We start from the raw sequence: 72,089 nt of genomic DNA, 5'->3' as shown, positions 1-72,089 counted from the left end.
GACACAAAAAGAATTCAGGCGGTTAGTCCTTTGTCCTTTTGGAAAAGGGAGAAGAGAGACACAAAAAGAAATCAGGCGGTTAGTCCTTGGCGAATTCCTTTTGGCAAAGGGAGAAGGGAATGAAAAGGATGAATAGCACAAGTTTTCAAGGTTTAGAAAACCAGAAAACTTCAGAAAGCTTTTGGTACAAAGAAGAAGAAGAAGTTCAAAGAGATTCAGGGCTTGTAAAGGATTGATTGAATAAGTGTAAAAGTGTGAAATAATTAATTGAATTAAAATGCAAAACAAAGCCTTGCTTTTATAGACTCTTCATGTCTGGTCAAGAAGACCATTTAGAAGAGTTATAACTTTTAGAAAAACATAAAACCAATTTGAAAAAGTCAAAAACCTTTTGAAGAGTTACATCTTTTGATATACTCAGAAACAGTCACTGGTAATCGATTACCAAATTAGTGTAATAGATTACACAAAGCTTTTGTGTGAAAAGATGTGACTCTTCACATTTGAATTTGAATTTCAACGTTCAAAGGCACTAGTAATCGATTACCAAAACATTGTAATCGATTACAGCTTTTTGAAAATAATTGGAACATTGTAAATTCAATTTGAAAACTTTTTCAAAACAATTTTGCTACTGGTAATCGATTACAACAATCTGGTAATCGATTACCAGAGAGTAAAAACTCTTTGGTAAAAGGTTTTGTCAAAAACTCATGTGCTATTCAAAGTTTTGAAAAACTTTTTAATACTTATCTTGATTGAGTCTTCTCTTCATTCTTGAATTTGAAGTCTTGAATCTTGATCTTGATTCTTGAGACCTTGAACCTTGAATCTTGATTCTTGTCTCTAGACTTTCTTCTTGAGTCTTGAATTCTTCTTGATTCTTATCTTGAACTCTTGAATTGTTCTTAATTGATCTTTGATTTACTTGAGTTGTTCTTTGATTGATCTTTGAGCTTTTTTTTGTCATCACCTTTGTCATCATCTTTTGTTATCATCATTGTTATCATCAAAACACCTTTGAATCACCTTTGATTCACCATGAAGCTTTGCTTCTACAGAGGCCGCAACTATACTATGCCCGTTGGAGATGTATTTTCCCCCTGCTTTCTTTGACATCATGATTCACTTGATTGTGCATCTAGTCAGAGAAATAAAATGTTGTGGTCTTGTTTATCTACGGTGGATGTACCCGGTTGAGCGATACATGAAGATCTTAAAAGGGTATACAAAGAATCTTTATCGTCCAGAAGCATCTATTGTTGAGAGGTACATTGCAGAAGAAGCCATTGAATTTTGTTCAGAATACATTGAGAAGGCTAAACCTGTTGGCCTTCTTGAGTCTCAGCATGATGACAGAGTGGGTGGTAAGGGTTCAAGAGGACTGCATGTGATCACTCCAAGTGTAGAACATTTGTTACAAGCTCACTTGTATGTCTTGAACAACAGTAATGAAGTTTTGCCATACATACTTAAGCATGAAGCTTTAGTCAAACAGAATAATCCAAAAATGTCAAAGAATTGGGTGTTGAAAAAGCACAACAAGACTTTCTGTGATTGGTTTAAAGATACAATCTTTGCAGATGAGAATGCTTCAAAAACATTAAGAAAGCTAGCAGATGGGCCTAAAAGAAATGTTATAACCTGCCAAGGATACGACATAAACAAGTACTCATTTTACACAAAAGCACAAGATGACAAAAGTACAATGCAGAACAGCGGGGTCACCCTAAGGGCTGAATCTCAGCACTTCGCAAGTGTTAATGCCAATCCCTGTGTAGCTTCCATCCCTTACTTTGGGTTCATTGATGAAATTTGGGAGCTTAACTATGTGAAATTTACTGTTTGTGTTTTCAAATGTAAATGGGTTGACAGCAACACCGGTGTGCGCACCGATGATATAGGATTTACGCTGGTAGACCTAAAGAAACTTGGTTACCACAATGACCCTTTCATCATGGCAGAACAAGCTAGACAAGTATTTTACGTGCAAGACCCTTCTGATGAAAGGTGGTGCATGGTTCTCCAGGGCAAAACAATTGGTGTTAATGTAGAAGATGATGATTCATACATGGACACCTATGTTAGTCCTTTGACCGCACAAATCACTCGTAACGTTGTCGGAGAAGAAGAAGCTGACGACGTTCATGCTAATCGTAATGATCATGATGAAGGAGAATTGATTAACATCGTCTAATGTAATTTTCTAGAGAGAGAGAGCTCACGAAAGCAAGTAAGTGGCAACTACACTTTTTTCTTATTGTTTAAAATTATATCTTAAGTTGTTGCAAAATTTATTTATAACTTTGTCTTGTTATTTATGGATGGTTTACTGAAGAGGGAGTGAAATCAGGCATAATTCATTAGTCTTATAATAAAATATGAAAAATTTAGTCATTGGTTTTTTGTACTAGATGGCATCCTTAGGACTTCATACAACTCATGTTTGTCGCCAGTTTCATCATCCACCACCCTTACCTTCTCTGGCTTCTCACGTTTATTGTTGTTAAACCCATATTTATGGTCTCCTCCCTTCATGTCTTGTTTTATCACAACTTTAGCCGAATCTCCTATCTTCAGCACAGTTGAATCTCCTATCTTATCCTCCAATGACACACTTTGATGGCCTGTATGTCTTTTCTTCATATGTTCTAGTGCTTCAGCTTTAGAATGCATAGACCAATCTGAACTTTTTAGTGATCACCAAAGGCTTCTGCATCAGCATTGACACTCTCCACCCTCTTTAGTTTATGCTTCTGTGATGCAATCCTCCCTAGGAAAGGACCAGTTACCAGAGCCATGAGCAAGAGGCTCCAAGAGGATTGGGCTAGAGTTGATAAAGAAGGCCTTAGGGTTCTCATGAACCTTAGGGTAGATTTTTGAGCCCATGGGCCAAGGTTGGATCCACTCTTCTTTGTAAATAGTAGAATAGGTTGTTTTCTTATTTTGGGCCTTGTATTTTGACCATTCTAGTAGTATAGGGTTTTAGCCTTGTATTTCAGGGCATTTTGAGTAGTCTTTGTAGTAGGATTTTTTTTGTATTTTCATGTTTTTTTTGTCATGGGGGTGAGCTTAGCTATTATAGGGGTGTGTAGCTAAGCTCTAGCTTCTCAAGAAAGCTTCTCAAGGAGGTGAGCTTAGTTTTTAGATGGGTGTGTGTAGCTAAACTCTAGCTTCTCAAGGAAGTTTTCTCAAAGAAACTTCTCAAGGAAGTTTTCTTAAGAAAGCTTCTCAAGGAAGTTTTCTTAAGAAAGCTTCTCAAGGAAGCTACCTAGTCTATAAATAGAAGCATGTGTAACACTTGTTGTAACTTTGATGAATGAAAGTCTTATGAGATACACTTCAAAGTTCCACTTCTTTCCCTCTTTTATTCCTTCAATTTCGTGCTCCCCCCTTCTCTCTTTCTTTTCCTCCATTAAAGCATCCTCTTCAAGCTTCTTATCCAAGGCAATTCTTGGTGGTGAAGCTCCTTCTTCCTTGGCTTATTCCCTAGTGGATGGTGCCTCCCCTCTCCTCTTCTCCTTTTTTTTTTGGATACTGATTTTCCTGCCAACTTGTGAGATTTTTAGTATTTTTTCCTTTTATCCAAATCACTTGTTTCTTTTTTTATAACTTTTTTCCAGATGTCTAGAAAATTCAGTAAAAATTTCAGCTCAAAATTCGAAGTAACCAATTCTCAGTAATTTTTACAAGTTTGTATGCCCAAGCTGCCAGCACCAGCGATTTGTTTCTTTAAGCATGGTATATTGATTGCCTTGGGCTTACTTTCAACCTTCCTATGTATGTTGAACTCACTAGGATTGTTTACCACAGTTTTCGGAGTTCAATATTCACTTAGGATCAACATTTCAGCCAGCAATTCAATCACCAAAACTCAAATTCACAATAGACACAATCATAAAGAAACCTAAAAGTTCAAGAAAAGGTTCACAATCAAAGACTCTCTAAGAATTTTGCATGAACATGTTAAGGACTAATTAACATGAAAGATTTGACTCAAATCAAATAATAGGCTAAAAGAATTTCATACACTCATGAACAAATGAGTTAGACAAAGAAACAAGAAAATAAAATTCAGCACAACATAAGAAATCTTATGTGACAAGTTTCATGACTAGAGATGACTTCTATGACAAAACTACAATAGGTGAACAAGTCACTCTAGATTTTTGAGGTTTTCTTCTACTTTAATATTTTTGTAAGAATTTTATGGTTTAGGTTTCAGCCACAAAAAATAACAAGACAAAACTCAAAGGAACCTAAACTCAACACAATTCATGGTTCAAGAACAAGAACAAGAAATTTGAACCATAGAAAATCAAATCTAACTTCTATAGCAAGTTTAATCGGTGGAAACTCTAAAGAATCATGTTAACAACATTTAGAACAAGACATGTGAGGAGATACATGGAGAAAAATGAAGAAACAACAATGGAAGAGAAGGTAAAGCAAAAAAATTAATGGAGGTTTAAGGAGCACCTACTTGAAGCTCTTGTGCTCTGATTACCACATGATGCAAGCTTCATTGGAGCTTGTAGGCCTAGGATCTTCTTCATCAATGGATTCCTTTGCTTCTTGAAAGATGAATGGCTTTGTGCTCTTCTCTCCCTCTCCCTTCATTCATCTCCTTCTTCCTCCAAGCTCTTATCCATGGCCTCCTATGGTGGTGAGCTTCTTCTAGACTCATCTTCTCCTTGAAGTGGCGTCTCCTCTCTCTCTTCCTTTCTCCATTCCGCTGCCATTCATCTTTCAAGAAGCAAAGGAATCCATTGATGAAGAAGATCCTAGGCCTACAAGCTCCAATGGAGCTTGCATCATTTTGTGCTGCATTTCCTGCTTCCTCCTTATAAATCTCAAATTTATTAGAGGTTACACTCGAACAATCAGCACCAATCCGTGGTTCTTCTTCATCTACCAGCTCAATATCTTTCCTTTCAACTTTTGTATTGTAAATTATAGTGTAGTTTACAAAACCCTATTTGATGTTGTCAGGCGGAATTTGATATCCCGAAGGCTTCTGACAGTAGGGCGAAAAGGAAGTTACTTCAGACCGTGGGGGAGAGCTGGAGGCAGTTTAAATCAGACCTCACGAGGAAATGGGCCCTTGCAGCTGATCAAGATGGTGTGGAGGACACTGTCTGTGAGAAATACGACATCAGCAAGGAAAAATGGGCCCAGTATTGCCAGACTCGCAGAGACCCTTCTTGGGAGGTATGTTCCTTGCCATTTAAGTTGTTTTTCAAAAAACATGATGTTGTTATACTTCATTCTACCAATTTGAATGATTATTGCTTAATTTTTGCAGGATGGGCACAAGAAGGCACAGGCCATCTAGAAGCAGAATACTGCCCCCCATGTTTTGTCTCGTGGGGGTTATGACTATTTGGAGCAGAAGCTCCTGGCTGAGAAGACGAAAAAGAAGCTGGAGGAAGCTGCACAGTCAAGAAGCGTTGATGGCATCATCAACCCTCCATCCCCGGTCATACACCACGTGAAGTGGAAGATGGCCCGCACGAAGAAAATAAGGGAGATGACGACTGAGGCCGCAAAGGAAATCGCTGAGAATATCGTAAGTCATTTTCAACTAACCATTACAATTATATTTCAATATTTTGTGAATGCCATGTACCACTGTGTGTTTTCTGTGTAGGATTCCTTTGAGGAGCAGGTGACACAGGGATCCTTCGTCCCCCATGGACGTCAGGATGTTCTCACCGCTGCTATTGGACGTCCAGGGAACCTTGGACGTGTCCGTGCTGTTGGAGCCGGTGTCAACATCAAGCAATACTTTGGATCAGCTCCACGGACATCCTGCAGCTCTTCCTCCCTGCCTCCCGAAGAATTGCAGCAGCTGACCCAGCAAATCAGGGACCAGCTAGAGGAGTCCATCACAGAAAAAGTGACGCGGCAGCTCATGGCATCCTTCAGCCAGATGCAGTCCCAGATGCAATCTCAGGGACTTACACTGCCTCCCGAGCCTCTGGTTGGTCCCTCCGGTCCTCGAGTAACCACAAAGGGGAGTTGTGTTGATCCCTCAGGAAACGATCATGTGACGGGTGACTCTAATAGGTGCGGTTTGTACATAGAAGCAGATCCTGCCCGCCTGGTTGCCCTGGGGAGAGTTTATGAGGGATCCATTGTTGTTCATAACACTTCTTTGTTGTCTGGCCAAATAAAGGTGAGTGTGGAGGAGGTTACAGATGCAGATGCTCCAATTCCTGTACCCACTGCTGAGGTTTCCTTTGTGGGGCAGGCACTTCACACCTTCCTTCCTTGGCCGACACATCTGGTTAAGTCTTTATCACAGTAGTTACTTTACTTTTACTATATGTTTCTTCTTTTTAAATTAATTCATTCAGCGTGCCTCAAATTAGGCCATTTAACTTTGTTTCATGAATAGGTAGCTGTGTCTCCGACAAAACCACCTCCAAATCCCGATCCGAAGGTCGATGATCCGCTTTATCTGATGACATTGACCATCCCAGAGCTTTTCTTGAGGCCTTACCAGGTTACATGGGATGCCACTGTGTTTGGGTTCTTTATTCCAGATTTCCTGCTCTACATAAAGCACGAAGACCTCTCCGAAATTGCACACGGTGGTCAATGTCTCAGCATATCAGTGTTACAGTTGTGGATTCTGTAAGTCATTTTATATTACTTTTAATTACCCAAGTTATTGCTTTCAATTCATAAATATTTAACTTTGACTTAACATAAACATGCATCTCACTGATACAAGTATGCGAGCGGGGAATTCTGATATCTATGGATTTCTCAAGCCACAGTCCATTCAGAGGTCTAGCCAATCGCAATTTGAGTCTGAAAGTTACATAAAGACTTGGATGCATAGTTCAAAACGCGATGTCTATCTTGGAGCCTACCTAAATGGGTAAGTCACACAAAATAACTAAACTTAATTAATGTTTACTAATATATTAACCCATATTCGTCTCCACTGTAGAGGACACTGACAGATGGTGGTCATCCTGCCCAAGGAACACCTAGTTGTCTGGTTTTGTTCATTGCATAACAGGTCAGACTACTACCTTAAGGGCATTATTAACAGGTTAATGTTCTTTTCAATATATTTACATTGAAATACCTCAACAACACCAGTTTTTAATTGTAACTCATCTGGAACGGTGCTTTAAAAGGTCTTGATGATGCTCCACGGCCTAAATCAAAGGCTCCTGCTTGGTGGATTGTCGTCAAGGTACGTCATTTACATAAAACTTCCACTTATATATATTTCTTATGTGTCTGTACACTAATTGTTTAATTAATATCCAAATTTCATTATGTGTTTAGTGTAATAGACAAAAAGGAAGTACTGCGTGCGGCTACTATGTCATGCACTAAATGTCCACCATCATTTTAGAAACTTTTGGAAATAACTGGGAAACGGTACGTTTATTTCAAACAAATCCGATTTTTTAATAATTTGTATTACATTATTAACTTATTATCATTTATTTCATCATGCAGTATTTTAACGATCCTAAACCATTGGAGCCAGAGAGATTAAAAGCGTTGCGGATCCAGTGGGCATAGTATTATCTCCGAGTTAGAGATCAGACTTAGGGTATAGGGACATTAAGTTTAGCTTAGTTAACTTTGGTTTAACATTTTTGACATTTCCTATGTAATTTGAACATTGAATTCATTTGTTGATGGTTGTTTATGATAAATCAATTATTAAATGTTTATTGTGTGATTAAAACTGCTTGAAAGCAAAATAAAATGTTTATTTGCTGTGAATTGAGTCTGAAATTGCATTTTACAAGTACAATTTTGGGTTTATTGTAAAAACAAAAAGTTTATATAAAAAAAACTTGAAAACAACATCAGTTATTAGCAAAAACAGATGTTACTAAAGAAAACAACATCGGCTATTAACAAAAACCGATGTCAACATTCACCTTAACATTGGTTATTTATAAATAACCGATGTTAAACTGTATGTAGTAACATCGGTTATTTATAAATAACCGATGTTATACATAAATTACTACAGCCAAATAGTGCATGAATGATGAACGTTAACATCGGTTTCCTCTAAAAACCGATGTTAATGTCACATATTAACATCGGTTTTCTAGAAAACCGATGTTAATATGTTTCATTAACATCAGTTTTCTATTAAAACCGATGTTAATGTAACAAATTAACATTGGTTTTTACAGAAAACCGATGTCAACCTCCCTCACGCATACACTTATTTTGTTTACTTCTTTTTTTATAACATCGGTTATTTATAAAACCGATGTTATCATTTTTATGTTAACATCAGTTTTTGAAAACCGATGTTAACAACAATACATTCAACATCGGTGCTTTCAGCATCGGTTTTACAACCGATCTAGAATTCCCTAAATAACCGAAGTTGAAAGTGTATTTTCTAATAATTAATAAATTTTCCTTCCTCATCGAGCTCTTCAAAATCAAAGCCACATGAACTCCTCTAAATTGCCTTGTCTCACTACCAATGCTATATACTTCTGTCTAATAATGTTTATATATACTTCTACCATAATGCCTATATACAATTCCTTCTTAATCCTCGAACTTATCATAATATGATCGACTTTTGCATTAAGACAGAACGTAGGGTCATTGAACCAGCTTGTAAGTGCATACTCAAAACCTACATTTGTTAGTTAGCCATTGCAATGATTGCAATTTCACTAATTCCACCATCTCAGCCACTTGCTTCTTTTGCTTGTTCTGAATACCATTACATTCCTATTTTTCAAAATAATCTAAGTTGCTACAAAAATTTGCTGTTTCTTTTATTTTAATTTATTTTTTTAAGGATATTATAATAGTTTATATTTAATTATGAAAATAGCAAACTTATTTCACTCTCTTATCCCACCTCAGGTGCATTCTCACGTACTACATTGATAAAATATAAATGTCCTTCCTTCTTAGGCGACAACACACATCTACTGCACACAAAAGTGAGTATGTCACATTTCTACATAGCGCACTTAAATAGACCAACTCCCTAAAAACCTTTGGCTCTAACAAGCAGTTCCCGTAAGTGTATGTAACAAATACATACAGGTAGTAACTAGTAAGTAGAGTAGAATGATAGAAAATAAATCTAAACAGGGCAATATTAGACACTTTTAAAATCTCTTCTCAACCTAGCTACTAGCAAGTTCATCTTTAGGGCAGGATCATATTTTGCTTTTGACATTGATCATCTTTAGGAATGAGAGTGGACCACATTTTCATACTGACACTTTGTTCATAGTTCAAAACTATATCCATGAAATTTTTCATGGCATTCTGTAGTAGCTCTGGCTCAATTAGGATGAGATATATTATGAAGTATCATATTCAGTGTGTTACGATTTTGGGATCGGTGCTGCGTTTCTGCTCGGAATGCTCACTTGGCGCGCTTTTGGGCCTTCTGGGTTCTTCCTTGTTGCCACATACTTTGTTATTGTGAGTTCAGTTTTTGTTTGTTTTTGAACTTGTTTAGAAACAGTTTTTTTTAGTGTCAAGTTGGGTTTTTTGGGGAGTGGTGAGGAGTTTGGGAAATTGGTGTGCGGGTTTGATCGAATTTTTATTATGGGGGTGGGGAATTTGTGGTCTTTGGAAGTGACAATTGAGCAGATCAAATTTAGTTATTCGTTGAAAGTGGTGGTTTTTTTTTAGTGGAAAGTTGGGTTTTTTGGGGAAGAGTGTGGGTTTTTGATTCCAGGGTTAGGAATTTGTGGTCATTGAAATTGACGGATGTTGAGATCAAATTTGGTTATTCATTGAGTTGTGAAAATAGGTGTGGGGGATTTTCCTTGTTTTTTGTGCCTGGGGTTGACAATTTGTGTTGTTTGAAATTGACAACTATGGATTGGAGATCAAATTTGGTTGTATGTTGAATTCTGAAAATGGGTGTGGGAGATCAAATTTTTCTGTTTGACTTTATTTGGGGGAGATTAATTGAGGGGAAAATGGGTTTGCTTGGAGTTATGTGCAATTCTGAAAATGGGTGTGGAGATTTTTCTAGATTTTGATTATGGGGAAAGTGATAAATTTTTAGAGCAGGATTGGTTATTCATGGAGTTCTATGCAATTCTGAAAATGGGTGTGAGAATTTTCCTTGTTTTTGCTTTTGGGTTCAAGGCTGTGTTCTTTGGATTTGATTTGTTTGGGGTTTGTTAGGGTACTGCTGCTACAAAGGTCAAAATGACATAGAAAGTGGCTCAGGGGGTTGCTGAGAAAAAAAAAGGAAGAAGGGGTCCGGGCAGTGTTATTGGATCCAAGTCAAAGTGTCATTAACTTCACCACCATCCCCATCATTCATATCAATTCCTAGCATCTTCAGCAAATCTTCAGTATCAACTTCTGGCTCAACTTCTTAGTATTCCTCTTCATCTTGAATATTCTCCATAACCACATCATTCATGGTTTCATGTTCAACATTGGCAATACCCTCATTATCTTTAGACCATGGTTCTGACCAACCAGTCCAGCCACCACCTTCATTTTCACGTGAGAGTTCCTCATTCATAAGTTGTTGCCTAGTTTCCTCCTGTTTGTCCAACCATGTGGACCAACTGAGAGCCCCTTCTTCCCCAACTCTAGCACCATCACTGTTCTAAAAATGCTCAAATAGTCTGTGTTTACTCTGCTCAATGAGCAGCAAAGGAGGACAAAATAAACTAAACTCTATTTCAGCCTAAAATAAAGCAGTGGCCAATTCTATATAACCAGTCTGCCACCCAAATCTGCAAAGACTAAGAAATATATCCACAAGACCAAGTTCTAACTGAACAAATATAGGATCTGGTGAAGAAGGATTGGCAGCTTGAAGAACCTGCTAAAAACAATTTTTTCTTCCTTTTTTGAACTACTTCGGGAACTTCCAAAGTATTCACATGACATGAAATTCATAAGTGAAAAAAGTCATGCAAATGATTTGAAGTTGTTAATTTCTAACACATATCAACTAATTTATACACCTCCAAAATACAAACAAAAATGGAAATTTAACTTTTTTGTTCATACAGTGCATAGATAAAAATGAAATACATAACATTCAACAATCAGCCAATTAATTCCCTTGCCTTCCAACCACCTTAAGATTGTGTTTGATAAAGGGGGGAAAGAGAGAAATAGAGAATAAATAAGATGGGTCCCACACCTTCAACACTCTACTTTAGTTCAAATATGTCTCTTCTGTTTATCAGCTCAACCAAACACACTCTAAGAGGGAAGAACAAAATTAAAGAAAAGTGGTTACTCAGCAAATGTGGTCCCTCCCTCAGTTTTCTCTCTCCCTATTTATATTATCATGCAACTAAAAAGAAGATCAGATTATTCCCTTTATAGAAAATAACATCGCATGTGCAAACAAGAAAATACATTAAAAATAGATGAACAATATTGACTTTTGCAGACAACATAAAAAACTGGATAAAGCATAAAAATTGAAAACCTGCCTAGAGTGTTTGCTGCATGAAGCAGATAGATCTTCAATTGCATGTGCATACATCTTCCTAACCTCTGAAACCTTAAATCTGGAGAAATTTCTCTGAACAATGTGCAAGAATTCTCTCCATAACTTATAACTTCCAGAGTGTTACAAAAGTATTTCACTTTCTAAACAATGTGCAAGAAGTCAAAGCTGAAAAGGAACTAAATTACGTTTTTGGCCCAAGTCACTTTAATCTTTAAATTTCTGAAATCTAAGAGAACAACAATGAAATTGACTGCCTACCTCATTTCTTTCTGTAGTCTAACAATTTATTTCACTTTCTAGCTACATTACTAACTCAGAACCTATATTCAAACTCCCTCGTTAGTCCCCATTGAGATACAAATTAACCTCATAAATACAAAACAGTTTTTTACAATAGAAATCAATCACATCCATATATTGAGAAAACTACAAATTTACAATAAATTTCACAAACTGATGTGAGGAATCCACCTAAAAACACCAAATGCAATTTGAAAAATTCCGGTGACCAAACTCACAGTAAAGACAACATTTCTGTATGCATTAGGATTGGTAACAAGATCTTCCACTTTTGGGACCAGAGAGGCTAACAGCATTAACACTAGAACTACAACTCCAATTGCAATTTCTGTTGAGCTTCCCATCATAGCATAAATAAGAGGAGGAACAACACTGGTATTTGAATGAAACAAAAAACCAAACCAATAGTGAAATTTAACCAAACCATACCAAACCAATCAGGTAGCTGTAGTTTTCTCCTGCACCTTTTAATCCTTCTCAAATTGCAGTGAATTGGTTAACATGATTATTCACAAATATAATAATATTCCTACATCAAATTTGTATATATACCCAATTATAGGCTATAGCAAAATGCAATAAATTGTAGAATCCTTTCATTTGCAGAGCTTCCATACGCAAATCTACTCTCATCTGACTCCATGACTCAATCTCATAATAGAGTGCATATATCACTAATCCTTTCATTTGTGTCAACTTAAGCAACCCTTTCCCTTGAAGAAACACTTCCATTAGAATCCTAATGTTTCCTTATATTATCATGGATGGACACAAGACCATTGTTCACACACGTCTTTTTTTCCTTTCTATTTTGGTTCTAACAGGCTTCATCTATTTATTTTGCAAAGGAAAAAATTAATAGGTTTTTGTTCTAACTCAAAAATCCACTTCGCCTAGTTATGTCATAGCCTTTAACACCAATTATTTAATATTAGAGTAATATAAAAGAGAGGTGCAGTCTTCAACTGCACACTCACTTAACCATGTTAGTCACTGAGTTAGTTACTTAGTTAGTTAAGAGTTGGTTAGAAGGTTAGCTAGTCATAACTAACTATTCTAGAGCTCTATATATACTTCTCTTTGTAACAGCAGGCATTCGAGAAGCCACATATGCATTTGTCTCATTCTACATTTTGAAGTACAATGTGAGGAGTCTCATGAACTTCATCTTTTCCTTATAGATGTTGGCTTGCTTTGAAGAATATTTTTCCCCTTATTATTTCTACCGAATGTATATTTTGCCCCTTACTATTTTTGTCGAATGTATATTTTGTAGCACATTTAGATAGTGGAAGACCTATAGATGATGAAGGTGTTGAAGATGCTTTTGAGCTCTTACATGAAATGAATGAATGTGTCAGGACAAGCATCTGGGTTGGGGATTGCTTTATCTACAACAATCACGTTTGGAGACTTAATTACTGTGTTGGTGGTAAGGTATTAACTATTTTCCCTTCTACATTTCTACTCTCTAGGAGACTTAATTCCACTTCTTTTTGTTTTGTTCATAACAAATGTGGTAATCTTTTGATGCTTTATTTGTATGATTATATTTTACATTTAATTGTTACATCTATCTTTGCTTGTCATATGCTTTTATGGTATTAAACTATTAATGCATAATGTTGCACAAATAACTACTGCTACATGTTCATTTGCCTGATACTTGATTTCAAATTTTGTTCTATAAGTCATATTTGTTTATTCAAATTTAAGAGTTCAGTCTTCGGATTTGAAGTTTTCTAATTATTACTATTATATTACCTGCATCCTAATGAAAATACTTGATTTTATGGTAGTGTGGCTCATTTTTTGGAATCACGAGGTATGATAGAAGATGCTCTTGAAGTAGCTACTGACCCTGACTACAGATTTGATCTAGCAATACAACTTGGAAAACTAGATGTTGCAAAGGTATGTGATCGAGGTCGTACCGAAATCAAATAAACATTAAAATGTAGTAACTAGGAAGTGATCCTAGGTCGTTTCCCAATGAGCAATGATACACCAAATGTTCATGACAGATAGTAGGAAAATAGTAACGAATGGGGGGGTGTTTGCTTTTGTAAATTAAACAGCGAATAAATGTGAATTAGAAAATATCAGAATTAAAACACGTTGTTTCCCCTTGATTCACAAGCAAGTCTCTTATCCTAGGTTACAAGAGTCTATCCTTATTCAGTTCAACCACTTAATCCAACCCTAAATTAAATTACTAAGTGAAATTTAACATAAGGCATTCATTATGTGATTAAGCAACACATACACCAATTACTCATAAACGATCATTAAGCATGAACGTAAATTAAGCGCAGAGACAATTAATCAAGCACTAAGCATGCATGAATTAATAGCAACAAATTCAGAGTAATTAGTGAAGAGGAAAAACTGAACATAATTTAATAGTAATAATAGAACCTCAAAGAGAACTGTGCTTGATTCTCAAGAGAAAACAACGCTGGGGACTTAGCCTTCCATTAATCAATAGAGAAAGAAATTATAGATTGAAGAACAAAATTTTATTGCTAAAACTAAAAGTCAGAACTGGAATTGCCAAAAACGAAAAAATAAGAAGAAAGAGAAGAGAGAGAGAAGAGAAGAGGAGAGGAGAGAAAACCTAAACTAGAACCTTGGTGCTGTTATATAATTTTCCAGCCCCAAAGCTTACAAATCTGTTTTAATTCCAAACCCATAAATAAAATCAAATCAAATCAAATCTAGATAAGATAAGATAAGATCTAGATGAAATAATATCTAGATGAGATCAAATCTAAATAATATCTAGATAAGATAAAGTCTAGATAAGATAAAATTTGTAGAATAAAATAGTCTACCCTCTTCAAGTCCAAGCCCAATTCTGGATTCAAGCCCAATGCATCATTAATTCCGGAAATTAGATTAAAAACATCAAATTAGCTTAATGGGCCCAAATAATAAAACTTCCTATTTAATTTGACAATTAAGATTAATCGGTACTTAAAATGGTGCAAAAAGGGTTAAGAAATAGGAGAAAATAATGGCACATCAAAACCCCCCATACTTATCCCTTTGCACTCCTGGGAAAAATGAAATAAAGAACAAAATCCAAGGATATCAAAGAGAGACAAACAAAAACATTTACATATTTCTCAATGAACATCAAGGAATGAAAGGAATGGGTAACATCTAACATGAAGAGATCCAAAGAGTCAATACATTCGTGAAAATCATCCAAGCAACCCAATCATGGCAAAATAGTTAATCAGCTCAAGAATGAAAAGTGATAAAGCCTCACAAGATATACACTCTATCTCTGAAGTGTCTAGGCTACTGTTTACTCTCAAAGCATCCATGAAAACAAACACCACATAGACTTGGCAAAATTCTAAAATTGACAAACAACTTGACAAACACATGCACATGAGGATCAAAAGGTCTTTAAAGGTTGCAATGGGGCCAAGGACAAGGTAGGGAAAAAATATGGAATAAGTAGCTGAATCCCAAAGGAATAGAGGAGCAATGGCGAATAAGTGGAAATTAAGCACAAGTAGTAAACCCAAACCCTCTAATATCAACAAAATCAACCAAGGCTCCCAAATCAAGTCCTTATAACAAGACCTCATTTATTCATCTTCACTTCTTTTCTTCTTCTCTTTTTTTATTTTTATTTTTAGATTGAACAGTACGAATTTGCAGAATTTGCAGCAATTGATTTTTTTTTCAATTTTTTTTAACAGTACAAATTTGAAGATTAAAGCAAGAACTAGGCAATATATATATACATCAAGCATGGCCAAAATAAAACATTAGGCATGGCCAAAAATCATATCTTCCAATGAAACATACCCCCCCACACTTATTCCCAAAACAATTCCGAAGCTCCAAAATTCCTTAAGTGTAAGGTGATATCATGGTTTTTCACTTAAGGCTTGTAATGAGCTTCAAAACAAAGAAAGGGGAACATAGGCTCAAAGGGGCTATCAAAGGAATTAATTCAAGGTAAGTCCATTTGGCTAGAAGCTTATAAGAACAAAATTGCCTAAATCATTTCCAAATATGCATGTGAATTAGGAAGCATCAACAAGAATCAAGCCAAGGCTATTGTGCAAGCAATCAATGGGGCAAAACACACCAAAAGATTATGATGATGGATGGCTCAAATTCTCACAAAGGTAAACTTATCACTTTCAAATTGAGCTTTCAAAACTATCATGACATGTAGAGGAAAAACAAGGATTTCAAATCACAAAATGTCAAGAGACTTTTATTTTCAGAACAATTACCCATTTCTTGAACATATCCTATAATTCAAAGAAAAATATGCAAAGTTGTACATGCAAACAGAATTGACCTAAAATATTAAACTAGAAACCCAACAAAACTAACAAATTTAACACAGACAAAACTAACAAAACTAGCAAAACCAAAACCAAAGAACACTCCCCCCTATACTTAAACAACACATTATCCTCAATGTAGCACAATTAAAAGATTAAAAGCAATTAAACCATCAAATAGAATCGGACAAATGTAATAAAAGTAAAGAAGGAGATAGGAAAAGAAAAACTCCCTAAGTCATGGTGGAAAAGAAGTAAGCTGAAGTAAGGAGATCTTTTGAGCAAGGACAGATGCATCACACATTAGCTCAAATGGGGCTGTCCAATCAGGTGCCTGAATGATAGGGGTGGTAGTCAGCGCTTTTTTGAGGCAATGAAAGGCCTCTTTGCATTTATCATTAAAGTCAAACTCCACCTCCTTTTGCAACAAGTTGGATAGTGGAAGGGCTATTTTGCTAAAATCTCTTATAAAGCGCCTGTAGAATCTTGTATGACCAAGAAAAGATCGCACCTCTTGCACGCAAGAGGGGTAAGGCAATTGTGAAATAACAAAAATTTTTGTAGGATCTACTTAAATGCCCTTATTGGAAATAATGTGGCCTAAAACTATACCTTGCTCAACCATAAAATGACATTTTTCAAAATTTAGAACAGGGTTAGTTTCAGTGCATCTATTCAAAACCTTTTCTAGACTATCCAAACAAACATCAAAAGAGGATCCATATACAATGAAATCATCCATAAACACCTCTATGCATTTTTTTTAAAAATCACTAAAAATACTAATCATGCACCGCTGGAAGGTACCAGGGGCATTGCACAGGCCGAAAGGCATCCTCCTATAGGCAAAAGTGTCGAAGGGGCAGGTGAATGTGGTCTTTTCTTGATCCTCAAGAGCAATAGTGATTTGCATATAACCAGAAAAACCATCAAGGAAACATTTACCTGCCAGGCGTTCAAGCATCTGGTCAATGAATGGCAGTGGAAAATGGTCCTTTTTGGTAACCTTGTTCAGCCTCCTAAAGTCGATGCAGACTCTCCAACGGTTCTACACCCGAGTAGGAATCAGCTCCTCCTTCTCATTTTTTATCACGGTGAGGCCGGTTTTCTTCGGGACTACCTGGACAGGACTCACCCACTGGCTGCCGGAGATGGGATAAATGATGCCAGCTTGCAAAAGCTTGGTTACCTCCTTCTTCACTACATCAAGAATTATCGGGTTAAGTCTTCTATGTGGTTGTCTTACTGGTTTAGCCCTATCCTCTAAATTTATCCGATGCATACATGTGGATGGGCTAATACCAGGAATGTCCGCCAGGGTCCAGCCTATAGCCTTCTTATGCTTCTTGAGAACTTATAACAACTTCTCCTCTTGCTCATCAGCAAGGGAGGCAGATATAATTACTGGAAAACTTTTGCTATCATCCAAGTAAGCATATTTTAAATTTGATGGCAGAGGCTTCAATTCTGGTGTGGCCGGCTGAATAGTGGTAGAAAGAGATGGTTTCTCAGCCTGTACCTCATAAAGAAAGTCTCAGAAGTATGTGTACTTCTTGAAACATGGTTAGTTTTATTTGACTTTATAAAATCAATCTCAAGAGGTAAAACATGAGACATGTAATCAATATCAAATTCAGATTCACTCTCAGAATCAAATTCAGACATATGATCAAGTACAAATTGAGATTCAATGCATGAAGAGTGACAAGCATACAGATTAGAATGAAGATCAGCCATGTATTCATCAACAATATGGTCAATTATTTCAACATGAAATACAGAAAGATCCTCAGATGGGTGTTTCATAGCATCAAGAATATTAAAATGAACAGTTATATCACCAAACTCCATAGATAGTGTGCCTGCATATACATCTATCTTAGTGTTAGCAGTTTTCATAAAAGGTCTACCTAGAATGATGGGAAGTGATCCTTTAGAAAATCCCTCCTCCATATTCAAAATATAAAAATCAACAGGGAAAATCAATTCACCAACTCTAACTAAGACATCCTCTATGAAACCAGCAGGATAGGAAACACTTCTATTAGCTAAATGAATTACCACATCAGTTGACTGCAAAGGACCAAGAGATAGAGAATTAAAAATAGACAAAGGCATAACACTAACAGAAGCTCCTAAATCTAGCATGGCATTGTCAAACTTATTGTTCCCTATAATACAAGGTATGCTGAATGTACCTAGATCTTTACATTTTTCAGGGATTTGGGGAACAAATTTACCAATCAATGCGGAGACATTTCTGCCCATACTAATTCTTTCACTTCCTTTAAGCTTCTGCTTATTAGTGCACAACTCCTTCAAGAATTTAGTATATCTTGGAATTTGCTTTATTGCATCCAGCAGAGGTATGTTTACCTCTACTTTTCTAAATGTTTCCAAGATCTCCTTCTCTGCTTCTTCCATTTTTTGTTGGAAATTTCTCTTGGAGGGAATGGAAGAGGGATATGCTGCTTCTGTAAATCAAAATTACCAGTGAAAGATTCACCTGCATAGAATTTGGTAGGTAACTTACTCTTTAAATTTTTGTCATCATCTTTTTCTGGAGTAGAGTGAGGTTGGGCAGGTTCATTTGCGGACGAGGAAGGTGCTACTAGTTGAGGTCCTTGACACTGCTTTCCCAACCTTAATGAAATGACACTCACATTTTTGGGATTCTGGACAGATTGAGAAGGCAATCGGTCTGAATTCTGGGACTGTTGTTGATTTAACTGTGTAGCCAACTATCCCATCTGATTAGTTAAGCTCTGAATGGAGGCTCTGGTCTCTTGTTGAAACTGCATGTTTTGTATAGTCATTTGCCTCACAAGTTCTTCAAGGGAAGGTTGCGGAGGGGCCTCAACTGTTTGTTGTTTCTAGGGCTGTTGCTATTGGATTGGTGGAGGAACGTATGGTCTGCTTGGGCCAACAGCATTTTGAAAATAAGGTTGTTGTTGTTGTTGCTGTTGTTGTGAAGGATTCGACCATCTAAGGTTGGGATGATTCCTCCACCCGGGATTGTACCTGTTGCTGGAGAGGTCATAATTGTTCTGTTGTGGCTGATTTTGCTGTTGAGGTTGAGGAGGTCTATTGTAGATGTTTGCAGCATAAGCTTCAGGCTGTTCAATTGCTTCAGATTGTTGCACAGAAGGGCAAAGGTCTGTGTGGTGGTCGGCAGAGGAGCATAAATCACAGAGTCTGGCAACAGGTGCACATTTTTCATTCATGGCTAGTTAGGTTACAAGGTTAACCAAGGAATCTAGTTTACCTTCAAGCTTCTTAGTCTCGACTAATGACAATAAATTCGTGGCTACTTCATGCACTCCTCTAATGACAATAGCATCACTTCTGGCACTAAATTGCTGGGAGTTTGAAGCCATCTTCTCAATTAAATTTCTGGCTTCAGCAGGAGTCATGTCTCCAAGGGCTCCACCACTGGCAGCATTTATCATACTTCTCTCCATGTTACTGAGTCCTTCATAAAAATATTGGAGAAGAAGCTGCTCAGAAATCTGGTGGTGAGGATAGCTGGCACATAGTTTCTTGAATCCCTCCCAGTATTCATATAAGCTCTCTCCACTGAGTTGTCTAATGCTTGAAATATCCTTTCTGATGGTCATGGTCCTGGAAGCAGGGAAATTTTTTTCTAAGAATACTCTCTTAAGGTCATCCCAGCTCGTGATGGACCATAGAGCAAGGTAATAAAGCCAGTCCTTTGTCACTCCCTCTAAAGAATGAGGAAAGGCCTTCAAAAATATGTGGTCCTCTTGGACATCTGGGGGTTTCATGGTGGAGCAGACAATATGGAATTCTTTCAGATGTTTATGCGGGTCTTCACCTGCAAGGCCATGAAACTTTGAAAGCAAATGGATCAGTCCAGTTTTAAGAACATATGGGACATCCTCATCAGGGTATTGGATGCACAAGCTTTCCTAGGTGAAATCAGGTGCAGTCATTTCCCTTAGAGTCCTCTCACGGGGTGGAGGTTGTGCCATGTTCTAAGAATGTTAAAAATCAGAATGTTCAAAACAATAATGCTCAAAATCACGAATAACAGAATGCTCAGGATGCTCAAAAGGTACTAAATGATGTCTAACTAATCTATGAAATGTCCTATCTATCTCAAGATCAAAGGGTTGTATATCAGATGGATTGCCTCCAGTCATATACTATATTCAGCATGCACAACTAGTTGCCTTCTTATGCAAGTAACAGTGTAGGTTTGAACTACAGCTACCATTAAATGATATCCAAATGACTTTAAATTTTGTGAGCAACCTTATAAAATGATGAGAAGATAGCACAAAAAATTTCAAACAAAAATTTAAAGTCTAACTATGGAAGCTAAAAATGATAAGTTAAGAAAAATAAGAGAATAATACTTGGAAAATAAAAACTTTTGACAGAATCTCAATTTTTGGATGAAGGAGACCTCAACATGCCTATGGCAGGCTTTTGCGGCATGGGAAATTTGTTTCTACCCCAAATACATATATAATAATAGCGATTTTGATAACCGGAGCAAAAGTTATGGTTGTTTGAAGTTTTGACAAAAATCAAATTTGCTACTTTTTTGGAACTTTTAAATCTGACCAAACTAAGGGCTCCAGCTATTTTTCCCACAAAATATGGATCAAAAGAAGTGACCACAAAAAAATTCAGCCAAAAATAACAACTATAGCTACCAAAACAAAAAATCCCAATTAATTCAGCAAGTGTGGTCTCTAAAATCCGTCGCTAAGGGATTTCCACTACTACCCTGTTTTCTAATTTAACAAAAGTGGTCGCCAAATCCGTCGCAAAGTACTATTCACAGAAAAACACAAAAACTGAAGCAGGGGAAGCGCTGAACAGAAAAACTAAAACAAAACACCACACTAAACAAAATAGCAAGACACTAAACAACGCTTAACGCAACACGAACACCACACTAACACAACACACGAAAGCATAAAACAACTAAACATAAAACATGAATTACTAGCTATTATGAACCTTTGGACACTGCTCCCCTGTAATGGCGTCAAATTTGATCGGGACCGTACCGGAATCAAATAAACATTAAAATGTAGTAACTAGGAAGTGATCCTAGGTCGTTTCCCAACGAGCAATGATACACCAAATGTTCATGACATATAGTAGGAAAATAGTAACGAATGGGGGGGGTGTTTGCTTTTGTAAATTAAACAACGAATAGATGTGAATTAGAAAATATCAGAATTAAAACACGTTGCTTCCCCTTGATTCACAAGCAAGTTTCTTATCCTAGGTTACGAGAGTCTATCCTTATTCAGTTCAACCACTTAATCCAACCCTAAATTAAATTACTAAGCAAAATTTAACATAAGGCATTCATTATGTGATTAAGCAACACATACATCAATTACTCATAAACGATCATTAAGCATGAACATAAATTAAGCGCAGAGACAATTAATCAAGCACTAAGCATGTATGAAATAATAACAACAAATTCAGAGTAATTAGTGAAGAGGAAAAACTGAACAGAATTTAACAGTAATAATAGAACCTCAAAGAGAACTGTGCTTGATCCTAAAGAGAAAACAATGCTGGGGACTTAGCCTTCCATTAATCAATAGAGAATGAAATTATAGATTGAAGAACGAAATTTTATTGTTAAAACTAAAAGTCAGAACTGGAATTGCCAAAAACGAAAAAAAAAAAGGAGAAAGAGAAGAGAGAGAAGAGAAGAGGAGAGGAGAGCGAACCTAAACTAAAACCTTGGTGCTGTTATATAGTTTTCCAGCCCCAAAGCTTACAAATCTGTTTTAAATCCAAGCCCATAAATAAAATAAAATCAAATCTATATAAGATAAGATAAGATCTAGATGAAATAATATCTAGATGAGATCAAATCTAAATAATATCTAGATAAGATAAAGTCTAGATAAGATAAAATTTGTAGAATAAAATAGTCTGCCCTCTTCAAGTCCAAACCCAATTCTAGATTTAAGCCCAATGCTTCATTAATTCCTAAAATTAGATTAAAAACATCAAATTAGTTGAATGGGCCCAAATAATAAAACTGCCTATTTAATTTGACAATTAAGATTAATCAATACTTAAAATGGTGCAAAAAGGATTAAGAAATAGGAGAAAATAATGGCACATCAGTATGCTTATGTAATATGTCTACAAGGAGATATTGTTTAATTTGTGAAAGTTGTTAAGTTGGGTATATAATTTTCTTCATTTCTCTTCATCAGTTTGATTTGTCATTTTATATCACAAATAATATACCTGCTTTTTCCATGCAGAGTACTGCAATAGAATTGCAGAGCGAGTAGCTGTTGGGATAATTAGCTATGTTTAATGGAAATTAAAGGTGTTTTCTATGTCATTTGAATCTTCAGCTGTATTTATTTAACCTATACTATGTTCTTTGTGTAAAGCTTTATTGCACTCTTAAATATCCATAGCCAAGTGTATTCTCCATTTCCGTGATGGTGTACTATTGAATTTGACCATGTGCACATGATGTATAGACCTTATTGAAGCTTTTGATATGCAAGAGATTATACAGGTTTTACTTATGGCCAGATTAAGATTTGCTTCGTTGCATGTTACAAGTTATAGTCAAAAAGCAAGTTAATGCCTCATTGCTTCAATTTTGAAATTATAGAGGTTTTTTTTTGTGAACATTGACTTTGGGTTCTTGCATTTGAAACTGGATATTTTAATTGGACAAATATTTGTGGACAAAATGCTAGTTAATGCCTAGAAAGAGAGAAAAAAAGATATAAAACATTTGGTGTGAAAAAGCATCAATTTTGAAATTGCTTTCAAATAACCGTCTTTGAATGTCGAAGCAGACGCAACATTCAAAGATGGTTATTAGCTAATAACTGTCTTTAAACATCAAAGCAAACATAGCATTCAAAGACAATTATTAGCAAATAACTGTCTTTGAATTGTTCTAACTTTCAAAGATGGTTATTAAAATAACCGTCGTAAAAAGTAATTTGGTTTTAACGACATTATATATAATGACAATTTACAACCATGGTTAAAAGCACTTATTAACCGTCGTAAAAAGCCCTTTTCTAGTAGTGATGGCACCATACATTCAGATTATGATGAGTCAATGGCAACTACAAATCTAAAGAGGCTATGCTCAAGTTGCTGACTTCTCACTAAGTAAACTAGAAAACTTCAAACTCTGATTTATGTTAATTAGTAGTGGCATGATTCATTGCTTTGTCTGCTCACACTACCAATTCTTTTTAGATCTCTTATTTATCAAAGCACTTGATATAAGTAAATTGATCACACCATAGGAATTAACCCCTTCAAATTACATTGCTGGAAAACACATGAACAACAAACTCTATTAAATCAATAAAAAATCTTAATTAGAAATGCCCCGTCAAGGTCACTTCCTTTGAAAATGACATACTGACATCTCATCATGAAGTGGTCCTAGTCTGGAGCCTGAACCATACAGATATGAACTCTTCCACAACCCAACATACATATTTTTTGTTATTTTAACCACCAAGATATATCAACTATTTAAGAGCCAATACTGGCAACGAGTTTTAGGATCCAAAAACAGCTGAAAATGGAAGTTTTTTTCTAAAAATTCAAATCCGAAAACACTAAACACAGGGTACAATCCCTTTCTAAACTTAGAATCCCCAAAAACAAGCTCCTTGGTCCTTTCCTCCAAGCAAACCAAAGTCAGCATACACAATAACAAAACACGCCAATTAAAAAAAGTTTAATTTTTATACACATCTAGCATAACTTATGAAAATAGGTTACGACTTATAAAAATAGTTTAACCTTATTTCATAGGGGCCACGACACCTATGAAACACACACCTTGTGCAAGCTCTCCCACCACGGCACTGGCACCCGGTACCCGTGGGGCGGCGGAATCAAGCATAGGGGCGAGTCCTCTGGCCTGGGGCAGTGCCTCTCCCTATAGTGGTTCGCATTTGCAGCGGGGCACGCCTCCACGCTGTGTCCACCCGCCTCGATCGCCGCCACAAGGCGGTGACGCTGCTGCGGGTCGGCGCCGGAGCGGAGTAGCGTCTGGCGGTCGGAGGTGGCAAGCGAGTCACCGAGTGGGGTAAAGACCTTCCCCTTTCTTCGCTCTCTAAAAAGCCCCATTTCCCACAAAAACCCTAGCACTGATTGCGCCGACGGGTGCCCGCTCTCGGTCATGTTGTGTGTATCGCAGATTGTAGAGTTTAGCTACAGTGACGTGAAGAAAATTAATAAAAGAAAAATTAGCAAGGATCTTTGCTAGAGAGAGAGAGAGAGAGAGAGAGAGAGAGTGACGTGAAGAAGTTGAGGCGCCAACTCCCTCATCTCCCGCAATGTCGCGATGAAGAATTTGAAGCGACGAGAAACAATGTGAGAATGAGAGAGAAAGGGGCTTATGTATGCTGCCTGATAAAAGAAAAAGCCATAAATTAAATAAAAATAATAACCATTTAAGACGGTGTTCCCAAGACCGTCTTTATTTTCAAGCATTCCAAGGCAGTTTTCTTGAAACTATTTTTAAAATGTTAACAATATTTACAGTATTGCCATTGTTAAACAAATAAAGACTGTTTTTTATGACCGATGTGAATACCGTGTCGTAAAAAATAATATTTTTAGTAGTGTTTATTTATGTGACTTTTCCTTAAAATATTTTTACACGAATAATTAAATTTTGTTTTCTTAAAAGTGATTGTTTACAAAAAGTAAGGTTTTATTTAGAGTTAATTATATTTTTGGTTCGTGAACTTTTTTGAGTTTTCACTTTTAGTCCCTAAACTTAAAATTGGATAATGTTGGTCCGTAATCTTTTTCTCTGTTAATGTTTTTAGTCTTTTTCTTTGTTGTCCCATTAAACGATGATGCAATGACCAATGAGAATGACATGTGTCATACTTTGTAAATAATTTAATGGATTTATTTTCTGGCAGCTAAAACTCCCAAAAAATGTTTGGCTAGATTTTTGAAAGGCATGAATTGTTTCTTTCCCCTCACCTTCTCCCACTTCTTGTATCACACAAAACTTTCCAGAATCAAGGATAGAGAAAAACATGCTCAAAACATCAGTGGCATAGAAAAACAAAACAGCTTCAAACAATTTACACTTCAACATTCATGAGAACACTATGAAACTACGCGAGTTGGATTTTTGAGAGTTGAGGAGGACTTATCGAGAAAGCACATTGAAAGAGAGTAGAGAGCCTCGTCAAGCTTGTCGCCGGTGAGGACAACGTATCCCATGGTGTAGGCTTCATTGATCATGTGCTTGTTGATCTACGGAGATTGTAGATTTGATGTGCGCCTCCACCAAAACGATACCATCTCCCTTGTTTTTATCTCGAAAAACCCTATATCTGCAATGCTTAACTGGAAATGGTGAGATGCCATGGTGAAGAAGAACGTTAGGATGTTCACATTAGAAATTTCAGAGCAAAAGACAAATTATGCTTATTATTATGTTTGTTCTAATTTATGCTTGTTTTTTATTTTTATTTTTTAAGTACTTATTGTAATGTTATATTTGCAATAATTAAAAGGGGGGGGGGAGATGTAGATTAAAACATATTTTGAGTAAATAGTCATTTTCGCCCCTGGATGTGAAGAACATTAACAAATTTGTCTTTGAATGTGACAGGTAGGCTCTTTCATTAACGGTAACGGAAATTTATCACCCCTAGGAATGATACTCTCTCTCTCAAAGAACCATTGTTTCAATTTGTGCCTAGATCTTCATTCACGCATTGGGTTTTTATAAACTGCTATGGATTGGGGCCTAAAATGACTTACTCGCTTAAGCGCGGGTAATGCCTCACTTAAGCGAGGTCTTCTAATTCCTTTCAAGGTATTTTCTGATTCTCTCCTCTTAAGCGTGAATAGTACATCGCTTAAGTGTGAATAGTGTCTCACTTAAGCTAGGCTGATCTTCAAAAATTTCAGCTTTTGTCTCTTCTCGCTTAAGCACACAACAAGCCGCACTTAAGCAAGGGATCCTCAACTTCATTTCCTGCAAAAACTCCACAAAAACATCAAGAAATCCTAAAAACTAACCAAACAAAAATCCTAAATGATAATTCCTAATCTATCCTAATTTTGAGTTAAAACAAGGCTCAATGTATAAAAATGTTAGATAATCGCCTAAAATTATGTGTGAAATTAAAGCATATTTGACAATTATCCCTTGGACTTGGTTAAAGAAAAAGATTAAATCATTTTATTATTCCTTCTTAATGTGTTTGGAAATGGCAGGGGCGAGAGATATTCAAGATTCATTTGTGCCCGATTTGCAATATGTATGCGGTGTCCATCTTGCTATTACACTGTGGAAGCAATGTTTTTGCAAAGCTAATCAAGTTGACGATGCACTTGCTAAGTATGGTCTGTCTATAGACAATAGTTGTATCTTTGATGTAGCTTCGACGGCCTTTTTTAGAGGCTTTTAATATATCTCGCGCGGGTTCCCCCGGCTCCACCAAAAAAGAAAATGTGGTCTTTGAATCCGGGAGCTAGTTTGATAGACAGGGAAGTCCTATAAGCTTATTGGGTCATCTTTATTTTGGCACTATCGTGTGAGGATTTGTTAGGTACGGGGGAGGGGAAGATTTGAGAGAGAGAAGATGATGTTTGCCTTGATTCGAGGTCAAGGTTCCTCCTGAGGGAACTAGCTTTTATTGAAAGGATATATCTGCCTTCCTCATACCACTTTCTGGCTTTTATACAAGCTACAATGGCTACGACGAACATCTAACGGCCCTAACTACCAAGCTGGAGTAGTTACAACTAACTAACAGAAAGCTAACGTATACATGCAAGGGTTTCTATACATATTCTTCTAAGTATCGAGGTCTCGTGGTAGCTCTTCGTGGACGTGCTTCGTTGCTACTGGTGTCATTGCTTCTAACGATCCTAACAGTATCCTCCCCTGGGAAAGTCACCTTGTCCTCAAGGTGAAGGGAGTCGCGGATATCAGCCCAATTTTCCCATGTTGAGTCTTCTGGTGCCATCCCCTTCCATTGTACCATTACAAGCTTCCTGGGTGGTTGACTTGAAGTATCCATGCGCGAATCTAGAACATCTAAGGGTTCTAAGATAGAATTGTTGTGAGTTGCAGCTGGAGGAAGTGGGGTTGCTTGTAAGTCGTGTGGACCATGGTGAGGCAGGAGTAATGAACAGTGGAAGACAGGATGGATTTAACATCCTTTAGGTAATTGCAGGCGATATGCAATGTTGCCAACGCATTCTAACACTTGGAAAGGTCCAAAGTATCGTTTAGCAAGCTTGTTGGAGGTCTGAGTTCATAGTGAACGTTGCCGATAAGGTCGAAGCTTCACATATACTAGCTGATCAACCTCGTATTGAGCCTCGCGACGTGATTTATCGGCGTAGTACTTCATGGTATCTTGTGCCTTGAGTAGCTTGCGTCTGAGGGTGGCGTATATTTCTTCCCTCGTGGAGAGCACCACATCAACTGCTTCGTTGCGGGAAGAACCTCGAAGGTAGCTGTGAATCGAAGGAGGAGGTTTGCCATAGACTACCTCATAAGGGGTAAGCCCAGTGCCCGAGTGTTGCAAGGTGTTATACGACCATTCCATTAAGGGTAAGTGATGCAATCCTACCCCGCAAGGGCATTGGATAGAAAACTCCAAGTAGATTGGGCCAGAGATGCAAGAGAAGGCCCTAGGGTTCTTATGAGCCTTAGGGTAGATTTCAGGCCCATGGGCTAAGTACGAGCCCACTTATCTTTGTAAATATTAGATTAAGGTTTCATTATTTTTGGGCCTTGTATTTAGGGCTCCATAATGTAGGTAGGGTACCCTAGAAATATAGGATTTTTCAGCCCTTGTATTTTAGGGCACCTAGACTAGTTTTTGTATTAGGGGTAGTTTTGTAATTTCACTTGCACTAAGTGGATATGTGTGTGGTTGGAAATAAATTTAATTGAATTGGTAGAAGCCCAATTCAATTAAATTTTAGAGGGGGAGGTGAGCATTTGCTTACTACACCCCATTGCCACATCATATAGTCACACTTTGTGCATGTCCTTCATGCTTTTCATGCCTCATGACACCTAAGCACACTTAGTGGAGAATCTTGGAATTGATCTTGGATTAGTGGGCTGAACCATAACTAAAATTCACTAATCATAATTAGTGAAATTTTGGCTCCAAAGTTTGGCTCCACAAATTCAATTTCAAATTCAAGTGAAATTTGAATTTCCCTCCAATTTTGTGTGACACTTAGGCTATAAATAGAGGTCATGTGTGTGCATTTTTTTCAACTTTGGTCATTTGAATATTAAACTTCAAAGTTCATGATGGAAGCTTGCTTGTGGGGCTTCTATGGAGGCTGGATCTTTGAGCTTCAATGGGGTCCTTTAATGGTGATTTTCCACCATGGAGATGCAGCGGAAGACAAAGGAAAGGAGGTGAGAGGAGGCGCCATCCATTAAGGAATAAGCCATGGAAGAAGGAGCTTCACCACCAAGATGAGCCTTGGATAAGAAGCTTGGAGAGGATGCTTCAATGGAGGAAAAGAAAGAGGGAGAGAAAGAGGGAGGGGGAGCACGAAATTGAAGGAAGAAAAAGGGAGAGAAGTTGAACTTTGAGTTGTGTCTCACAAGACTCTCATTCATCAAAGTTACAACAAGTATTACACATGCTTCTATTTATAGACTAGGTAGCTTCCTTGAGAAGCTTTCTTGAGAAAACTTCCTTGAGAAGCTTCTTTGAGAAAACTTCCTTGAGAAGCTAGAGCTTAGCTACACACACCCCTCTCATATCTAAGCTCACCTCCTTGAGAAGCTTCCTTAAGAAGATTCCTAAAGAAGCTAGAGCTTAGCTACACATACCTCTCTAATAGCTAAGCTCACCTCCTTGAGATGAGAAGCTAGAACTTAGCTACACACCCCCTATAATAACTAAGCTCACCCCCATGACAAAAAAACATGAAAATACAAAAAAAAAAGTCCTTACTACAAAGACTACTCAAAATGCCCTGAAATACAAGGCTAAAACCCTATACTACTAGAATGGCCAAAATACAAGGCCCAAACGAAGGAAAAACCTATTCTAATATTTACAAAGATAAGCGGGCTTATACTTAGCCCATGGGCTCGAAATCTACCCTAAGGCTCAAGAGAACCCTAGGGCCATCCCTTGGATCTCTAGCCCAATCTACTTGGAGTCTTCTACCCAATGCCCTTGCGAGATAGGATTGCATCATTCCCTCCACCTTGGAAAGAATTTGACCTCAAATCCCGAGGTTCTTCATACTCTGGGCTCCTTCCCTCAACACCTGTAAAAAGAACAAAAGCATATGTATTAGTGGTGTTTGGAATGTTGAAGTAAGGTAAGGTCTGAAAACCCATTTCTTGGGCATCTTCCCATGAAGGAACATGGTTTCTCACCAACTCAATGAGTGGTGCTACAAGTATAGAAAAATATGGGACAAACCTTTTGTAAAAGTTTGTTAAGTCATGGAAGCCCCAAATTTTTCTTATACTTGGTGGAGTGGGCCACTCAGGAATGACCTTTATTCTCTTAGGATTCATGGGAACCCCTTGATCACTATTTGAAAAATTAAGAAAAGTAACGCAATAAAACATACCTTTTTCTATATTTTCATATTGATTATTCCTACCAAAAAGTATGACAAACCTAAGGTGTCCCATATGAGTACCTAAGTTTGCATTGAAACTAAAAATAAGAATAAACCTACCTAATGGGTCCCTATGTACATACACCATGAAGATGTTAGGTGTACGAGTGATTTTACAAAAGAGGGTTGCACCACTCAAAACATTCATCATACCACCTATTTTAGGGACTTGGTGCCTAATAATACCTATTTTGGGCACCAAAAAAGTACAAGGATTTAAGCTCTTGCGAACCAAACCCTCATCCAACAACTTCTTTACTTGAGGAATAAACTCAAGCCCAAGAGGTGTGGCAATGCTAGCAAGTGTCTTTTTACAAAAGAGAAAATGTGGAGGTTGTCTAAGAGGGAAAGTTTCTTTAATGTTTGTCTTTATTGTAAAATGAGTTTCCTTCTTAGCTAACCTCTTGGAGGAGACACTTACCTCCTTACACTTCTCTTTAACCACTAATGGTTGTCCATCTTCTTGGGGGTAGATTTCTTCACTAGATTCTTCCCCTTTTGCTTCTTCACTTTCACTAGAGGAAGGTGAAGTAGTAGCCTCATCTTGGCTACTATAAATGTCTTGGCCCCTCATAATCATGGTTTTTGTGGTGGGGCATTGAGAAGTAATGTGTCCTCTTCCAAGACATTTAAAGCACTTTATAGAGCTAGTTTTCTCTTGCATACTAGCCTTAGGGGCTTGCTTTTCTATTGCCTTCCCCTTATCATCTTTGGGCTTAGAAGGTGTCACCCCTAAGATGCCTTGACCTTGGTCTTTCTTTGGATAAGAGTGAGAGCCATAAGATTTTGAAGTAGACTTCTTTTTAAGTTGTTGCTCTACCCTTATTTCCCAATCTAAGTTAGCCTCTACATTGTCCTTCCCATGGAAGTATGAGAGGTTAATGTTAGCCTCTTGAGGCTTTCTTTCCTTTTCTCTTCTATGGGAGTGAGGTCTAAGATGTGACCTATGCCTTCTTTCGTAATAGTCACGAAGTTCTTCACTTAGGCTCTTGCAAGAGTTATGACTACTATTGGAGGCATGTTTTTCTCTTTTCATTTCTTTCATTATTTTTCTTCTTTCTTCCTCTCTTATTTTCTTTCTTTCATCTTGACTTATTTCTTCCACTCTTTTTTTTCCTTTTTCTTTTCTCTCTTGTTTTTCTTTCCATAACTTGAGGGAACTCAACTCATCTAAGATTCTAGATAAAGGGTCTTTATGACTAGTACCCTCGCCATTAACACTAGATGAATGATGACTCATGTTGGTTCCTAAGTTGTGGTTCTTTCTTGTTGGAGGTTTAAAAACAAAAGGTAAAAGAAACTATGGTTGAAACTAGCCAAATAAACACTAAAAGAGGTGTGAAAGATAAGGTAAAAAAAAAACTAATTGGTAAAATGCAAGCTATCTAGGCGGTTTGACAATGGAAGGTAAAAGAAATAAGCTATGAAAGTAAGCAAGAAATGTAAACTAGGTGAATCCTAAGAGTGTTTGGATGACCACATTCAAGGTTTCCAACAAAACACTCACTATCCTAAGTAAAAATTGCCTAAAATTATTACACACAAATGGAAGTTTGGTAACCTATTGGAGGCTCCCAACACACTTCCAATGAAAGGCCTTTTTGTTACAAAAACTTGAAAGCAATGAAGGTAATTAAATTGCAAATTACAAAATTACAAAACGGTCCTCAATTTTGGTGGTTGTTCTCTCTTTGGTGATTCACTCAATTTGGAGTGCTTCTTAGTCCAATAGCTCTTAAGGTGGTTGGCCCCTTGCTTCTGGACTCAAATTCTTCAAGGGATGGCACCAATCCTCCTTCCAATTCCCTATATGGCAACCCACAAACAAGGAAACAAAGAGACAAGCAATAACCAAAGACCAAAAAAAATGAAATGAAAGCTAAACCAATGGAGTTTTAACAAGACAATTTTTCAAGGATTATTCAACAATTAAAGCAATGAAAAGGACATAGAAGCAAGCTAGGACTCAAAGAGAAACTTAGAATGGCTCTAGAGTAGAGTAAAAAAACTGAAAAAAAGACTCAACAAAACTCTAGCTTTGGCACTTGTCTTCACACTAATTTTGAATTGAAATTTCCAATTATAGAATAAATTTTGAGCCAAAACAACAAGCACCCTTCCCTTTCACCTTTTTTTTCTGGATACTGATTTTCCTGCCAACTTGTGCGATTTTTCGTATTTTTTCCTTTTATCCAAATCACTTGTTTCTTTTTTTATAACTTTTTTCCAGATGTCTAGAAAATTCAGTAAAACTTTCAACTCAAAATTCGAAGTAACCAATTCTCAGTAATTTTTACAAGTTTGTACGTCCAAGCTGCCAGCACCAGCGATTTGTTTCTTTAAGCATGGTATATTGATTGCCTTGGGCTTACTTTCAACCTTCCTATGTATGTTGAACTCACTAGGATTGTTTACCACAGTTTTCAGAGTTCAATATTCACTTAGGATCAACATTTCAGCCAGCAATTCAATCACCAAAACTCAAATTCACAATAGACACAATCATAAAGAAACCTAAAAGTTCAAGAAAAGGTTCACAATCAAAGAGTCTCTAAGAATTTTGCATGAACATGTTAAGGACTAATTAACATGAAAGATTTGACTCAAATCAAATAATAGGCTAAAAGAATTTCATACACTCATGAACAAATGAGTTAGACAAAGAAACAAGAAAATAAAATTCAGCACAACATAAGAAATCTTATGTGACAAGTTTCATGACTAGACATGACTTCTATGACAAAACTACAATAGGTGAACAAGTCACTCTAGATTTTTGAGGTTTTCTTCTACTTTAATATTTTTGTAAGAATTTTATGGTTTAGGTTTCAGCCACAAAAAATAACAAGACAAAACTCAAAGGAACCTAAACTCAACACAATTCATGATTCAAGAACAAGAAAAAGAAATTTGAACCATAAAAAATAAAATCTAACTTCTATAGCAAGTTTAATCGGTGGAAACTCTAAAGAATCATGTTAATAACATTTAGAACAAGACATGTGAGGAGATACATGGAGAAAAATGAAGAAACAACAATGGAAGAGAAGGTAAAGAAAAAAAATTAATGGAGGTTTAAGGTGCACCTACTTGAAGCTCTTGTGCTCTGATTACCACTTGATGGAAGCTTGCTTGTGGGGCTTCTATGGAGGCTGGATCTTTGAGCTTCAATGGGGTCCTTTAATGGTGATTTTCCACCATGGAGATGCAGCGGAAGACAAAGGAAAGGAGGTGAGAGGAGGCGCCATCCATTAAGGAATAAGCCATGGAAGAAGGAGCTTCACCACCAAGATGAGCCTTGGATAAGAAGCTTGGAGAGGATGCTTCAATGGAGGAAAAGAAAGAGGGAGAGAAAGAGGGAGGGGGAGCACGAAATTGAAGGAAGAAAAAGGGAGAGAAGTTGAACTTTGAGTTGTGTCTCACAAGACTCTCATTCATCAAAGTTACAACAAGTGTTACACATGCTTCTATTTATAGACTAGGTAGCTTCCTTGAGAAGCTTTCTTGAGAAAACTTCCTTGAGAAGCTTCTTTGAGAAAACTTCCTTGAGAAGCTAGAGCTTAGCTACACACACCCCTCTCATAACTAAGCTCACCTCCTTGAGAAGCTTCCTTAAGAAGATTCCTAAAGAAGCTAGAGCTTAGCTACACATACCTCTCTAATAGCTAAGCTCACCTCCTTGAGATGAGAAGCTAGAACTTAGCTACACACCCCCTATAATAACTAAGCTCACCCCCATGACAAAAAAACATGAAAATACAAAAAAAAAAGTCCTTACTACAAAGACTACTCAAAATGCCCTGAAATACAAGGCTAAAACCCTATACTACTAGAATGGCCAAAATACAAGGCCCAAACGAAGGAAAAACCTATTCTAATATTTACAAAGATAAGCGGGCTTATACTTAGCCCATGGGCTCGAAATCTACCCTAAGGCTCAAGAGAACCCTAGGGCCATCCCTTGGATCTCTAGCCCAATCTACTTGGAGTCTTCTACCCAATGCCCTTGCGAGATAGGATTGCATCAGTTCAGACCTCTTTTGAGGCCCTAAATTTCGTGCTCTTCTCTCCCTCACCCTTCATTCATCTCCTTCTTCCTCCAAGCTCTTATCCATGGCCTCCTATAGTGGTGAGCTTCTTCTAGACTCATCTTCTCCTTGAAGTGGCGTCTCCTCTCTTTCTTCCTTCTCCATTCCGCTGCCATTCATCTTCCAAGAAGCAAAGGAATCCATTGATGAAGAAGATCCTAGGCCTACAAGCTCCAATGGAGCTTGCATCAGTAAGAACTGATACCAAGCTGTAGGTTGCTAATGAACGAAGGCGCGTAGATACGTTTCGAGTGTGCGATTGAGGACTTCTGTTTGACCATCCGTTTGTGGATGGTAGGCAATACTCATTCGCAGAGTGGTGCCACTCATTCTAAACAATTCCTTCCAAAATAAGCTGAGGAAGACTAGATCTCAGTCCAAAATGATACTTCGAGGGAAACCATGCAGTTTACACACCATTCCCATGAACAGATTGGCCACTTTAAACGCGGTGAATTGAGTGGGTAGGGCACCGAGGTGTATCCCCTTAGAGAATCTATAAACCACGACAAGAACCACCATGAATCCATGAGAGCTGGGAAGATGAGTAACAAAATCCATTGAAAGATCTTCCCAGATTCCTGTGGGTATCGGAATGGGCTGAAGTAAGCCTCCATTTTTACGTGTTTCATGCTTTACCTACTGGCATATGCTGCACTTGCGAACAAAAGCCTTGATGTCTTTGAGCATGCCCACCCACTGGAAATTAGGTTGAAGACGATGCAAGGTCTTTTTTACTCCGAAATGGCCACCCAATGGTGTTGCGTGATATTCATGCAACAAAGCTGGAATAAAGGGGTTTTGTGAGTCAAGCCAGAGGGCGCCTTTGAAGATGATGAGGTCGTCGGAAATGGAGAATTCTGGGTAGTCCGTTGGGCAAGAAGAATAGCCTCGCGTTGCTTCTGAAACTCAGGACTTGCTAACAATGTTCCCCACAGCTGAGTCATGAACTCGGGATGAGGGACTGATAGCACCATATACTGGCTTGAGGACGACGTATCCCTCCGGGAAAGGGAATCAGCTACTGTGTTTGAAGCTCCTGATTTATATTGGATATCATAATTGTATCCTAACAACTTTGCCAAGTAAAATTTCTGTTCTGGGGTTTGTATTATTTGAGACATGAGCTCACAAAGGCTATGGTGATCTGTGAAGATCGTGAATCTATGCCCGAGGAGGTACGGTCTCCATTTGCAGACTGCGGCTACGATCGCATGTAATTCTCTAACATATGTAGAGGCTTGTTGAAGACGAGGGCAAAACGGCTTACTGAAGTATGCTATTGGATGCCCTTGCTGATGAAGGACAGCACCCATAGCTGTGTTAGACGCGACTGTCTCCAAGTTAAAGGGGATCGTGAAATCAGGAAGAGCTAATACTAGTGTGGTGGTCATGGCCGTTTTCAGGTTCTCGAAGGCGATTTGGGACTCCGGTACCCAGTGGAACGCGTCCTTGCAAAGCAGCTTAGTTAGGGGTGCTGCGATAGCTGCATACCCCTTGACAAACTTTCTGTTGAAGCCTGTTAGTCCCAAGAAGGCTCGAAGCTCCTTTGGATTCTGTGGTGTGACCCAATCAACGAAGGCATGTATTTTGGAAGGGTCAGGTCGTACACCATCACCGGAGACGATGTGTCCCAAGTAATCTAGCTGTCGTTCTCCGATGAGGCACTTCGAACGCTTGAGGTAGTGCTTGGCCTTCGAAAGTGAACTAAAGATGGAGTCAAGGTGGTGAACATGGTCTTGGAGTGTGACGCTGTAGATCAAGATGTCGACAAAAAATACCGCTGCGAATTTACGAAGAAAAGGCCGAAGTAAGTCGTTCATGGCCGCTTGGAATGTGGACGGTGCATTGCACAGTCCAAACGGCATGACCATGTACTCGAAATGGCCGTGATGAGTGCGGAACGCTATTTTTGGTATGTCCTCGTTCGCCATCAAAATTTGATGGAAACCTTGTCGCAAGTCCAGCTTCGAGAACCATGAAGCATTCCCCAGTTCGTCGAGAATCTCTTCAATGGTCAGAATCGGAAAATGATCCTTCACCGTAACTGCATTGATAGCTCGGTAGTCAACACACATGCGCCACGATCCATCTTTCTTCTTCACCAGTAATACCGGAGATGAAAAGGGGCTTCAACTTGGCCGTATGAGGCCGGAAGTCAACAACTCCGATACTTGCTTCTCGATTTTCGTCTTCTAAAAGTGCGGATACTTGTAGGGCCTGACATTCACGAGATTGGTTGCAGGGAGGAGGTTGATATAGTGGTCGTGGTGTCTAGGGGGAAGTAACTCTGAAGGGGTGTGGAAGATGGAGTGGTATCGGAGTAGAAGCTTTGTTAATGGCGGGTATGGGTTGAGGGGGGTTTGTGGTTGATTCGGGTTGGTTCACAAGTAAGAGTGAAATGTGGAATAAGCTAGAAGTGGAGTTGGTGGAGATCATTCGTCTAACCTGGGTAGTAGATGCTGGAGAGTTATCGACATGAACGTCGGCGTGTAGGTTGACTGGCTTATCGTTATAGACGAACTGCATGGTAAACGATGAATAGTCAGTGGTTATGGGCCCTAAGGTGTGAAGCCATTCCACTTCGAGCACAATATCCGCCCCACTCAATGGTAGCACCCACAACGTGACCGTAATGGTATGCCCTTGCATGAGGACTTGTGTATCGGAGCACGATTGGTGGCACTGTAACACGGAACCGTTGCCCACCATAACTCTGAGGGTTGTTGTCTCCTTCACAGGTAAGCTCAGGAATTTCGCAACACAAGGTTGAACGAAATTGTGAGTGCTACCGCTGTCAACCAAGATGGTGACGCGAGCACTGTTGATCAACCCGTATAAGCGAAAAGTGTCGGAGGCAGGGACACCAGCCAACGCATGAAGGCTAATGTGGGGATGGGGTGCGTTTGGGTCGAGAACTGGGTTAGTTTCGTCCGGGGTGGGGTTAGGTTCAGTTGCTGGGAAGTGTGGGTAGTCCGTTGATGGAGGTTCAGACGTGGCGGGATCATCAGGGTCCGCTATGAGGAGCAAGACTCGACCCTTGCATCTATGTGATGAACTCCACTTTTCATCACAATTGTAACATAGACCTTTTTCTCTTCTAAATGCCATTTCTTCCTGGGTTCTTTGGATAAAGGGGGCCCTGGGTCGTGGTGCGATTTGGGTGGGTGTGTGAGGTACAGTTGGGTTTGGTGGCGGGGAAGGCCCAAACGAGGCCCTGGTAGTGTGCTTCTTTTGATCCAATAGCTTGTTTTCCTGCAGACGAGCGAGGGCTGTAGCTTGTGGTAATGAAATGGGCTGGAAGGCCTGCACTTCACGGCGGATTTCCGGGTTGAGACCGGAGATGAAACAGCTAAGCAAGATGGAGGGAGAGAGACCTATGATACGGTTGGCAAGTCTCTCAAACTCAGTGAGGTAGTTTGTCACAGACCCACGTTGAACAAGCTTGAATAAGGTTCCGCGTGGATCGTCGTAGAACGAAGGTGCAAACCTTGCTTCGATTGCTTGGAGAAGGGCTGACCAGGACGTGATGAAACTGTTCCTGAACATCCATTGAAACCAGCTGAGAGCTGGTCCATCGAGGTAAAAAGAGGCCACTGGTAGTCGAAGAATTGCGATACTTTGAAGATCCATCCTAGAGGATCGTGGCCGTCAAAGCGGGGCACGTCAAGCTTGACGGGTGGCCGTGGGTGTGGAGAAGGTTGGGAAGACGCTGGTGAGGCGGAGATAAGGTGGGAGAGACGCTCGCACCATGCTTTGAACTTATTGGCCAAGTCGGAGTGTCTCTCGGAGAGGGCTGCTATGGCTTCTTCAAGGCGGTCCGTGGTTGTGCGCCGAGTGCCGTGCTCCGCCATAGTAGCAAGTCGGACCAGTGTTAGGTACGGGGGAGGGGAAGATTCGTGAGAGAGAAGATGATGTTTGCCTTGATTCGAGGTCAAGGTTCCTCTTGAGGGAACTAGCTTTTATTGAAAGGATATATCTGCCTTCCTCATACCACTTTCAGGCTTTTATATACAAGCTACAATGGCTACGACGAACATCTAACGGCTCTAACTACCAAGATGGAGTAGTTACAACTAACTAACAGAAAGCTAACGTATACATGCAAGGGTTTCTATATGTATTCTTCTAAGTATCGAGGTCTTGTGGTAGCTCTTCGTGGACATGCTTCGTTGCTACTGGTGTCATTGCTGCTAACGATCCTAACAGGATTTGTAGATGCTTGGTTTTCTGGCCTTTTTGTTATCATGCAGCGGTGCTTTCAGTGGTTGGGATATGTTGATTGTGGTGGTCTCCGATTGTACTATGCACGAGCTACCTTTTTTTGGGTGAGAATAGTTAATTTTATACGTAGCAGGTGGTTATACTCAGTTGGGATAAATATGCTAAGTTTGGGACTTCGGGTTAATTGGTATTTATTGCTTCATACATGCGATAAAATTTCATTTAACCCGGGGATGAGATATACTTTATTATGTATCTGTTTTAATTAGGTACTACTGGTACCATTACATTAATGAAATTTTATTTGCCGGTTTAAAAAAAATTACTGAAAATCATTTTGTGTTAGCTAGTTATAGTCTACTAGCTAGCTTTTGGTATATTATGCTATAAGACCTGCTGCCTAAATATACAACACAACAATATTTACAAAATTGTAGGTCTCAACAAAAAATGTCAGACAATTGAAATAAAGCCCAGCTTGCAGCGTCAATGAGAAATTTAGTCCATGTCCTCAATTGGTAAATCATTGGAAGGAATTGAAAAAGCAAGAAGAAGAATGGCTAATTAAGAAAGATGATCAATAAAGAAAATTAAGTTTCTGTGAACTAGTTACCAAGAAATAGAAAAACTAGTGCTATCAAAGGTTTATTTTGGTAGAAACAAAATCATCAAACATATTGTAACAATAAATTAACCAGGTGAAACAATAACAATAAAAAAGGCGTAAATATATTTTTTGGTATATCATATTTATCACTTTTGTTTTTGTCATCCAAATTTCATTTTTCTATTTTTAGTCCCTCAATTTTAAAAAATATTATTTTTAATCTTGCATGTGATAAAAAAAATTATCATAAATTATGCATCCAATCTGCCAAATTTCATTCAGATCAGAGCAACTAAAAAAATATTTGTCAAAATTAAGAACTAAAAAAATAAATTTAAATATTAAGGATCAAATTAAAAAATGATCTAAATTTAGGAAAAAAAACATATTTAAACATAAAAAAGTAAGAATTTTTTTCAAGCTTCTGATTAATTTCGAGCAATAGATATCATATCATCTAATTATTAAAGACAAGTGGGTTGAGCAGTTCTGTAAACCTTGGATGCCAAGCCATCAACTTTTTGTTGAAGATTCAAAAATATTTTTTATTGTTCAGAAAACTCGGACTCCAGCTCAGAAACATTTGGCCCGAAATAGTTTGATTAAAAAGTCAGAATACTAGTACATCTCATGAGATAGAATTTCTTTTACTAGCAAAAGATAAACCATTTCCATAAAATGAACTTCCAATTATACATGTTTTATATATTTATATATAACTTTGAATGAATATAATTCAACTGCAGAATCCAAAGTGTGAGCAGGATTTATGTGCACGTTACTTAAGGAAACAGAATAAACTTAATACTATAAAAAAATTCTCAAATAATGGCACCGTTTTTAATTTTTTATATGTTTAAGGAAAACAAGACTATTGGCCGAAATAGCGAATGTGCACTTAAAGAGAGATAAAATATCCTCCAAGAGACAAACAAGAGGTTAAAAACAATGATAATGAAAGTGTAAATAAAGCATCAAATCTGTGCAGTCTCTTGTATAAAATGTTTATGACCCCATATCATTTATAGCCTGTATCCTGCCCTGACATGAAGCACTTATAGCCAATTAAGGAGCATTCGGAAAATTAAGAAAAAAAGAAAATTCAACCATATCAATCTTCTTTTTGAACCAGCAGGCTGAGACTTCTGGCCTGAATCTGAAAACCATCAATATTTTTTGTTATCTAATCTTAATCTTGCCTGCAATAATGTAAAAGAAACTAGCAAAAGTATAACCTTTTGATGATGTAGATTTCCTTGAACCTCTTCAGTCTTTATTTACTTTATATTTATCCTGACAAATTAGACTAATTAGTTAAACGCTTATTTTAAATCTGAACCATATGATCTTTGTCCAAAATTTATACTGCATTGATTACGTTAATCCTTGAAAATGTTGACTGCACCAAATTTGGTTCCTACGGGAGATATATATGTATATCGTTTTATCTTCAAAAATGAATTTAACTATAATAAACTGAAAATATAAATATTTTTTAGATTATCATCTAATAATAGACAATCATGTAACGGAATATTATTGAATTTTGTAGCCATGCATATGGTCTTAACTTTTTGGTGACTGTGAATTAAACGTGACATTCATTTAGATTGATAGTTCTTGATTTATATAATAATAATAATAATAATAATAATAATAATAATAATAATAATAATAATAGTTATATATAACAACTTAATCTATGTTTGAGTTGAATGTTAATGGCATTATTTAATCACAAATAAAATAATTAAATATTTTATTAAAAAAATAATTGAGACATTTATTATTTTTGGTTAAGGCTAATTATTTGGCCTGGTGATCCGAAATAAGGTCAAGTTGAGATTAAAACATGGAAATCTAAAGTAAGTTTGAACTAGGCCTGACCAACCCGCATTTATATTTAGCTCATTGGGTTGGATCATACATGATGACTTATTTTGATGACTCTAAGATTCATTGTGTATACTTTCTTTTCCAAAATTATTAGTTTCCTTCTTTATGTATTGTGTGTTAGAACTCTCTTTCTTCTCATCCATCTCAATCTTATTTTTTAATTCCAAAATGACTGATATGTAAGGGTCTTTCTTTTGCACAAATTAAAAAAATAAGTATTTTAAAACAATAATATATTTAGGGGATAGCTTGACTAAAATATTCTTACTCTTTTTCTTAATTTTATTAAATGTATTATTAAGATTTTTATGTCAACAATAGAAGATAAAATTGAAATAGATGTACTGTTTTAATATTTCGTTGAAGAAAATTAAAAACACAAGTTAATATGATTTTTTTAATGCTAAGACTTTGGTCAATTTGAAATGGGGGGAGTATTAAGAAAGAAAAAATGCTTCTAAAAATTATGTTTCATGAAGTGGTCACACAAACAATATATCATTTAGTAATCTACTTTAAATGAATAATAGGAAGAATGTTACTCTAATGCCAACGGTCAAAATGAGATTAAAAATTAAAACCTATATCTATTTATCCATTAAAGCCAATGATGGAATGAAATTTTACAACTTAAAAATCACTATAGTACTGAATATTCTCTATATTATTCATGTATGGAATGACATTCAAGTGAGATTTCAACGTTCAAAACCAGTGATCAATTGTGTTAAAATGATAATATTAAAAATTACAATATCTATCCATGTATCCAAGAAATTCAAAGATGAATATAAGAATTCTTTTTATATTAGTACCATTCTCGTACCACCTCATTCAAGTAATTTACTAACTGATATGTAATGTAAATTTTACAATTTAAAAGTCATTAAAGTTCCGGATTCTCTATACCCTGCATGTAAGGAATGACATTTGAATGTTCAAAATCAGTTGGCACTTTTACACTATAGAATGCACTACTAAAAAATGGTCTTTTACGACATATTTTTTAAGACGGTTATCATAAAATTGTCTTAAAATCTCAGCAATGATAATTTTGTAAATAATAAGAAATGAACTACGATGACTTTATCAAAAACGTTTTAAAAATAGAGTGTTCAAAGATGGTCTTCTTATACCCGTTTTTAAAATTAGTGTCTACACCCCCTTTTTATTTCTGCCCTAGCTAGCCTCACTCAAAATATCACCTTCTGTCGTTTCGTTTCGTCTTCACCTTCCACGACTCAAGAGCCTTTCCTCACCACTCCACTCTCTTTCTTTCCTCACCACTCCACTTTCTTTCTTTCTTTCTCAGTGCCTAAACCATGGCTTTGTTGGTGGAGAAAACCACACAAGTGGTCTCGAGTACAAGGTCAATGACCTTTCCTAGGCCGAGGTCCCTCAGTGGTCCTGCAACATCTTCTCCACCTAGGACCACGCCGCCACCACTATTGCCTGCGACAGTACCATCGTCTTCGCTTGGAAGAGGGAGACCCTCCAGGAGTACTGGTGGCGCACCGAGCGTGCCCTCGACTGGACCCCGACGAAGGACCCAACCTTATTGTCGATGACGGTGGTGACGCTACCCTCCTCATTCACAAAAGCATCAAGGCCGATGAGCTTTATGAGAAGGTTTTAGACACATCCAAAGAATCATGAACAGGACTTGAAAAATCAGAAGGTAACTCCTTGATTTAGAGATTTATGTTTGCAGTCCATGTTTAACATTCACATTTAATGGATATATTTGAGATAAAAATCTGTATTTTTTTAGATTTATTCCTTTGTTTCAAAAAAAATGTTTCTCTTATGTTAACTTTTTTATTTATTTTCGCCTCTCTTGAGTGTATAATTTCTTATGAATGGTTTATTGTAAAGATTTGATGCATTAACACCATTATTCTTTCACGATTACTCTTTCACACATATCTTTTTGTTTATTTATTTGTTTTTTCTCTTCTTCGGATCTGAAAACATCCCACAAAAATTGAAAAATGCTTTTTTATTTTTCCAAACCATGACATACTGGAATAAATTCTAATGAACTGTTCCAGTTGAAGAGATATTGTTGGTGGCAGTAGAAACCACAACACAAGCAACACTTTTCACTTCTCAATTTGTTTCTCCTTTTTTCTGGTCACCATCATGGGTCGGAAGAAGGTGAAACTTGCATTGATAGCCAACAATACCAAAAGGATCACAACATTCAGGAAAAGAAAGAAGTCACTGATGAAGAAGGCGGAGGAACTCAACACCCTTTGTGGCATTGAAGCGTGTACTATTGTTTAAGGCCGTGACAAACCCGAGCCGGAGGTTTGGCCATCCGAATTGGGTGTCCTAAGTGTGGTGGAAAGGTTCAGAAGCAGGCCTGAATTGGATCAGAGTAGGAAGAAAGTGAACCAAGAGAGTTTCGTTTCCCAAAGTATCGTGAAGGGTCAAGACAGGTTGCAGAAAGTTGTGAAGGAGAACAAGGAGATTGAAATGTCCTCGTTCATGACTCAGTGTCTTAATATAGGGAATGTTCAACCTTGTAAGAACATGACCACAGCTGATTTGAATGTTCTTTCATCTATGATTGAATAGGATCAGATGGACGTTGATAAAAGAAATGCTGAATTGCAACCAGCTGGAGACACCATCTCAACTCCAGATGCAAACAACACCAACATACAAACCTGATATGCAAACCCTAGCAAACCAACCTGGTGATCAGATGCAAACCCTAGAAAACCAACCTGATATGCAAACCCTAACAAACCAACTTGGTGATCAGATGCAAAACCTAGCAAACTAACCTAATCAGATGCAAACACTAACACCTGAAGAAATGACACTGCTGAATTATGGCAATGGGTCTGATATGAATGTTAACCCTATGCCAAAGCAGGGATATATGGCCTTGCTTAATGGTGATGATGATGATGAGACAACAATGTCTACATTTGGAGAACTCTGAACTGGATTTTGGCCTTTCTTAATGGTGCAATTAAGTCATCATGTGGCTTTGCCATCCCATGTTTATTTCTTAATTTCTGCCAGAAGTTGGTTGAACAATATGGTTTTATGAGTGTTTCGATTTTCAAAATGTATTGGTTAGTTTAATAAATTAAGTCTTTTGGTGTGTGTGGTAAATTACCTCATGTTATGGTACCCATAGGAAAAGTTCTTTGTTCACTGCGTATTACTCAATTCTTAAATAGTTCATAACGTTGTCAAGTGTCACCTTATCATATAATAAGGTTTTATTTAAATTAAAGTCGCAGTTTTGATAGCAGGTTATATAAAAATTAAATTGCAAGAAATATGGAGCGACTGCAGTTACAAATATTTTCAGTATTATGACATTGTGATGAGATTTTAATTGCGGACCAAAGTTTAGATTTTAGAACCTTCATATACATACGAGATTAAATATGTGTGTGGTGGGACGTTTATGTAAAATGACATTCATAAAAAACAAACAGCACCTATCTTTTTTTCAATCAATAAGGCTAGTTTTATTTTTTTAGTTTTAGTTTAGTACGTTCTATACTTGTGTTATATAACCCTCATTAAGCTCCAGGGGGCCTGCTTTCCTTTCGGATTTCTGATGAAATTCTAAATTTTTTATTGAACACTTCAGCCACAGGTGATTTTTTAATATTAGTTGGACATAGAAATTAATAATAATGATAAGAAGAAAGCATATAAAAACTGATAAAGCATTGTGTATATATTAGAGATGATATAGTATTTTGGCCCAACAATGAGATAATAATTGATCGTTTTAGGCTTTTACGTTTTTTAATGATCTTTATAAAAAAATAAAAATTTAGTAATTATTTAATAAAAATATTAATTTCTTAAGAATATTTATATATTTTTCCTTAAAATATCTCTCTTATTATTTGGTAGTGGATTTGCAAAAAATTGATATAGTATATGTGGAGGCACCACCATAGTGTGGCAAGTGCTTGAGCTGGGGGGATTTATGCTTCCTCCAAGGTAGATTTTCGAACTTCTAAAAGTCATTAAATCTTTCAACAAGGTTTTAAACCTTCAAGCAGGTTCGGCCTTGGACCTTGTCTTAAGATGCAATGGCACAGGTTAAAAAAGACTCAAAATATTAAATAAAATTATATAATAATATTTTGTATATTATTTTATTTTATATTAATAAATAAATAAAAATTATTATTTTATTTCATGTATTTTTTATTCAAATTAAATTGTGATATATCACTGTTTTGGTTGCTAGTTATTTTTTATGATGTATTATATTCATAAATTTATATTAAATAAATTTTCAGTGCTCCATAATACATCATAATATATATATATATATATATATATATATATATATATATGATTAAGTTTATTTTTTAACAAGATAAGAAAAAAACTAAAATTATAATATAAATAAAAATAAAAGTTAATTAGTATATCAATAAAGAACACAAATATATAAACTTTAATATAAATGATATTTTTTTTATGATAGACGATAGCAATGGAGTTAGAGCTTTTCTTTCAGGGGTCAAATATAAAATGAAACTAAATCAAATTAAATTAAATATAAAATTAATATTTTGAAGATATATAAGTAAATTAAAACTGTAAAAATGTGAGGGTTCCCCGCAAGTTTACATAAATCCAATAAAATCAGACATGGATGGGTTTAAAACTATAAGCTTTGCTCTATTACATCTAAACCCAAATTTGTCTCACCTTCAATTGGATGAGGATGGTGAGTCCCAAATAGATTGCTTATTGTCATACTTATTTTATATATAAATATTTATGTGTGTGTAATTTTATTTGAAGACATGAACGAAAAACCATAACATGATACTAAATTGAACAAAACATATTATATATATTTTTAAAATTTATTAAAATGATTTTATTATTTTAATGCAATAAATGTATCATTTTTAATTTAATTACGTATCTATTTGTTTTGTGCAATATTTATATTTTCAAATACAAATATAAGAGGATGTTATTTATTATTTTGTCCCGGATCCATAAAATTTTAAGACTAACCAAGTCTACCAGAGCTCATTCGGGCAGCAAAAGTAATGTGAAATTTTGCCTACAACCAAAAGCACACGGAAAGCATAACAAAGTCATAGATAAGAAAAACCAAGGAAATCCACGTAAAACAATATGCTATGAAACGTATTGCATCATTTAAGCTTAGATTTAATTGTTGAAATATTTAAAGATTAAGAAACTTAAGAAAAAGATTGTTATGAAAAGAGCTTTGTCTAACATTGATTTTGATAATAAATTCATAATTATAAGAGAATAAACGATCATTCACTCATCTTAAAGCAATGCTATGATAAAATAAACTAATTATATGGTAAATTAATGTGAACACCCAACTTTAATTTTGTCCTTTATTTATATTTATTTTTTTTTACCTTTTTTAGTTTTTTTTTTTAAAAATACAAATTCTTCCAACTTTAGTATCATATTTTATTTTGCTATTCTTAATTATTTGGGGTTCTAACTTCTAAGCCTAACATTTCCCCCTCCCTTTTTTTTTAGCTTCGCGCCTACATGCAAGGTTGGCTCAAGGCTATGGTCATTTTTTTCTTCAAAATCATTTTAATTCCAGAAAGCACTGAAATTTTAACACTTCTAAAAGTTACTTCCGAAAGTGTTATAATGCTTTCGAAAACTAATTTTCAGAAGTGTTATTCATAAAGTTTTTCGAAAGAAAAAATAGTTGTATGTATTTATGAAGTGAGAAGCAAAGCTTCCTAAATACCATCGTCTCGGAGTTTTCCCTCTACCCTTTCGTAAAGCACTGCCCCTTAATTAGTGCTAATAGTCCTCTCCTACACACCCCCATTACCGCACGTGTTGCTCCATGCTTAACTCCTTCTGCATTAACGACTTCTTCGTCCAGATCTAGATCTGCCCCTAGTACTTCCAGTGCTATCAATTTCCTCCCACTACAGATACATCTCCATCTGTATTTTACACGATTTTCATGAACGGGGACCTCAACCTTGGGAAAAGGAAGGTAGCATAAAATTTATCCCTTAAATTTAAGCAAAATTTTGTTTTCCTTAGATGCCCTTCCAAAGGTGCAATTTAGGTACTAAAAGGAAGTTGGTAGCCCCATTGAAAAGTTTAAAAAAAAGAAGAGAAGAAACCATTCGATAGAGGGAATGAACTTATACTAGGCAAATTTTTTCTCATACACATGTGAGTGAGAACCACGAGTATATACATATCTAAATCGTCTATCAGGTACCTATGAATGCGGCCACTATGAGTGACCAATATTTTATGTATTCCACTACATTACTACAGCAGGTGCAGGTGCATTTTACACCTGTTAAATTGATCATTTTACATCGATTATGGATCGACGTTGTAGAAGACATCGTAAAAAGAGAGTTGGTGTTCTACGATGGTCGTGGTCGCAGAGTGATAACTGCTAAGTAATAATGAATTAATAGTGGAAAATCAGTCTAAAATTAACTTAGAATTAATTATTTAGTAGTTATTTATGCTTTAATTTGGAAAGATTTAATTAATTTTGAATTTTGATTGCAGATGTGAAAAAGGGAGGTACAACAAGTAAAAAGGAGAAGAAATAAAGGAAAAAAGAAGAAAATCAGAAAAAGTCCAAGCCCAAATTTGCACCTATAAATAAGAGGATCAACCTAGGAAAACAGACACACTTCCTGAGAGCTCAGTTTTCAGACCTCTGGCACTTAGTTCTCTCCTTTTCCTCCCCTTTTCTTATATTCTTGTTTTCTTTCTTTCACCCCTCCTCTCATTGTAAAACCCTCACGACCATGAGTAGCTAATCCCCTAGCTATGGCCTGGCAGGCCTAAAAAGCCAATGATGTATGGAGCATTTCAAGAGTTATCAATAAAAAGAGGAATTCCCTCCAGGTTCTTTATTTATTTATCGTTCTTTCTTTTTACATCATGTATCTCTGAACTTGCTTTCTATTAGGGTTTAGTCCACTCGGAAGAGGGTAAAGCCTAATTAGGGGTAAAGAATGAATACTTGAATCTGTTTTAAGGGTTAGGCCACTCGGGAGAGGGTAACGCTTAAGAGGACACTAAAAGGAGGAAATTATTGGGTTATCTTTTAGAGGGGTTTTCCTTCCAGTTTCTATTATCTGCTTTTCTTTCTTGCTTATTCTGCATCTCAGACTTTGTTTTCTGTTAGTCTTTAGGCCACTCGGGAGAGGGTAAAGCCTAATTAGAGATAAAGAATGAATGCGTGAATCGGTTTTAAGGGTTAGACCACTCGGGAGAGGGTAACGCTTAATAGAACAATAAAAGAAAGAAATTATTAGGTTAGCATGACTTAATGCCTCAATGCCCATGCTTTAACAAACATCTAGAATGTAATCTTAATGCATGTTAGTTATTGAGTCTTCGCAAAGGACATTTGGAAGATAGGTAATTAAGGTAGGCTTGTCATCATGAGGCATCAGGGGCAAGTAGATGGATAGATGTTGGCCAGAATTAGTTCACTGGTATTGATAACAGACAAATTCAGAATCCATATATCTAGGCTAATTAGACTTGTCAGGTTTTAGCGATTTTAATATATAGATTTTATTCCCTATATTTATTGTTGGTTTTTCTTAGAAGTAGTTATTCCTTATTTTACTGTTGGGTTTTAGGAGTAACTATTTAGATTTAGTAGATTTAGATTTTATTTATTTGAATTTCGTAGAAGTAGTTATCTTTATCGCAATTTAAATATTTTATCTTCTAATTTTATCTTTTAATCTTATCTTTAAATCTTTTATCTTATCTTATCTATTATATTTATCTTTTATTTTAAATTTTAAATTTCTTATCCCTTGCTAGATTTAGATTATATTTACTAAATTTATAATTTACAAACTGAAAAGTACTTCACATAAGTGCAACAAAATCCCTGTGGTATGACACTCGGCTTACCAAGAAATTATTACTACGAGCGATTTGGTACACTTGCCAAAGAGCTAACAAGTTTTTGGCACCGTTGCCGGGGATTTTGTTTTCGCATTTAAGTGCCATACTATCAGTTTGTAATTTGTTTCCCTCTTGGCCATTCTCTTAGCCATTCTTTCTTTCACCCCTCCTCTATCCCTTGGCTAATCTTTCTCTCACCACTCCTCTTTCCCCATTCTTTCCTTCTCCATAAATTACACGGGTATAACCTTGTGTTTTTATGCGAGATAAATCTACTATCGTTCCCATAGACTTAGAAATCGAAGCTACCTGTCGGCGTAATAACGCCGCAAGAAGACGAAGAGAGCAAGACATAGATACTTCACCTCCTCTCTCTCCAAATCACGTTCAAATGGACGGAGAATCAGCACGTAGGGTTACATTAGAAGATTTCTGTCAAACTACTACTCCTGAATTCCTCACAAGTATCACACCGCCAGAAGTTCAAGCCCCTAATATTTTGTACCCTCATTCTCTCATTCAGCTGATTCAGGGGAACCTCTTCCATGGTCTCCCAAGTGAGGATCCCTATACGCATCTAGCCTCATTTATAGAAATATGCAACACTTTTAAGATAGCGGGAGTTCCACCACAAGCGGTACGCCTCAGCCTCTTTTCTTTCTCGTTAGCGGGAGAGGCAAAAAGATGGTTGCATTCTTTTAAGGGCAACACCTTTAGGACTTGGGAAGAAGTTGTAGACAAATTTCTGAAAAAGTACTTCCCTGAATCCAAGACAGCTGAAGGGAAACTAGAAATCTCATCTTTCCATTAATTCCCAGATGAATCCCTTAGCGAGTCCTTAGAACGCTTCCACGGATTGTTAAGGAAAACGCCCACTCATGGATATAGCGAGCCAGTACAATTAAACATCTTCATTGATGGATTACGACCTCAATTGAAGCAGTTACTGGACGCATCCGCGGGAGGAAAAATTAAGTTAAAGACACCCGAGGAAGCGATGGAACTCATTGAGAACATGGCAGCTAGCGATCAGGCTATCCTTCGTGACCGTTCTCATGTCCCAACAAAGAAAAGCCTCCTAGAGCTTAGTACACAAGACGCAACTCTGGCACAAAATAAGCTGATATCTAGACAACTAGAAGCTATTACGGAGACGCTTAGCAAATTGCCCCAACAACTGCAAGCAGTGAATATTTCTCATTCCCCTGTTTTGCAAGTAGAGGGATGCCCCACATGTGGAGGGACACATGAGCCCGGACAATGCGCAATCCAACATGAGCCCTCTCAAGAAATAAATTACATGGGCAATCCTAATCGCCAAGGTTTCCAAGGCTACTACCAAGGAAACTCGTCTGGATACAATAACGGACCACCAGGACTTTACCAGGGAAGAAACTTTAACCAAGGCTTCGGCTGGAGAAATCAAGGGAATCAGTACAAGAAGCCTAGGCCTCAACCACCATACCAGCACCCTAGTCACGGTCCGAGTCAGAAAGAGAAGTCGTCTCCCAGTATAGAGGAAATGCTCTTAAGTTTCTCCAAGAGACAAGGGAAAACGCTCAGGAGACGAAGGCATTCATCCAGGCAAACGCTCAAGAGACAAAAGCATTCATCCAGGAGATGAGATCACATCAAAAGAGCACAGATGCAGCTATCAGAAACCTCGAGACACAATTGGGCCAGCTAGCCCAAGAAAGGGATGAAAGACCCACAAGAACTTTTGGGGCTAATACTGAGAAGAACCCAAGAGAAGAGTGTAAAGCGGTAATGACTCGAGAACAAAAGAATGCTCAAGAAGCAAGAACGATGACAGAAGACGAGGAAACTGAGGATAAGAAAGAAGAACTTCAAGAGGAAGGGAAGCCAGAGGAAGAAGAGAAGGTGGCCTTATCACCTAAAACCAAGAGTCAAAAAGCAAGAGAAGCTAAGAAGGAAGAATCGCCAGTCTTGCCGCAGGATCTTCCGTATCCTAAGGTGCCAACCAAGAAGAATAAAGAGTGCTACTTCAAGCGTTTCTTAGAAATATTTAAAGGACTGAAGATCACCATGCCATTCGGGGAAGCCTTACAACAGATGCCCCTCTACTCTAAGTTCATGAAAGATATCATCACTAAGAAAGGGAAATATATAGACAGCGAGAACATTGTAGTAGGAGGCAACTGTAGCGTGATCATTCAAAGGAAGCTACCTGAAAAGTTCAAGGACCCGGGAAGCGTTACCATCCCATGCACTATAGGAAAAGAAGCGGTAGATAAAGCCTTCATCGATCTAGGCGCAAGCATCAATTTGATGCCCTTATCAATGTGTCGACGAATTGGGAATCTAAAAATTGATCCCACTAGAATGACACTTCAATTGGCAGACCGCTCAATTATGAGACCATACGGGGTGGTAGAAGATGTCCTGGTCAAGGTTCGCCACTTCACTTTTTTGGTGGACTTTGTCATCATGGACATCGATGAGGACACAGAAATTCCCCTTATCTTAGGCAGACCCTTTATGTTGACTGCCAACTGTGTAGTAGATATGGGGAACGAAAGTCTAGAACTGAGTATTGACAACCAGAAGATCACTTTTGACCTTTTTAAAGCAATGAAGTATCCACGGGAAGGTTGGAAGTGCTTCAGGATAGAAGAGATTGACAGGGATGATAATGTCAATATTCTGGACACACCACACACTTCACTGGAGAAAGCAATAGTAAATAGGATGGACTGTCTCACCAGTGAAGAAGAAGAGGATCTCAAGGCTTGCTTGGAAGACTTGGATCGGCAAGAAGTCATTCCTGAGAAAGAAACCTGTTTTGAGATATTAGAGAAAGAGGCTCTGCCCGAGAAAAAGAAGGTTGAATTAAAGGTATTGCCTAGGCATTTAAAGTATGTTTTCTTGGAGGGTGACACCAAACCTGTAGTAATTAGTAATGCATTGACACAGACAGAAGAGAACAGGTTGGTGGACATCCTGAGGAAGCATAAGGAAGCAATCAGATGACATATATCTGACTTGAAGGGAATCAGTCCTTCGTACTACATGCATAAAATAATGATGGAGGATGATTACAAGCCTATTAGACAACCTCAGAGACGTCTGAATCCGACTATGAAGGAAGAAGTAAGGAAGGAAATGCTTAAGTTGTTAGAGGCTGGACTCATATACCCTATCTCTGATAGCGGTTGGGTCAGTCCGGTACAAGTGGTCCCCAAGAAAGTTGGAATGACAGTCGTGAAGAATGAAAAGAATGATCTAATACCCACACTAACTGTCACGGGCTGGCGGATGTGCATTGACTACCGCAAGTTAAACGAAGCCACCCGGAAGGACCATTTTCCATTGCCCTTCATGGATCAGATGTTGGAAAGACTTGCAGGGCAAGCATACTAGTGTTTCTTGGACGGATACTCAGGTTATAATCAAATAGCGGTGGATCCCAAGGATCAGGAAAAGATGACCTTTACATGCCCTTATGGTGTTTTTGCTTATAGGCGAATGCCATTCGGATTGTGTAATGCACCAGCTACATTTCAAAGGTGCATGTTGTCCATATTCTCAGATATGGTGGAGAAGAGTATCGATGTTTTCATGGACGACTTCTCGGTTTTTGGGCCCTCGTTCGACACTTATTTGGATAATTTAGAAAAGGTATTACAAAGGTGTGTTGAAACCAACTTGGTATTGAACTGGGAAAAATGCCAATTTATGGTTCGAGAGGGTATTGTTTTGGGTCACATGATCTCATGTAAAGGCATAGAAGTTGACCCAGCAAAGATAGATGTCATCGAGAGGTTGCCACCACCACTGAATGTCAAAGGCGTCAGAAGTTTCCTGGGGCATGCTGGCTTTTATAGGAGGTTCATTAAGGACTTCTCAAAAATTGCCAAGCCCCTAAGTAATCTGCTGAACAAAGATGTAGCCTTTAAGTTTGATAAAGATTGCTCAGCAGCGTTCCAGACACTGAAGCATAGGCTCACCACGGCACCAGTAATGATTGCCCTAGATTGGAGCAAGGATTTTGAATTGATGTATGATGCTAGTGACTATGCAATAGGTGCAGTTCTGGGACAAAGGCATGACAAGGTTTTTCACGCCATATATTATGCCAGCAAGGTCCTAAACGAGGCGCAATTGAATTACGCCACTACAGAGAAGGAGATGCTGGCCATTGTTTTTGCCTTAGAAAAGTTTCGGTCTTACTTGATAGGATCAAGGGTCATCATTTTCACTGACCATGCCGCCATCAAGCATTTGCTAGCTAAGGCGGATTTAAAACCGAGATTAATTAGATGGGTCCTGTTGCTACAAGAATTTGATATCACCATCAAGGATAAGAAAGGATCCGAAAACGTAGTGGCTGACCATTTGTCCAGATTGAAGAATGAGGATATCACCAAGGAGGAACCAGAAGTAAAAGGCAAATTCCCTGACGAATTCCCCTTACAGGCCGACACTCGACCTTGGTTTGCGGACATGGCCAACTATAAAGCCACCGGGATCATCCCTGAAGAATTTGATTGGAATCAGAAGAAGAAATTCTTGCATGATTCACGCTTCTATGTCTGGGACGATCGTCATTTATTCAAGGCAGGGGTTGATAATTTGCTAAGAAGATGTGTTACGAAGGAAGAAGCGTGAAATATTCTTTGGCACTGCCACAGTTCACCCTATGGTAGTCATCACAATGGGGACAGAACGACGGCAAAAGTGCTACAATCGGGATTTTTCTGGCCCTCCATTTTTAAAGATGCCCACGAGTTCGTGCATTATTGCGATAGATGCCAAAGAACAGGAGGAATCTCACGAAGGAATGAAATGCCCTTGCAAAATGTAATGGAAGTTGAGATTTTCGACTGCTGGGGCATAGACTTCATGGGGCCTCTTCCTTCTTCATACGGGAATGTCTACATCGTGGTGGCTGTGGATTACGTCTCCAAATGGGTGGAGGCCATAGCCACACCAAAAGATGACGCCAGGGTAGTGATCAAGTTCTTGAAGAAGAACATCTTTTCCCGTTTTGGAGTCCCAAGATCTCTGATTAGCGATGAGGGCACGCATTTTTGTAACCATCACCTGTGAAAAGTCCTGGAGCAATACAATGTGCGACATAAGGTAGCTACACCTTATCATCCGCAAACAAATGGCCAAGCAGAGATATCTAACAAAGAGCTAAAGCAAATCCTTGAAAAGACAATAGCATCATCAAGGAAGGATTGGGCTTTGAAGCTCGATGACACACTTTGGGCCTACAGGATAGCATTTAAGACTCCCATTGGCTTATCACCCTTTCAGCTAGTATATGGGAAGGCATGCCACCTACCAGTAGAGTTGGAGCATAAAGCATATTGGGCTCTTAAATTCCTAAACTTTGATAATAGGGCATGCGGAGAGAAGAGGAAGTTGCAGTTACTGGAATTGGAAGAAATGAGGTTGAATGCTTATGAATCATCTAGGATTTACAAGCAGAAGACTAAGGCATATCACGATAAGAAGTTACAAAAGAAAGAACTCCAGCCAGGGCCGCAGGTACTACTCTTCAACTCCAGATTGAGACTCTTCCCAGGAAAGTTGAAGTCAAAGTGGTCAAGACCGTTCATTATTAAAGAAATCAGACCTCACGGAGCGGTAGAATTAGTGGACCCTCGAGCAAAAAATTATGAGAAGAAATGGATCGTCAACGGACAACGCTTAAAGATCTATATTGGAGGACAATTAGAGAAGTTGACGACCGTCGTGCATTTAAAAGATCCTTGAAAGAAGCTCTATGTCTAGCTAAAGACATTAAACTAAGCGCTGGTTGGGAGGCAACCCAACATTTTATTATAGGTATTTATGTTTTGTCTTTATTATATTTTGTCCTTATTTTGAAATTGTTATTTTCTGTTTTGTTTCTTTTCTTAAAAATAAAACAAACACAGGGCCCAAACAGGTGCAAACAGCAAACAGGAGGGGTACCAATAGCAACTTGAAGTGGGCTACACTAAGCCAAGCGCTTAGCGCGCAACCTCACGCTAAGCGCCCAGGTAAGTTTTTAAAATTTGAATTTTTGAATCTGAGGGGCAACCAAGGGACGCTTCCCTTGGTGCGCTTAGCAGCCACATGCGCGCTAAGCGCGCACGTCATAAATTTTGGAGAGTTTTCAAAACCCCCCAACCCCTCAGTTGCCTTCAGGGGGGCTTTTTAATTTGAGAAACTCTCGTATCTCTCTTCTTCTACGCTTCCACTCTCTTTACACCCTTCTCTCTCTGCATTCTCTTCTTACCCATATATCTCTTGTGCCTTTTTCACGCAGTTTTGCAGATGGATCCGCCGCTCACGACTCCGGAGGCCTATCGTCAGCAGGTCGCCTGGCCAGGAGACTAGCCCTCCACTGACAGGGGGGAAGGGCCTTCTGGAGCCGCCGCTGAGGATCCTGCAGTTGATGAGGATCTCATGGCTGGCGCTGATTGGGGCCCATGGGCAGATTTGGGAGGCGGCGCAAGACACTAGTTTTATTTTATTTTTCTTTATGTTTTTGTTTTATGTTATGTTTATGTTTTATGTTTTTATGTTTTTATGTTTTAGGTTTCTATTTTAAGTTATTTTGTCATACTTGTAGCTTGTGTTCAAAATGAAAAGCAGTGGTAATATTATTAGATTTGAGCATATGCGTGAATAAATAAATTGCATGATAACTTGAGAAATGACAATTCTAAGTTTGTTCTGAAAGGTCCAACACTTGAAAGGCTACTAATCATTGGAAAACACTGGTCTTGGAAGCAAAAGTCAGATCAAGGAATGAAACATGATTCACTGAAAAGGAAAGGTTAGCTTGATGGAATGAAGACACATCTGGTACGTTAATACTGAATTAATCCCGGTGAGAGTGTGACCTTAATTGTGAGAGAAACGCCTGTTTTTAAACTCTTAGTTTTGCATCATTCTTAGACTGTTAAAATTAGTTACTTAAGGTGGATATGATCAAGGCCATGCTTGCTTTATTTCACCCACTCAGCCAAAAAGCCAACCCAACATAATTTTATCCCTTGCACCCATATTGAGTCGAAAGAATTATAATGATTTATTCTGAGTAGAACCCTAAGCCAAGAAATTGATATTCCTGACCTTGTGTAGGATTCTAAGAGAGCAGTAGGGTTCCAAATGATAATAAGGCCTTAATTTGCGGGATTTTGAACAAATGGGTAAAGTAGCCAAGGAAATAGCACACACTAGAACACCTCTAAATAATCATGAGCCCACTATTATTATTATGCATATTATTGGAAAAAAATAGAAAAAAGAAAAAAAAACAGAAAAAAGAAAAAAAAGGGAAAAAGAAAAAAAGAAAAAAAAATATATACATATATATAATAAATAAAAAGGGCAAGAATGAAAAAGAGAGGTGTCAGTGGGAAGTGCTAAAGGAAAAAGGGGCTAAAAGTGGGAATGCATGCTCTCTTATAATCTTATATTTTGAATTTCCAAGAAAAACCATGATTCTTTGTTAGCCAGGCCCCATTACAAGCCATAAAAGTCCTTAGTGATCCACCGAAGGTAATTAAGGCTAACCTTAACCGAGATGAAGTACAAAACTCTTGAGTTTTATTTACAGGTTGTTAAAATTGCAAACACTTGACCAGACACTTGTGAGCAGAGAGAAACACCAGCTTTGTAAGGAAGTAAGGCAAGCCCGACCTGTTGGAATTCCAGATAAATGACTTGTTTCTGCTCTCGTGTTTATGCTTTTATTTTAAGATCATGACAGATGCAAAGAGACCAGTCAAAGGACCAAGGAATTGAAGTCATGGAGAGTGTTGGAATGATTGGAACTTACTTGAGGAAATTTTTGATTAAGAATGGAATAATTTTATTCTTCTTATTTGCTCGGGGACAAGCAAAGTTTAATTTGGGGGATTTTGATAACTGCTAAATAATAGTGAATTAATAGTAGAAAATCAGTCTAAAATTAACTTAGAATTAATTATTTAGCAGTTATTTATGCTTTAATTTGGAAAGATTTAATTAATTTTGAATTTTGATTGCAGATGTGAAAAAGGGGGGTACAACAAGTAAAAAGGAGAAGAAATAAAGGAAAAAAAGAAGAAAATCAGAAAAAGCCCAAGCCCAAATTTGTACCTATAAATAAGAGGGTCAGCCTAGGAAAACAGACACACTTCCTGAGAGCTCAGTTTTCAGACCTCTGACACTCAGTTCTCTCCTTTTCCTCCCCTTTTCTTATATTCTTGTTTTCTTTCTTTCACCCCTCCTCTCATTGTAAAGGTCTCATGACCATGAGCGGCTAATCCCCTAGCCTAATTAGGGGTAAGGAATGAATACTTGAATCTGTTTTAAGGGTTAGGCCACTCGGGAGAGGGTAACGCTTAAGAGAACACTAAAAGGAGGAAATTAGCTGGTTATCTTTTAGAGGGTTTTTCCTTCCAGTTTCTTTTATTAGCTTTTCTTTCTTGCTTATTCTGCATCTCGGCCTTTGTTTTCTGTTAGTCTTTATGCCACTCGGGAGAGGGTAAAGCCTAATTAGAGATAAGGAATGAATGCGTGAATCGGTTTTAAGGGTTAGACCACTCGGGAGAGGGTAACGCTTAATAGAACAACAAAAGAAAGAAATCATTGGGTTAGCATGACTTAATGCCTTAATGCCCATGCTTTAGCAAACATCTAGAATGTAATCTTAATGCATCTTAGTTATTGAGTCATCGCAAAGGGCATTTGAAAGATAAGTAATTAGGGTAGGCTTGTCATCATGAGGCATCAGGGGCAAGTAGATGGATAGATGTGGGCCAGAATTAGTTCACTGGTATTGATAACAGACAAATTCAGAATCCATATATCTAGGCTAATTAGACTTGTCAGGTTTTAGCGATTTTAATATATAGATTTTATTCCTATTTTTATTGTTGGTTTTTCTTAGAAGTAGTTATTCCTTATTTTACTGTTGGGTTTTAGGAGTAAGTATTTAGATTTAGTAGATTTAGATTTTATTTATTTGAATTTCGTAGAAGTAGTTATCTTTATCGCAATTTAAATATTTTATCTTCTAATTTTATCTTTTAATCTTATCTTTAAATCTTTTATCTTATCTTATCTATTATCTTTATCTTTTATTTTAAATTTTAAATTTCTTATCCCTTGCTAGATTTAGATTATATTTACTAAATTTACAATTTACAAACTGAAAAGTACTTCACATAAGTGCAACAAAATTCCTGTGGTACGACACTCGGCTTACCGAGAAATTATTACTAAGAGCGATTTGGTACACTTGTCAAAGAGCTAACACAGAGACCGATGTAAAATAATGTTAATTCTACAATGGTCACTTGATTGAACCGAGGTAGCTACTTGAAGACATTCATGCACACTTCATAATTTCTTTCAATTGGCTCCATATTTTCTAAACTAAAAATTAGGTTTACTTAAATCGCTAAAATTTACCTGTATTTTTTCATCAATTAATAATAAGAGTTTACTTTTTTTTTTCCTTTGAACCAAAGAAAAGTTAAGTTTTACTCCCAACTTAGGGCATTAAACGTTATACAAAGAATTCTTGCTATAATTGATGTAGGAAGTGATTTCATAGATTGTTGTCGAAACAAATCTAAAATTTGGAAAACAAGAAATGTAAGAATATTTTTTAATTTGCACCACTGCATTTGGATGCATGCCGTCTCTGGATCACCATTTAATAATATCTATCATTTTATAATAATTCACGCATTTTATTTAACCAACTAATTTAGTTCCATGATTATAAATAGGTGAATTTATGCCTTCCTTATAAATACTATATCATTTAGTAATATACTTTAAATATATAATATGAAGAATCTTACTCAAATTACAACTCGTCAAAATGTGATTAAAAATTATAATTTATCTATTTACCATGAAAATCAACGATGAAATTCAAAATAGATTTTATAACTTCAATATCATTCTAGTGCTGGATTCTCCAAGCTATTCATTGGATCATTTCTAATTTTTAAACATCATAAAATCAAACAATTTTTTTATAAGGGCTGTGATAAATTCTCACATTTATGCATTCATATAAATTCCCCCCTGTTCCGAAAGAAAATGCTTCTAAAATATGTTTGTGAAATGGTCACACAAATTATTTATTATTTAATAATAAATCATAAATGTTTAATATGAAGAATCTTACACTAATGACAACGGTCAAAATGTGATTAAAAGTTAGAATTTATCTATTTCTGCATGAGAGTCAACGATGAAAATTCATAATAAAATTTTTAAACTTAAATATCATTATAGTGTTGGATTCTCTATACTATGACATTCAAGTGGCATTTTAACGTTCAAAACCAGTTGTGAATTTAAAATGGCAACTGTTAAAATGCAACAATAAAAAATTACAATATATCCATGTATGCATCGAATTCAAAGATGAAAATATGATTTTATTTTATATACTACCATTCTCGTACCAACTCAATCAAGTAATTTATCCACTCATACCTAATGTAAATTTTACAAACTTGGATGTCATCAAAGTGCCAAATTGTCTATATCCCTTACATATGGAATGCCATTTGATGTGACATTTGAATGTGCAAAACCAGTTGGAACGTTGAGGCAAAAAATCAAACCATGCATGCACCAAATTAGTCTATATAGAGAGATTCTTGGTGGCCGTAGAAACCACAAGCAACTCTTTTTACTTCTCATTTTGTTTCTCCCTTTATTCTGGTCATCATCATGGCCCCGGGAAAGCTGAAACTCACATTCATAGGCAACGATTCTAAAAGAAAAAACGTATGCAAGAAACGGAAGCAGTCACTGCTGAAGAAGACGGAGGAACTCAGCATGCTTTGTGGCGTTGAAGCATGTGCTATAGTGTATGGCCCCGATGATCCTCGGCCAGTGATTTGGCCATCCGAATTGGGTGTCGAAAATGTACTGCGAATGTTCATGAGCATGCCACATTGGGAGCAAAGCAAAAAGATGGTGAACCAAGAGAGTTTCATTGCACAAAGTATCATGAAGAGTAAAGAAAAGTTGCAGAAAATTGTGAAGGAAAACAAGGATATTGAAATGTCCTTGTTCATGGCTCATTGCTTTAAGACAGGAATGTTTCAGCCTGATATCAATATGACCACAGCTGATATGAATGTTCTTGCATCCATAATTGAACAGAACCTGAAAGACATTGATAAAAGGATGGAAATGCTGAAAGCCAACCAGGTGATACCAAACCAGCCCGATGTTGAAACATCAACATTGCAACCCCAGATAATGCATACACTGACATACCAACCCCCTATGCAAACATTTTCATTCCAACCGCGGATTCAAATACCAGAATTCCAAACCCAGATCCAAACACCAGAATTCCCAACTCAAACATACCAATCCAAGATGCAAACACAAACATTTCAACCCCAGATGCAGTCACCAGCATTATTCCAACCCCGGATGCAATCACTTGCATTTTTCCAACCCCAGATAATGCAAACACCATCATACCAACCCCAGATAATGCAAACACCATCATACCAACCCCACATGCAAACACCAGCACTTGAAGATATGACACTGCTTAATTATGGCAATGGGTCGGGTATGCAAATGCAGCAGTTCAATGGTAATGGGTATGAGACAACAATGCTTGCATTTGGAGGTGCTAACTTCCCTCTCTAAGCTTGCTTTTGGCCTAACCAGTTACCTTGAAAAAAGCATGTACTCGATCGGTAGCAGTCCTTTGGATTTGGGATGATATGTTTGAGTTTAATTGTATTTTCTTTTGCTTGGTTTGGATTTTTACTGTCCTTGTGTGTCAATGAAGTCATTCTTGTCTAGTGATCTTTGCATGTTTATTTCCTACTGCCAGAAGTTGATTGATGAATATGGTTTATGAGTCTTAATTTCACTTTTCAAAATGCATTCCTTAGTTGCATCAGTAAATTAAGTCTTTTGGTGTGTGGTTACCTCATGATGTGGTACTGGGCATATCAAAAGTTCCAATTTGTTTCATTGGGCATTATACAATGAATACTAGATTTTATTTTAAATAAAAGTCGTAGTTGTGATTGCAGTTATCTAAACTAAATTACAAAAAAATTACATGAAATGCAGCTAATGCAGTCATAATATATGTGAGGTGCGACATTTATGTAACCAATCTACATGTTATGTACGCTAACATGGCTTTGACAAATTATAATCACATTCCAAGAGGTGCAACATCACTGCCCAATGGACTGATTTTCGCCCCTCATCTTAGGATAAATTGTTATTTTCGTCTTTGAAATTGTAAAAGGATCACAAATTAGTCCTTAAAAGATAAAAAATGAAAATTTAGTCATAAAAAATGTAAAAAGTACTACAAATTTACCCTTCCTTTAACATTAATGGATTCACTTACGTGACACTTAGGGACGAAAATGTCATAAAATGTTTGCTCACATGGCCTTCATTAGTTCTGGTGGCACCTTAATTCGTGAACATATATCTTAGTGCTCCGGATCTTCATCCACCACCTTTTAGATCCTCTCTGTCATGTTCACAGAGAAGGTTGAGGACATGGTCCTTGCTCAACGATTCCAGAAGCTTTGAGATTTAGTCTTTGCTTGTTGTTGTTGTTGTTGTTGTTGTTGGTCTTTACCGTCGCCATCTTCTTCTTCCTCCTCCTCCTCTTCGACTTCTTCTTCAACTTCCTCTTCATGCTCATGAGGGGCATTTTTGGGTTTCGGTTGGTGTTGCTTGAGTGGAGGCTCAGTGGACAGAGAAGATTTGGGTGTTGCCTTTCACTTCCTCCCCATTGGCATTACTCGAGTGGATTGGAGTGTAGGGCTTAGTGGAGTGTGGTGCGTCGCACTAGGGTTTTCTCTAATCAAGTTGAGTTGACCATTTGATCAAGTTTGTGTGATGCGATGTGGACTATTGGATTAAGATGTGTTGATTGCTGAGAAAAGTGCCAACCAATCAAGGTCACTAAGCAAACATTTTTGTGACATTTTTGTCCCTAAGAGCATGTAGGCAGATTCATTAACATCAATGGAGGAAAGTTAACGGAGGGATGAATTTGTTGTACTTTTTACACTTTCGGAAACTAAATTTTATTTTTTCATCTTTCAGGGATAAATTTTTCATCATCCAACACTTTTAGGAAAGAATGACTATTTACCCCTCATCTTATTACCATTATCTATCCAGAAAAATAAGATTTTATTTATTTGTCTCTTCTCTTGATAAATCACTACATAATTGTATTTATTTTTCCATGCACCTTGTTATTTAGTATTGGAAAATATATTTTAAACAAAACTGTTTATGATCAGTATAATTGTGGCAATCATATTTGTATACACACACAACACTCTAAAGGTTTATATATGTTTTTTTATAATTTCTGAAAATTTAATTACAACACTGTATATTTCTTTTTTTTTTTTTTATAAAGAAGGCTTAAATATAAATTAAGTTTTCACAATTTAGTGTTTTCAATTTTAATCCTCATAATTTTTTTATTAGTTTTAGTTCTTAAATTTTCCAAATATTCTATTTTGGGTTTTTGTTGTCAAGGTCTATTACAAAAACGTCAAAAGATGACATAATCACAATGCCATGATGTATTACATCAAAAGATGATGTCATGATAATCACATGCTATATCACCATATTAAAATATCCTCAATAATGTCACATCAATAATGAGGCCATGTCAACATGATGCAAAAGGGAAGAAAATTAAAAAAAAAATCATAGAAAAAATGAATAAAAAATACATGGACTAAAAGTAAAAAAAAGTGACATATTTGTAGGCACACAAACAAATATAAATCATAAATATAATGTATAAATTTAATTTTAAATTATATAAAAATCTTGTGCTTGATGTAGAAAAGTCCTTCCTTCTATAATGGTTGAATCTACAATGGTTTAATAACTGGTGTAGAAATGCTCTTAACACCAATGTAAAAAGGGTCTTTTGTAGTAGTGGCCTATGTGCTAACTTTACTCATGATAAGTCTACTGCTTACACACTATTACAAAAAAGCTCTTCTACACTGGACCAAGGACAATTCTACAAAATCAATGTCTTAAAAAATATAGTGACATTTTTGTAAATAATTAATTATAACTTCTAAAGATGATTTTCACAAAACCATCTTTAAAACATCTTTTCAAAGATGTTTTTTTGTCAAAACCATTGTTGAAATGAGATACTCAACATCGGTTTTATTAAAACCATCATGTAAAGGGCCATCATTTTTTGTTTTCACTCTCACGTCCTACAGATTTTCATTCCCTCTCCTCAGTCTCGCACCCTATAGACCTGACCCCTCCTCTCCTCAGTCACAGTCTCACTCCCTTGTTGTCGTTGTTGAAGCTTGTGTTTTGGCAGTGGACAATAATTAAAATAATGAATCTGTCTTTTATGTTTTGGGTTGGGTTGTGCATGATGTGAAACATTAGCTGTTGCACCGTCTCTTAGTCCTCTAAGCCAGCCTGCAAAATCTGTGGTATCATGAAACCCCGCAACATCTCTCCCAAGATGGAAGACCTCTTCGATACTCCCGAGATGGCTGAACCCAAGTCCTCAAATTGTTTCTCACTACTAAAAAATAAGGATTTAATTTTTTCCGATTAACATCGATTCTAATGGAAACCGATGTTAACAAAAGCATGGTGACATTTTTGTAAATAAAGAGACTTTGTTAACATCGGTTATAAAATAATTGATGTTGTGAGTTTCCCTTAACATTGGTTATTTTAAAATCGATGTTGTGAATGCTAAGTTAACATCGATTTTTAATAAAACCGATGTTATTTTTTGCTTAACATCGATTTTTAAAAATCGATGTTGATAATATGTGTTTCTAATTAATATCCATGAAACCTAAAGGTTGCGCCACTCGTTTCATGCCTCAACCTCTCGCCTTGGTGTCATTGCTACTACTCCGTTCAATTCATTCGTGTGTGTTGGTTGAACAACAGACAAAGATTGCTTCGGGAATGGAGTGGGACAACAATTATGATCTGAGCGGATACGAAGAGGAGGAAGGGTTCATCTTCAATGATGGCGATGACGCTGGTCCTCTCTTGTTCCCTTTCCCTGTTGCTAAAGACCTCCTCCAAATGGCACCTTGTGGTTTCGACGTCACCGATGTGCACGAGCCCGAGGGTGTCCTTAGCCGGAATTAGGTTTAGGTCTTTTCAGGCCTACTCTTTATATTCCATTATGAGCTACTTTTAATTCAATTGTGAATGTGTTGAATGAAAATTTGGTATTACATACATAGTTTATGCACTTTCGTGTTTCTACCATGATTATTTTGTTAGAATTAAGCGTTGCTTCGATTTGTAGATATTCTAGTTTTGTCTATACGTGTAACTTCTGCTCTGGTCTGGAGTAAGTCAAATGTAAGGCAAGACAATGTTGAAATGTGCAGGAGATTAAGAAACGCTTGATGAGAATGTTGCTGGTTGGTACTATGAATGTCGTGAAAGTGTATCATGAAAGTTGTTGGTTGTGTAAATGATGATTAACTTCCTTATGGTGATCAAAGGATTAGGAAAATATAGCCTAATAATGAACTTCATTAGATATCAAACTGTGGTAGTTTTTCACCATGTGTTTGAAGCTTTTTGACTTGGACTGAATTCTTAAACTCCAGCGTTCAAGAAGCATAGTTAAAAAGAGATGATTGAAATACAAATGTGGTTATTCTATATTTTTTGGTGATGTATACTGAGTCGTGTGTTGAGGGATTCTCATTTTTTATAAAATATAAAGTGTGTAAGTTGATTTTAACTTGTGTAATAATTTTAATTTATCCTTTTTTTGTTATTATAAATGTTTATAGAGAAATTTATTCAAACATGTCTATGATTTTGTTTTTTCAAGCAATAAAATTTGTTATAAAGCAACTGGATTATGAAATCCTGTCATTAAGTAATATAATACAAGGCCCAATTTTTATTTTATTTTCTTTCCTTTTCTTATAGGTGCACATTTCAATCCTAATAATAAGGAGCATGGTGCCCCTAAGGATGAGCATCGTCATGCTACAAATTGTAGTAATTTTGCGGTAATTTGATGAGATTTGTAGAAAGTGATGATGTCTTTTGAAGAAGAGGAATTTTTTTGATGTTTTGATTGAAGGTTTTGAGTGAAAATGAGGATTTGATGGTTTTAAGGTAGAGAAAAACTAGTGGAAGGATTTGATTGTATAACAATTAAAGGATTAAATTTGAGCAGAAATTTGTTAAGGTACCATTCTCATCCATTAGCTGTAACAGGACCAAAATACAATTAAGCCTAAGCTTAATCTTATAATTGAATTGTGTTTGAGCTGATTATCTTCTGTCTATTTTCTGTTGTTGATTGAAGACAGCTTGAAGCATCCCCATCAGAGTATGCTAGAGCAAACAAGGAGTTTCGGAAGCTAAGTGTTTTTATGGACCTTATTAAGGAATTGAGGGCCAAACAGAAGGTAATGAGTTGGTGCAAGTTTACCTTAGAAAACAGCAACTTGCCTAAATGGCAAGTGGTGTTACCGGCTTTTGTTTCGTTATTCCTTTTGTGGTAATATTTTACCAGATAGGCCATAGCCTTTAGGCATACTATCTATCTCTTTGCATTACTCGTGTGCTTTATACCATGCTTTTCTGGTTTAAAGAAATAAGAAGGAAAGGGGGGAGGATAACTTCTGCTTTTGGGGGGTTATATTATCTAATGTTACCTTTTTACTATCTGCAGGAAATTGATGGCTTGAAGTCACTAATGGCTGAATGTTTTGAGGATAAAGACATGCTTAATATGGCTACAGAGGAAATGGGTCAGGCAGTGGAAGAAGAAAGAAGACTGTAAAATTTGTTGTTGAAGTCATTACTTCCTAAGGATGATGCTGATGAAAGGGATTGCATTTTGGAGGTGCGCCCAGGTAAAATGTCTCTGTTGAAAATGGATATCTATTATTAATGTTCATCAAACAAATGCTTCAATGAATGTTTGCTAAGTTGTCTTAGGACTTGTTCATCACTTTACTGTTGTACCCTTTTGCTTTTTTCTCTATGCTTGCTTTCATCCCAATTTTCATTTTGTTATACCATGTATGCCAATCCTTTCCACACTTTTTTTCACCTGGTTCAAGTCAAAGAAATCATTGTGGTTTGTGATCCTTCATACAAGGACATTTTTGAAGGTTTTTCCATACCTTTAGTTTTGCTTTCTTTTCTATACCATGTTTTTGCTTTGCCTCTTGGTTATCAAGATTCTTTTTTTGCTGAGATGCAAAGGAAGATTACCAAGCAGAACTCAAATTTCCACTACCTGGAAAAACAAGACAGGATTCTGTTAATAATGGCTTTCAGGAATGTGCAGTCTTTTAATCTTAATAATGGTTTATTTCTTTGTCATTCTTTGTCAATTTTTAATTTCAATGGAGGATTGCCTTGAGGGTCCGCACATAGGCAATCATGAAACACAGCTCCAAACTCGAAGGTGGAGGACACATGAACAGCGTTAGGCAATAACATTCATGGGGCTCCGAAAAAAGGGGGAGAATGGAGGATTGCCTTGAGGGTCCGCACTTAGGAAATCGTGGAAAATAGCTCCAAACTCGAAGGTGGAGGACACATGAACAGCGCTTGGCAATAAAATTCATGGGGCTCCGAAAAAAAGGGGAGAATGGAGGATTGCCTTGAGGGTCCGCACTTAGGCAATCATGAAACACAGCTCCAAACTCGAAGGTGGAGGACACATGAACAGTGCTAGGCAATAACATTCATGGGGCTCCGAAAAAGGGGGAGAATGGAGGATTACCTTGAGGGTCCGCACTTAGGCAATCATGAAACACAGCTCCAAACTCGAAGGTGGAGGACACATAAACAGCGCTAGGCAATAACATTCATTGGGCTCCAAAAAAGGGGGAGAGTGGAGGATTGCCTTGAGGGTCCGCACTTAGGCAATCATGAAACACAGCTCCAAACTCGAAGGTGGAGGACACATGAACAGCTCTAGGCAATAACATTCATGGGGCTCCGAATAAAAAAGGGGGGAATGGAGGATTGCCTTGAGGGTCCGCACTTAGGCAATCATGAAACATAGCTCCAAACTCGAAGGTGGAAGACACATGAACAACGCTAGGCAATAACATTCATGGGGCTCCGAAAAAAAAGGGGGAGAATGGAGGATTGCCTTGAGGGTCCGCACTTAGGCAATCATGAAACACAGCTCCAAACTCGAAGGTGGAGGACACATGAACAGCGCTAGGCAATAACATTCATGGGGCTCCGAAAAAGGGGGAGAATGGAGGATTGCCTTGAGGGTCCGCACTTAGGCAATCATGAAACACAGCTCCAAACTCGAAGGTGGAGGACACATGAACAGCGCTAGGCAATAACATTCACGGGGCTCCGAAAAAAGGGGGAGAATGGAGGATTGCCTTGAGGGTCTGCACTTAGGCAATCATGAAACACAACTCCAAACTCGAAGGTGGAGGACACTTGAACAACGCTAGCCAATAACATTCATTGGGCTCCAAAAAGTGGGAGAGTGGAGGATTGCCTTGAGGGTCCGCACTTAGGCAATCATGAAACATAGCTCCAAACTCGAAGGTGGAGGACACATGAACAGCGCTAGGCAATAACATTCATGGGGCTCCGAATAAAAAAGGGGGGAATGGAGGATTGCCTTGAGGGTCCGCACTTAGGCAATCATGAAACACAGCTCCAAACTCAAAGGTGGAAGACACATGAACAACGCTAGGCAATAACATTCATGGGGCTCCGAAAAAAAAGGGGGAGAATGGAGGATTGCCTTGAGGGTCCGCACTTAGGCAATCATGAAACACAGCTCCAAACTCGAAGGTGGAGGACACATGAGCAGCGCTAGGCAATAACATTCATGGGGCTCCGAAAAAGGGGGAGAATGGAGGATTGCCTTGAGGGTCCGCACTTAGGCAATCATGAAACACAGCTCCAAACTCGAAGGTGGAGGACACATGAACAGCGCTAGGCAATAACATTCACGGGGCTCCGAAAAAAGGGGGAGAATGGAGGATTGCCTTGAGGGTCCGCACTTAGGCAATCATGAAACACAGCTCCAAAATCGAAGGTGGAGGACACATGAACAGCGCTAGGCAATAGCATTCATGGGGCTCCGAAAAAATAGGGGGAGAATGGAGGATTGCCTTGAGGGTCCGCACTTAGGCAATCATGAAACACAGCTCCAAACTCGAAGGTGGAGGACGCATGAACGAAAACGCAATTCATGGAGCTCCGAAAAAGGGTTGGCAGGACCGAATTGTCCACTGGGTTTTTCCACCTAAATGGAAAACATGGTTTTTGCAAAAAAAAATAAATCATTCACGAGAGCACCATATCTTAGAGAAACAATATACTTGTGCTAAGGGTAATCTTCCTTGTATTCGGGAATGAAGGGCAGGATGTCAACTTTTAGCTTCTAATTGAACATGCAGGGGAAACATCGGGCCAAGCTGAAAATAAATCACTCATAGTGTATAAAACTCACATAGGCAAGTGTTTTATCCTATTCCCAAACCATAACTGCACCATGAGTTTATTTTGCACATGGCTTCCTATCGAATCAAAGATCAAACGTACGATCACAGACCAATAGGATTTTCTCGAGGGTAGCGTTTTTTGGAGAGGAAACTGGGTGTTTCGGTATTTTCCTCTTTGTTCAGGTGGGGTGGGATATCGCCAGTCGAGAACGACCTTGAATGGCAATCTGAAGGGAGGAGACACCAAAAATGGGTTTTCCTTTGCCGACAGTCACTTATTTTTGCCGAAAATTTATCTGGTCTGAAGATTTTCCATTCCATTTCTTTCATTGATCGAGAATTACTTTGTTTTCCTCCGATCTTTTCCATTTTCACTTCCTTTCGATCTTCGATCGAGAATCCTTCTTTTTCTTTTTTTTTTTATTGTTCTTTTTCTTTCTTTTCTTTTCATTTCTTCCTTTTCTTTCCACTTCCTCCTTTCCTTTCTTTGGGAAATTGGGTTTCAGCATTCTATTTGCTCTCCCTTGAGGAGATTCCGCTGTCCTTTGCTTCGGGGGAAAGGATGAGGATTCTTTTGATAGGCCAAGGTTCAAAAAAGTATAAGGTTGTGTTTCAATGGGGTCTTTTATCGTGGCAACCCAATCTTGATATCTGGGGCAAAACAAATTTGGGTGTCAAGGTGTTGGTCTCGGGCCGAACTCCCATATTACTCCACAAGGCACGCGTGTCAATGATGATTTGAAAACAACGTGCAAAATTAGTCATGGCTACAGCCAGGTGGGCACTCAAGCATCCTGTTTATGGCATTCTGATACTACGATTGGGAATTTACACAAACAGACCCAATGTTTCCAAATTATGTTCTATTATCAGTTCAATGAATTCATCCATTCTTATCTCGGTTATTCTGGAAAACAAACTCTTAGAATCAGTCCCTTGTTTCCAGAAGATACATTTGCTCTTTATGAATGATTTATACTTCTTAACTATAACATGTCGACCTTCGCGGTCTTTCTTTCTTTTTCCTTTTTGTTTCATTCACAAAATTATACACCTGTGGTCCTTTATGAGGAAAACCTTTCTTTGTACATCTATATTCTTATACATGACAAACTTTTTCTGTACACGCATTGGAACTCTTTCTCTTTACGTCACACGATCTATATACAAACCCTATTTACATTCAAAGATTTTTTTTTATTTTTCCCAACACACACTTATGGTTCTCACAAAAGTTTCTTCATATACACTCGTTGCTCACACACACAAGAATTCCTTTCCACGCATCATTTACACACAAAAAATCCTTTTATACACACTTTCCTTTTTCTTTGTATACGCAGACATTTTATTCACAACGCTTCTTTCTTTTTATTAGGATTTTTGGTTCATTTTATTTTTTAGGACGACGTTCCTAAATGAAAAACTCTACGCGATTCCGGAATTTCAACAGACACTATTGACAACAACGAAACAAGTACGTAACGACTCAAACGATATGTATGTACAAAACAAAAGTCAATCAAAACGAAACAAACATTAACAAATTGGGGATCCCACGGTCATGTGGTTCCGTATGCCACCAGACCCTTGGGTCACAGTAACAAAAAGTGGGGTGGTCGACAAAAGCAGGGCTTTTGCTCCTACGTATCCACAATTTGTGATGAGGAACTCAGACCTACGTAGTTCTTGACGACTGTGAGACTAAAAATAGTCTCGGTGTTTTCTTCACCAAATGCGAACATGCTTTAGTAAAGAGACAAAACTTCCAACTGATCAGAGCAACATATGCTTTTTTGGGATGAAAAACAATGTGTCTATCGGGGAAGGAGAGTATGCTGATGAAATTTTCTCATAACCGTAAATGAGATTTTGGATGTTAGCATTTCATTTCTAAATGACCATTTAGAGGAAACACTGGGTCCAACAAAGATAGGAGAAAATCACTCAAAGTGTATCAATCTCACACAGGTAAGTGTTTTATCCTAATTCCGAACCATAGATATGTCATGACTTGATTTTGCAAATCATTTCCTATCAAATCAAAGATTACATGCGTGATCATGGATCAATAGGACTTATTTTGGGAATGGTTTTTAGGTGGGGAATTTGGCTTTGAGTGTTTTTGCCTTTTCCTTTTCAATTTTTGTTTAGTGCGTGGTGAGAAAGTCGCTAGCGCACGGGATTTTGTCGGCAATCAAAGAGAGAGGACCACTTTAGGTCGTGGTTTCCTTTCTTTTTTGTTTACTTGGTGAAAATTCTGTATTGTTCAGATATTGTCTGGTAAAAAGACCTTTCTACATATTTCTTCTATTTTCTTCCGATCCTTGATCGAGAATTTTTCTTTCTTTTTCTTTTTTTTTTTGCTTTCTCCCACTCTTTCATTGGGAATTTTCTTTCTGTTTTGTGTCTTCTCCCTTTCTTGGATTGGAAATTTTCTTTTCTTTTTGTGTATTCTCCCTTTCTTGGATTGGGAATTTTCCTTCTCTTTGTGTTTTCTTTCGAGGGCAAGGATTGACATTCTCACCCTAGGTCAAGGTTTATGGTAAGCTGGGATTTTGGCTCAAGGCTTGTAGAACGGCTGGTCATGATATATGTCAGGGTTTGGCCAGCGGTTCGGGGATAAAGGGAATGCCCTACATTATTTCCATGATACACATGCAACAATGATGATTAGGAAATTTTATGCAAAACTGGTCATGCATGCACCTATGTGGACACTCAAGCATCAAGTTTTTATGGCCATGTGACACTAGGGCTCAGGATTCATTTTTCCTATTTTAAGTCAACCCAGTATTTCCAAAATATGTTCTTCTATCAATTTGTGCATTCATCCGAGTCTATCTTGGGTGTTCGAAAAACTTTTCACAGCATTTACCCGTCAAATGTGTACACACATTTTTTCCAAAAACTGGTTAAGATCAGTAAAATCTTTCAAAGAAAAGTTGAAAATTATCTCTTTTCACAAGCATGTTGTTTTTTAGCTAGACAACTTTTTATTATTTTTTATTTATTTATTTTTCTTTCTATTTTTTTTTCTTCTTATTTATTCTTTTCTTGCTCGCTTTCTTTTTGCTCTCTCTTTTTTCCATGAGGTATTTTGCTACCTAAACATACGTATAATATTTTTGCTATATACATGCATATCCAAGGTATCTTGCTACCTAAACATACATATATATGTTTTGTGAGATATTTTTGCTATATACATGCATATCCAAGGTATCTTTCTACCTAAACATACATATATATAATTTGTGAAGTATTTTTGCTACATACATGCATATCTAAGGTATCTTTCTACCTAAACATACATATATATATTTTGTGAGGTATGACTACCTTCCGAGCTTGTGCTTGTTTTATTTAAATTCCTAGGATCATGAGCAACTAGGTGTGTCCTGCTATGACTTGAGAAACAAAGGTGATCAAATAACAAGCAGAGATTTAAAAGGTACTAGGTTGCCTCCTAGTAGCGCTTCTTTAACGTCTTGAGCTGGACGCTTGATGGCTTGTCGGTCACGAACCTAGTACTTTGCTTACCTTTGGCTCTGGACTTGGTTGCCTATTGGTCGGCCATGGGTCGTAAGCAACGCTCTAACCTTTTTGTGGATGAGCTGAGGTGAACTCTAGAGGTGATGGCGGTGCGTCTGTTGCCCGCTGCTGGCCATCCCCAGGCTGCTGTGGTGTTTCGCCCTGCGCCTACCTGGGGACGCAGTACTTCTTGATGAAAGCTCGATTAGTAGGGGGCCTGATGCCCTTGCTGGAGGTGACAGGCACTCCGTAGAACTGACAGAGACCCGTAATTAGAGCTTGACAACTCTAAGGCCCTGTTGGACTTCTTTTGGTCCACTGGATGTCTTGCAGGCGCGATCCCTACAAACAATACATGAAATCAGAAATCAGTTGAACGATGTGCATACTTACCTATGTCATGATGACGTGACCTTGCCGGGGGAAACGGGCACCCTGTAGGACTACAGAGGCCCGTAACCAGAGCTGGAAACCCCAGGGCCCTGTTGGACTTCTCCGGGTCCACTGGGTGTCTTTCTGGGTGCGATTCCTGCAAACAATAGATGGTATCAGAAATCAGTTGAACCATCTGTATACTTACCTATGTCACAA

The 72,089-nt window shown here is 37.4% G+C and overlaps 2 protein-coding genes, 1 long non-coding RNA gene and 1 other non-coding gene across 4 annotated transcripts; all 4 read left to right on the top strand.

Moving 5' to 3' along the window:
- Nucleotides 1-19,593: 19,593 nt before the first annotated feature.
- Nucleotides 19,594-19,700, top strand: LOC114377693. The gene has a single exon (XR_003659132.1). It is a non-coding gene; the product is annotated as a small nucleolar RNA R71 (small nucleolar RNA).
- A 30,403-nt stretch (nt 19,701-50,103) lies between these two features.
- Nucleotides 50,104-51,474, top strand: LOC114373163. The gene has a single exon (XM_028330694.1). It carries the CDS (start codon nt 50,104-50,106, stop codon nt 51,472-51,474), a length of 1,371 nt encoding a protein of 456 aa, XP_028186495.1.
- Nucleotides 51,475-59,190: 7,716 nt separating this feature from the next.
- Nucleotides 59,191-60,132, top strand: LOC114373162 (agamous-like MADS-box protein AGL80). The gene has a single exon (XM_028330692.1). The coding sequence runs from the start codon at nt 59,191-59,193 to the stop codon at nt 60,130-60,132; it is 942 nt and encodes a 313-aa protein (XP_028186493.1).
- A 3,220-nt stretch (nt 60,133-63,352) lies between these two features.
- LOC114373928 lies at nt 63,353-65,776 on the top strand. Its single transcript, XR_003658489.1, has 5 exons — nt 63,353-63,639; nt 64,444-64,708; nt 64,829-64,931; nt 65,198-65,642; nt 65,729-65,776. It is a non-coding gene; the product is annotated as an uncharacterized LOC114373928 (long non-coding RNA).
- The last annotated feature ends 6,313 nt before the right edge of the window (nt 65,777-72,089 follow it).

This window comes from Glycine soja, chromosome 11 (assembly GCF_004193775.1).
Source record: "Glycine soja cultivar W05 chromosome 11, ASM419377v2, whole genome shotgun sequence".
Classification (NCBI taxonomy): domain Eukaryota; kingdom Viridiplantae; phylum Streptophyta; class Magnoliopsida; order Fabales; family Fabaceae; genus Glycine; species Glycine soja.
This window is presented reverse-complemented; position numbering and strand designations above follow the sequence as displayed.

Coding starts and splice junctions, on each gene's coding strand:
- LOC114373163 (XM_028330694.1), top strand. CDS start 50,104: ATGAGATCACATCAAAAGAGCACAGATGCAGCTATCAGAAACCTCGAG.
- LOC114373162 (XM_028330692.1), top strand. CDS start 59,191: ATGGCCCCGGGAAAGCTGAAACTCACATTCATAGGCAACGATTCTAAA.